General features: G+C 36.8%; 7 protein-coding genes across 11 annotated transcripts; 4 read left to right on the top strand and 3 right to left on the bottom strand.

Moving 5' to 3' along the window:
- The first annotated feature begins 9,602 nt into the window (after positions 1 to 9,602).
- Positions 9,603 to 12,827, top strand: LOC111913209 (glycerol-3-phosphate dehydrogenase SDP6, mitochondrial). The gene is made up of 6 exons (XM_023908929.3): positions 9,603 to 10,099; positions 10,659 to 11,132; positions 11,263 to 11,594; positions 11,674 to 11,834; positions 11,935 to 12,193; positions 12,311 to 12,827. The coding sequence occupies exons 1-6, from the start codon at positions 9,724 to 9,726 to the stop codon at positions 12,608 to 12,610; spliced, it is 1,902 nt and encodes a 633-aa protein (XP_023764697.1). The 5' UTR covers positions 9,603 to 9,723; the 3' UTR covers positions 12,611 to 12,827.
- Positions 12,828 to 14,059: 1,232 nt separating this feature from the next.
- On the top strand, positions 14,060 to 19,820 carry LOC111913208 (kinesin-like protein KIN-UC). 2 transcript variants are annotated; one of them, XM_023908928.2, is made up of 21 exons: positions 14,060 to 14,236; positions 14,314 to 14,495; positions 14,718 to 14,815; positions 14,915 to 15,037; positions 15,161 to 15,346; positions 15,529 to 15,913; positions 16,000 to 16,149; positions 16,355 to 16,443; positions 16,553 to 16,765; positions 16,858 to 16,992; positions 17,089 to 17,268; positions 17,372 to 17,551; positions 17,629 to 17,739; positions 17,814 to 17,942; positions 18,016 to 18,151; positions 18,259 to 18,351; positions 18,429 to 18,554; positions 18,633 to 18,758; positions 18,847 to 18,990; positions 19,276 to 19,404; positions 19,510 to 19,820. In XM_023908928.2, the coding sequence occupies exons 2-21, from the start codon at positions 14,315 to 14,317 to the stop codon at positions 19,656 to 19,658; spliced, it is 3,063 nt and encodes a 1,020-aa protein (XP_023764696.1). In that variant the 5' UTR covers positions 14,060 to 14,236; position 14,314; the 3' UTR covers positions 19,659 to 19,820. The 2 variants fall into 2 exon arrangements, with proteins under 2 accessions (XP_023764696.1, XP_023764695.1); XM_023908927.3 differs by lacking the exon at positions 14,060 to 14,236 and having other exon boundaries at positions 14,248 to 14,495.
- A 1,267-nt stretch (positions 19,821 to 21,087) lies between these two features.
- LOC111913207 (protein FLOWERING LOCUS D) lies at positions 21,088 to 24,306 on the top strand. The gene is made up of 3 exons (XM_023908926.3): positions 21,088 to 23,654; positions 23,753 to 23,795; positions 23,881 to 24,306. Exons 1-3 carry the CDS (start codon positions 21,179 to 21,181, stop codon positions 24,173 to 24,175), a joined length of 2,814 nt encoding a protein of 937 aa, XP_023764694.1. The 5' UTR covers positions 21,088 to 21,178; the 3' UTR covers positions 24,176 to 24,306.
- A 310-nt stretch (positions 24,307 to 24,616) lies between these two features.
- On the bottom strand, positions 24,617 to 25,849 carry LOC111913206 (uncharacterized). Its single transcript, XM_023908925.3, has 2 exons — positions 25,492 to 25,849; positions 24,617 to 25,353 (listed from the first exon to the last, which is right to left on the bottom strand). Exons 1-2 carry the CDS (start codon positions 25,497 to 25,499, stop codon positions 24,714 to 24,716), a joined length of 648 nt encoding a protein of 215 aa, XP_023764693.1. The 5' UTR covers positions 25,500 to 25,849; the 3' UTR covers positions 24,617 to 24,713.
- A 4,061-nt stretch (positions 25,850 to 29,910) lies between these two features.
- Positions 29,911 to 31,782, top strand: LOC111913205 (uncharacterized). Of its 3 annotated transcripts, none has more exons than XR_002857462.3 (8): positions 29,912 to 30,158; positions 30,302 to 30,375; positions 30,515 to 30,556; positions 30,646 to 30,687; positions 30,814 to 30,907; positions 31,028 to 31,115; positions 31,402 to 31,499; positions 31,591 to 31,782. XR_002857462.3 is itself a non-coding variant. In XM_023908924.2 (8 exons), exons 1-8 carry the CDS (start codon positions 29,981 to 29,983, stop codon positions 31,609 to 31,611), a joined length of 627 nt encoding a protein of 208 aa, XP_023764692.1. In that variant the 5' UTR covers positions 29,916 to 29,980; the 3' UTR covers positions 31,612 to 31,782. The 3 variants fall into 3 exon arrangements, 2 of the variants coding, with proteins under 2 accessions (XP_052622043.1, XP_023764692.1); XM_023908924.2 differs by having other exon boundaries at positions 29,916 to 30,158; positions 30,814 to 30,897; XM_052766083.1 differs by lacking the exon at positions 31,591 to 31,782 and having other exon boundaries at positions 29,911 to 30,158; positions 31,402 to 31,504.
- A 171-nt stretch (positions 31,783 to 31,953) lies between these two features.
- On the bottom strand, positions 31,954 to 33,311 carry LOC111913203 (U11/U12 small nuclear ribonucleoprotein 31 kDa protein). Its single transcript, XM_023908923.3, has one exon. The coding sequence runs from the start codon at positions 32,893 to 32,895 to the stop codon at positions 32,113 to 32,115; it is 783 nt and encodes a 260-aa protein (XP_023764691.1). The 5' UTR covers positions 32,896 to 33,311; the 3' UTR covers positions 31,954 to 32,112.
- Positions 33,312 to 42,561: 9,250 nt separating this feature from the next.
- LOC111913202 (uncharacterized) lies at positions 42,562 to 44,613 on the bottom strand. Of its 2 annotated transcripts, none has more exons than XM_023908922.3 (5): positions 44,464 to 44,613; positions 43,610 to 43,861; positions 43,429 to 43,522; positions 43,167 to 43,233; positions 42,562 to 42,811 (listed from the first exon to the last, which is right to left on the bottom strand). In XM_023908922.3, exons 2-5 carry the CDS (start codon positions 43,767 to 43,769, stop codon positions 42,758 to 42,760), a joined length of 375 nt encoding a protein of 124 aa, XP_023764690.1. In that variant the 5' UTR covers positions 43,770 to 43,861; positions 44,464 to 44,613; the 3' UTR covers positions 42,562 to 42,757. The 2 variants fall into 2 exon arrangements, with proteins under 2 accessions (XP_023764690.1, XP_052622867.1); XM_052766907.1 differs by lacking the exon at positions 44,464 to 44,613 and adding an exon at positions 44,001 to 44,352.
- Between the last annotated feature and the right edge of the window lie 26,136 nt (positions 44,614 to 70,749).

Here is a 70,749-nt window from a genome sequence, read left to right on the forward strand (position 1 = left end):
TTTCCAATACATTTAAAACTTAACTTTCTTTGTAACACCGCAAATTTCAAAACAATTTTTCATTTAAAAATAATCGTTTAATTCATAAAAACACTTTTCTTAAAATCTCATTCATAATCGAATTACAAAACATAACTCCATTTTCACTTGCATAATAAACCAGGATCCTCAAAACATGACTCTTTCTCTGGTGTGTACAATCGAGCCGGTGTCGTCCCGTGATCCTGAGAGAAACCTGAAACACATAACACAAAACACTGTAAGCACGAAGCTTGGTGAGTTCCCCAAAATACCACACATAACACATATTAGCCCCTCGAGGCTATAACTCTGTGGGTCCGTGGACCCTACTCTGTGAACCTTCCGGTTCTAACTCTGGGAACCTTCCGGTTCTAACTCTGTAAACATGCACAACATAAATCACATAGAAATAATGCAGTACAACACATAACATACATAACATACAAATACTCTATCACGTAACTCTGGTTACCTACTCAAGGTAAAGTATAGTGAGAAGACTCACCTGGCAATTAGAAAGCAATTATCTTCACATGCGAACCTCGGACTCGCCACCGCCTAACACATAAGGCAAATATCTATAATTAATACTCGAAGTCCCATATCTAATTAACTGGCGATTACTCTTTCCCTCTCTAGTCAGGTAATGGGTAAAAGACCATTTTACCCCTCCTTGACCTCTATTACCTCTGTTGACCAAAACTCCCAAAGTCAACATAAGACAACTCAAGTCAACGGTCAACACTGACCAGACTCGACGAGTACACAAGAGTGACTCAGCGAGTCCATGCGGGTTCTCTAAATCCTTTTTAAACCTCTTAGACACGACGAGTTCCCTCTCCACTCGTCGAGTTACTCGGCAACGAATCGCGGAGCAACCCCGACTTGACTCGTCGAGTCTGCCTATGGACTCGGCGAGTTGCTCCCATGACAACCCTCATCTGACCTTCTGAGGTCAGATCTGCTTCATCAAACCATAGATCTAACTCCCTCAAAGCCAATAACCACGAAAAGGTCAAACCTTGGGCACTCATGCAAGGTTCTACAAGCTCATTTGGGTAAAACCCTTCATTACATAACAACCCTAGCTCAAAACTCCAAATAGAATGCATAAAGCAGGATGGAAGGGACTCTCTGGACCTCTTTGGGTCCAGATCTATGGCTTCACACTCAATGGGACACTATACTCCACAAATCAAGCCATAAAAGAAGCTAGAAAACCCTAAAATCACCAATCTTACCCAAAACAGAAAAGGGAGAACGATTTGATACCTCTATGGTGAAGATGCAAGCTCAGAAGCTCTGAATCGACACCACCCTTGACCCCCCTTTGCTGGAAATGACTACTTCATTGCACAACCACCTCAAGAATGCTCCAAAATAGTTCTTCTTCACTCTCTCAGCTCTCTGGTTCGATAGGAGTCTCTCAAAGGTGTAGGTGGCCGCCACTGAAGGCCATAAGGGCCTTTAAATAGGTCCCAAACCCGGACAATTAGGGTTTTCCTTGACAACGCCGACTCGGCGAGTCCAAATACCCGACTCGTCGAGTCCCTTCATTAAAATGGTCCCCAAAACGCGATCCTACTCGACGAGTTGAGGCGTCAACTCGCCGAGTCTCCTCATTCCCCAATATAAAATGCTCATATTCCCATACCTGGATATCCGGATGTTACATTCTTTTTCGTTTTTCATGGTGGAAATTGGTAAATCGTCATTTACCTACCTTCAAATATTCTGCAAATTGGATTACGGCATCCCTCTTCCAATTTGTGGAATGTTGTGTTGGATCCTAGCCTTAATATCTCTTTTGGGTGTTTTATTAAGGATTCAATCAACTAACTTGATTTCTCCCGTTGTGTAGATGTCTAAATCTAACCATGGTATTCCCAAATCCAAAGGAAAAGATATTCCTGCTTAAAGTGAAAGTCTGTTCCACAATGAAGGTGAAAGATCAATCCCTACCATGTGGACTAGCTTGATTTCACTTCCTCCACCTCCTCCCGTTGTTCTCCTAAAACCACAAGACCAAAGGATTGAAAAGTTCAATATCACTCAAGCCCTTTTGGCAAGTAAACACGAAGATGGGAAACCTGTGTGTGCACACGTCTTAAAGATGAAGTCACACATTGATAGGTTAAGCATGTTTGGTGTCGAGATTTCAAGTGAGTTGGCTGTTGACTGGGTTCTTCAGTCACTTCCTGAATCATATAGTAAGTTCGTTAAAAAGTACTATATGATGGATCACGACGTGACCCTCATTGATCTCACCTATTTGCTTATAGCTGCTGAATCAACAATGATTTGGCATGCCGGTCAAGCAGATTTGTCTGGTGAATCAAACTCCCAAACTTTAATGGACATTAAAAATGATGACATTGGAGATCCAGAAAAGTTAAACTCTGAGATAGTTCCTTGTGCCATTCCAAAAGAGTCCATTTGCTTTTATTGCCAAGAGAAGGGGCATTGGAGACGAAGCTGCCCTATCTACCTGAGAGATCTAAGAGATGAGAGAGTCTAGTGTTATAACTCCTCTTCAGGTATGAAATCCACTATCTAGCTCTTTTAAGTTCCTATTCCAGATTCTTAATTCATGATGTGATAAGATTACATTTTGATGTTTTGTAGGATCGAAGAAAAGAGAGGAAGTTTAAGGGAATAAGTGAGTTGAATCTAATCTTGAAAAAATGGATTTCGATCGCATTGCTTGAAGATTGGATTCTTGAGCTACTACTTGGAGTTAGAATAGATTGCTAATAACATAGTTTTTCAATTGAATTGCATTGTAAGGACAAATTTTTCCGCAATAAAATAAATCTTTGATTTTGTCTTATTTATTTATCCTTGCAAAGGCGTGTATGAAAAAATTGATGTTTGAAAGTTTCTATTATTAGCAATAATGGATTTGATTCTTAATTATGTTATTTGTGGAAATGTCGAGAATTTACCAAATAGGGAGAGTTTCTCATCGCCCAAGTTTCAATTGGACAGAAACTTGGAATCATGCAACTTGGTTGCGTGATGAATGAAAAACTTTCATATTTGGAAATTAGACTAATTCTTTGGCAAAGTGTCAAGAGAAGGACTAGGAGATCAAGTACACTAGGTTGTGTGTTGATCAAGTCCACCACAAGGATCTATATATATATATATATATATATATATATATATATATATATATATATATATATATATATATAATATTCATCATGATTTACTAAAGTTTAGTAAATATGGTTATACTCATAAGATTAAGTATAGTTATGAGTTGATCGGAAGATTTTCAATCAATAGCAGAACGAATAAGAAGAATCAAGTAGGCAGAAAGATAAAAGTTTCTCTATTATAAGAAGAAGGGAGAGTAATTTTATTAAGTTTTATGATAAGTCTTAATGATTAGGAACCATATCTCAATTGATCCTCTAAGTAAGTCTTAGTGCATTTGCATGTCTAAGAAGAGGAATTGAGAATTGTGGAAATAGTTAAAATCAAGAAGTCAATCATAATTCGTTCCAACATCAAGTCTTAGAGTTATACTCCAAGATTGTGAATTGAGTGACAAGTCTCGAGAAGGTTTATAACACTCATCAAATGTGGAATTTTGAATAGTTTTCTTATTCTTGCACATTTGAAATTGGTAAGTTGTGATGTCTTGGATAAGACAAAGACCAACTAGGACAAATTTTGTGAAGTGTTTTGTCTTAATAAAAAACCTACACTAACTCTTTAACATTTGTTTTGTCTAGGAAAGTTTCCTGACAAGAGAATCATATATGTCAAGAGGTCAGTGGGAGTTTTAATGATCTTGAAAAAGGTTTCAAGAACAAATCAAGAATAAACCTTATCAATCATCACTAGCACACGACTTGAGCTTTACAACATATCGTGTTGATATTATTTTGTTTTTGTGCCATTCCAATTGAGTTGATTATGTATGTGAGTTCTATGAGTTCTCATGTGAATGCATAAAGACATAACACCTTGATCAATGGAAAGTACATTGATAAGTAAGGATGAGTTGCTAAACCACTTGGAAGACATGGTGGGCACTCGTGTTACCATGAGGCAAGAAATCAAGATTAAGAAAGTTCAGTCCATATGAGTTCGGATTTGTCGCAAACTTTGGTTTTGGCAAATTCACATGGATAGGAACTCATAAACCACAAAATCTAAGTGTCATAAGATTCCCTCCTTCATGAAAACGACTGTGAGGAAATGCTTTCACTAAGAGAGATTTTAAGAAGATAGCGATTGTGGAAATTGTATTCTCAAATTCAATTATGGTTACGACATCCCTTTCCATAGTTCGAATTGTGAGATTTGGTAATTAGTCTAACATTTGAGACTTATTGATATAAGTTATGAATCGTTTAGACACACATATGAGCTACCTAAAGCAAAGGTGTATAAATTTAAGAAGCTTTGATAAAGGCTTATCAAAGCATTAGGTATTAGAAATATGAACTTAAGGAATTCAATAAGCATTGTTTTCTGGAAGTTAAATTGTTTTCTGAGTACATGTCAAGCTAGTGGGAGCATAAGTGTTATGCTGGTAAGAAAATAATCATCATGTTAGTGGGAGCATGATTGTTATGACAAGTATTGCAATTGCAATGGTTGAAAAGTTGTTTTGCTATAACTAATGGAGAGAATATTATACTTCGTTTCAAAATTCTAAAGCTTAGATCGAGAAACGTTAATAAATTTAGTCAAGGATACACAGTGTATTCTCAAAATTCAATTATGATTACGACATCCCTCTTCATAGTTCGAATTGTGAGAACATGACACATAAAATATTATGGCAGAAGATTGATAAAGTATCATATCTTTATGTAAGACATTATGCATCGTGTCCCATACGCTTCGGGTATAGGATCGATTGCAAATGCTATAATATTTAACCACTCTAATTTTTTCCAAATGTCTAGCGCATTAAGAGGGAAAAAGAACTAGAACCGGTTTTGACTAAAATAATTAAACAACTATCAAAGGACAATCCAAAGTCCGTTGAGGATTGGTCGCTTGTGAGTAGTTGGAAGTATGGTATTGGATGGACCATATCGACATTAGTATGAATAGATAAGATTCTATTAAGAATAAGTTGTCATATGACAAATATGGAAATGTTTCCATATTGGGAGTTATATGTTGAGAGTCTGTGCCTAGATTAGAAACTTTTATGCAAGAAGGATGTTCAAAGGAATGTACTTTGAATTTGAGACTTCACGTTTATGGAATTATCTTGTAACAATTTCCGATAGAGTACTTTTTAATTTCATTGGCCAAGTCTTGGTGACTTTTGTGCTATGACTTTGCGAAATGATCGTTGCATAAAATGTTAGAATCTAGCATATTCTAGCAGTAGCAAGAACCTTGTGTTCTAACACTAATAAAAAGGATTGGAAATTGTGAAATGAGCATTATTGGAAAAAGTTTTTCAATTGATCTATTTCACAAAGTAAGGACCATGGGAAACAAAGTGTGCATGCTTGGAGCATGGGACAATTATTGTTATAATTCAAGTGATAGGTTGATTACTCGAAACATTATACAATGAATAATGTGTAATTAATATGGTAACTAAATAAAAGGAGTTTTATTTACACTTAAAAATTTGGGGCCATATTGAATTTGATTATTATTGTGTTTCATATTTTGCATGTTTTACTTCCCGAATAATATGATTGTTCAAACTCCACAGTCGCTCATACTTTTGGAAGTAAGTAGTGAATTAAGACCGTCATGAATTGGATTGCAGATTGTCTAAGGATAGACATAACAATAGAACTGCTGCAATGTTCATGAGTACTCAGAGAGTGAGATTTGAGTATTGGATAAACCCACGCTCAGAGTATTACTTCATGGAATTATCACGAGTAATACTGAGACGATAATATCTATGATCTTGAAACAAAGATATATGAATTGTAATTTGCAAGTTGGCTATACATTGGTGATACGAAAACGCATCAGTAACTTGGTGTTATAAAACGTATTGTCATGTATGGTTTGATGAGTAAAAGATACAAGCATATGAGTCAATGTTTATTCGTTCCTTTTTCCCTAACAGGAAAAGCGATATCTGTGGGCCCCTCGATGATTTGGTGTTGACTTATGTGCTGGGCCCAACCAAGACTAAATTGATGTGTTCGATTAGAAGTCCCATATCATCACAAATCAGAAATCGGGAAACATAGATTCTGTACAAAGAGATTGATTATATTCCATGTATTATGTCTAGAGATATCTAGTAGAACGAAAGGTCATATGATCACTTATCTTAGGACACGTAACTAACTGGGTCAGAGTTCGGCAGCAGCTTTTGGAAGCTACAACTTGCTAGTTAAATTTAAAAGTCATACTAGCAATTATAGTTACAGACTTATCCAAGTGGGAGACTATTGGATTAGGTGTCTAAGCCCATAACTATAATTGGTATGTACTTGAATTGATAGCAGCACAATCCTTTTGGGTTGCCCTCAAACCTAGCAACCGGACAAGGAAATTATGAAAGGAGAGATATTAATTTATTATGAGAATAATAAATTAATATAAATGATTTATTAATATGTTATGAAAATAATATATTAATTAGAAATCATAATATTTAATTAATAGTTAGCCAGAAATTAATCAGAGTTAATTTTGGGGTTAAAAGTATTAATTATAAAGTCCAGGGACTAGTTTGCAATTATCTAACAGTTGAGTGGAAGGCTCCAGAACCCCCTTGGAAGAGGGTGGACGAAATCTATAGGGGAAACCCTAAGGATTTCGTCCATGGGGGCTTGGATAAGGCCCTTGGGTTTGCTTAGGCCCTAAGCAAGGAGCATTAGGGTTTTTCCCTAAACCCTAGATCCCTCAGCTATATAAGGAGCCTCCTGGCTCACATTTTAGGCACTCCTTCTTTTGAAGAAACCCTAGGCCGAGAATTGCATACTCCCTCCCTCTCTCTCTATCTAGATTCCTTCTTGCTAGTTCTTGGGTGTGATTTCATTAGAGGCATTACATTTGTGGTGCTAAGCTTCCAAGAAGATCAAGATCAAGATCAAGAGGATTGTCAACTGTTTGCTATAACAATTGAAAGGTATGTAATTCCTAAACCCTAGTTTGTTTGAAAATAGCCTCTCTCCTCTAGGGTTCTTGTTTTGTAATTCAAAGTTATATGTTCAATAGTTAAAACATAGATCCAAAGTAGGTTGCATATGAACTTAGGAATTGTTTTTCTAGTTTATTTGTTTTACCCAAAAACCATCAGAAAACCCCTTCGCCACCACCATGAGGTGGTGGCTGTTATGGCAAGGTATTGATATCGCTGCCGTGGGCCACCGGAAGGGGTGGCTGAATGCTTGAAAAACGAAGCATGGGTGGGTGTGGTTGTAGTTCCGTTAGCAGCAGGTGTGTTTGGGTGTTTTGCTTAGTTGGAATTTACGAGAAAAGCCACCACAGCCACCACTCACCACCGCTGGCAACCAAGGTGGTTATGTGTGTGTATGTTTAGCCTAGTTAGTGGGTGTGTTACTTTGGTATTTTCATTGTAATTGTAACAAAAAAATGGAATAATGAAAGGAACTTGAAAACCACCACCTTAGGGTGGTGGCTGCCGCCTCCTGCCACCACCGGCCGCCGTGTCGGGTGGCGGTGTGCTTATCTTGTGATTGATTCGTTTCGGGTGCTAGAAACCCTAATGGGCTTAGTGAAAACCCTAATGGGTCTAATGGACTCAAATTGACCCAATGCAGACCCTAATGGACTTAATGATATTCTAGTGGGCCTAATAGGCCCAATAAAGCCCTAATTGACCTGCAAGCCCAACAAATTGATAAAAGGGCTAGTTTTTGGATTGGAAAACCCTAATGCCAATGAAACCCTAACTTTAAGAATTAATCGGGTCACACACGAGAAATATTTAATAACTTGGAATATTAAATAATAATCATTGGCGGAAATTAATCTAAGCAATATTGGACTTAATGGATTAAGTCCTTAATAGGTTAAGTAGGAAACTTAACCCTAATCATCATTTTATGAGAAACCCTAATTTCACTTGGGTTTATTGTTGGGCCTTTCTATTGGGCCTCGATGTTTGGGCTATTAAATGGACTATCCAAGATCAAGCAAATGGTCTAGAGTAATTTAATGGGCCTAGGATAAGGCCCATGTAAGGGACTTGGGCCCAATTTGGAAAATTGGGCCATAGTTTGGGCCTTAATGATTATATGATGTTGGGCCTTAGAATGAGACCATGTATAGGCCTCTAAATTGGGCCATGTGTTGGGCTTTGATTCCTAGTTGACTTTGGGCCTACGAATTGGGCCTTGGGCTTGAATAAGCCAAGCTAGGGGTAATATAGTAATTACCCAAAGAATGTACTTATGGTTATGTATTGGGACCCAATTATTAATTGGGTGTTATTTTGGTGTTGACAGTTCGGGAATCTGTCAGCCAGCAGTTGGGGTCGAGTCTGCGTGACTTCAGCAAGTGTGGGATTGTGTTTTCAGGACTTCAATAATGTGAGGTGAGTTACCTTCCAGTAGCGGTGGGTCTACGACCACAATGTCGGCCCACCAGTAGGAGTTGTATGTTAGATGATTGTCTGTGTGATATCATCTAGGTTTGCTACTCCCTGATATGTTATATGCTGGCATGATATGTTATATGTGATAGTAGTAGAGTTCGGTTGTTAGGACCGAAGGGTAGGTCAGACACCCCAGATATGTCTGACAGTATGTGATGATATGTTTATATGCTGACATGATATGTTATATGTGATAGTGGTAGTAGGAGGGGAATAGTCCCCAAGTTCGGTTGTTAGGACCGAAGGGTAGTTCAGACACCCCAGGTATGTCTGATAGTATGTTTATGTTATGATATATGTGATAGTAGCTGAGTGTGGGCGAGGCCCGTATCTCAGAGATAGTGGAGTGTGGGCGAGACCCGTATCTCCTACCTGTTCAGTATATGATTGTATATACTTGTATGTTATGGTTTAGTAGCTGAGTGTGGGCGAGGCCCGTATCTCAGAGATAGTGGAGTATGGGCGAGGCCCGTATCTCCCAGCTAGCGGAGTGTGGGCGAGGCCCGTATCTCCTAAATGTTCATTATATGATTGTATGGTATGTGGTATGATGGGGGAACTCACTAAGCTTTGTGCTTACAGTTTACAGTTTTGGTTTCAGGTACTCGTTTTCAAAGGAAGGAGCCGGCTTGATCGTAGCGCATCACACTATGTTTTCCGCACAAGAGATCTTTGAGATTACACTCTGATATGGTTTTACGATAAAATGCTTTGATTATTGACACTTTGTAAAATGTTAATATTGCAAACCATCAGGGAAATCAATTTTGGCCTTATTTTATTATTTACAAAAAGCACATGTTTACACACGTGGCCAACATAATAGACTTTTTACCGACTGACTCACAAAATGGCTTTAGTGATATAAAATTTCAATGTTTGCGGGTGTAGAATGGAACTTAAAAAAAACGACCAAAGGAAAATAAACCTATAATTTATTGGACAAGATCTTGGGCAAAAAGTAACATTATCCAAGATAATTTAAGAGGCACATACACCCATTTTTTGCGTTTATACAAATCACAAGGCAAGAGCCACACCAAAAAGTACAAATCACAAGGTAAGAGCCACACCAAAAAGTCAAAAACATCCTCCATTCCTTCTCATCACGCTCTCTGAGAGAGGACATGGCCAGTTTTTTTCGCGCTCGGCGCGTAGGGGTCACGGCTGCCTCGCTCGCCGTCGCTGTAGGCGGCTCCTATGTAGCACTACGTGATCCTTACGTATCCTCTAATGATCGGAATGGCAGTGGTACAGCGCTAGAGGCAGTTCGGAGGAAGATCACAGACCCTGTTGCGGTTATACCTTCTCGTACCTTACAGGAGTCATCTCTGATCGCTGCTAATTCTTCTAACCCGCTCGACATTCTTGTTGTCGGCGGAGGCGCTACAGGATGCGGCGTCGCTCTTGATGCGGTCACCAGAGGACTACGCGTTGGGCTTGTGGAACGAGATGACTTCTCTTCTGGAACGTCGTCCCGCTCCACCAAGTTAATTCACGGAGGTACGTATTGTGGTTTTTGAATTTTTTTATAGTTATGATCATCTATGTTTGCTTTGGTATCCACTGGGTTGTGACTTGTGAGTATGAATCGATTATGTGATCATGAATTTCCAATAAGTTCCCAAAATTATTGTAGTTGATTTAAAAGCTATCAAGGCAGTCCCCTATTTAGGGTTTGGATGCTATTAATGTTATCCACAAGTTGTAATGCGTTAATGCATACATCTGTTGGGCAATAATGACCTTGATGAAGACGGTTGAGTATGGGGGTTTATGACGTTACTTGATCTGGAATATGATGAATCATATTTCTGATTTTCTGTTTACATACAAGCATATATGGGGACTGTATAGCCATTTAATGGCTGCGAAATTGGGGATTTGGTGTTGAACATAATTATTTGAAAGCTGCAAGATCAGGGTTGTTTGTACTTTACCCAATCTGAAGGCAAATTAAATTGGTTTGTAGGTTTTAAGAAGAATTTCAGTTAACATGTGGCTTTAGGTTTTCTTCATATTGCTGTTATAAATAATTTTCATTTGTATATATATCCTGTAGGTGTTCGCTACTTGGAAAAAGCAGTATTCAATTTAGATTATGGGCAACTAAAGCTGGTATTTCACGCATTAGAGGAACGAAAACAGGTTATAGATAACGCCCCACACCTATGCCATGCATTACCCTGCATGACACCATGTTTCAGCTGGTTTGAGGCGTTATACTACTGGGTGGGGTTGAAAATGTATGATCTGGTAGCAGGAAGACGCCTCCTTCATCTTTCTAGATATTACTCTGCACAGGAGTCCGCTGAACTTTTCCCTACACTTGCAAGAAAGGGTAAAGACAGAAGCTTGAAGGGTACAGTTGTCTATTATGATGGACAAATGAATGATTCACGCGTTAATGTTGGATTAGCATGCACTGCTGCTTTAGCTGGTGCTTCTGTTCTTAATCATGCTGAAGTTGTAAATTTGATTAAAGAAGATGGTGGGGACCGGATTATAGGAGCAAGGATACGCGATAACTTATCTGGTGAAACATATATATATATATATATATATATATATATATATATATATATATATATATATATATATATATTTTTTTTTTTTTTTCTTATTTTAATTTTAAAAAATAGTAAATTCTGACTGAACACTTACAGGCACGGAGTTTGAGACGTATGCGAAAGTGATAGTGAATGCGGGTGGACCATTTTGTGACTCTGTTCGAAAACTAGCTGATAAAGATGCGAAACCGATGATCTGTCCTAGCAGTGGGGTCCACATAGTTCTCCCCGACTACTATTCTCCGGAAGGAATGGGTTTGATTGTCCCAAAAACAAAAGATGGCCGTGTTGTGTTCATGCTTCCATGGCTCGGAAGAACAGTCGCGGGGACCACCGATTCCAACACCTCCATCACCATGCTTCCGGAACCTCATGAAGACGAAATTGAATTCATACTCGATGCCATTTGTGATTATCTCAACGTTAAGGTTCATTTTTTTTTTTTTTTTTTTTCTTTTCATATATATTTTTTTCTTCTGATATTGATTTATTTATTGGTTTATATAGGTAAGGCGCGCGGATGTTTTGTCTGCTTGGAGTGGCATCCGGCCTTTGGCAACCGATCCAAATGCAAAGAACACAGAGAGCATTTCAAGGGATCATGTTGTGTGTGAAGATTTTCCTGGTTTGGTCACCATTACTGGTGGAAAGTGGACTACATATCGAAGGTTAGTAAGGGTAAAATGGTCATTTAGTAAAAAGACGAAACAACCCTTTTAAGATAAGGTTGTGTTGTGTGAAAATGGTGCTAATTTAACATAAATTCAGCATGGCTGAAGATGCAGTTGATGCAGCTATAAAGTCAGGGAATCTAAACCCGAAAAACACGAGTTTGACATCAAATATACGACTTGTGGGAGGAGAGGGGTGGGATCCTGCGTTTTTCACAGTTCTAGCTCAAGAATACGTACGGATGAAAGTTGCACATAATGGGAAAATTGTTCCTGGAGTTATGGACACTGCAGCTGCTAAACATTTGTCCCATTCCTATGGCACCATGGCTGAAAAAGTAGCTTCCATAGCTCAGGTTTTGAAAACTTTCATACTTATCATCTATAAGACTATTATAACATAACTAGTTAACTACTACATTATTGCTGATTTATTATTCAAAATTCATTTGGAAATATTATTTTCTTAATAGAAAGAGAATTTGGGGAAACGGTTGGCCCATGGGTACCCGTATCTTGAAGCTGAGGTGGCGTATTGTGCACGAAATGAATACTGTGAATCTGCGGTTGATTTTATCGCGAGGAGATCACGGCTTGCTTTTTTGGATACTGATGCAGCAGGAAGAGCACTGCCACGTGTCATTCAGATATTGGCGGATGAACATCGTTGGGATAAAAAGAGGCAGAAGGAAGAGTTTCAGACTGCAACGCGTTTTCTTCAATCTTTTAAGTCGTCAAAGAATGCTCAGTTTTATGATGGGAAACATATATAATCATATGTCTTTCATCACTCAGTTTGATTTCAAACCTTTAAAAGTTTACACAATGATTTTATCTGATTGATTGTAGTATTATATTATACATTAATCATTCAGATGAAGATTAAGAAGATAGGTCAGGTCTTTTATATACATGTATTCACATTAATTTAGAAATATACATGTATTCACCTATCAAAATGTTTAATGCCAGAATAAATCAAAGTTCTAACCCTCTTTCGTATATTAAACTTTCATTATTTATTCAACAATATCAAACACAAAAAAATGGATCTTGTAATATGTATTATTTTAAACTGTTTCCAATAATTTAAGAATGTTTTAAACTATATATTATTCAATGTTCAATGAAACAATGAGTTGTAGAGTCTGTTCACCGAATAACGTGTAGATTTTAAGGTTACTGTCGTCTATTATTAAATCAAACAAAATTTCAACATAATCAAAAGGACAATAATTCCAAAAAAAAATAGAACTTAAAACTTTTTGTTTAATAATAAAAGTATCTATGGTACTTGGTCTCAATAGTCAATAGTCATCTTGTGTACCTGTAAAAAGGTAATGAAAGCCAAGGTGGCAACACAGTCTAAGCATGTGGGTGGGGAGGTTGATACTCACCATCACATGCCCTCCATTATTGCCATGAATAATTCTACATACATACATGTCATCTATTACTACATTAGCATTTGTAATATTATATCTCATTTTATTTTATATTTTTAAAATATCATAGTCATAGAAGCATTGGATAAGTTATTCTATTTGAGAAACTTAAATATTTTGATTTGGTTTTTGTAAATTGAATTTATTATGAGCTTTTAAAGATCAAAAGCAAGGACAACGGTTTAGTTTTTCAAATATAATGCTGTAATAAAAGTTTTTTTTTTTTAACATACATAATATATTTTTGTTACAAGTGATCACTTTACCTTCAAGTAGATACATTCCACTAATTGGTTTTGATGATATGAGAAACTTTTTCTTATCAAAATTTATACATTCGATGTAATAAATACTCCATAAATAATTATAATTTATATTTGTTGCAAATTATTAAAAGGTTTTGAATGCGGATACGTTTGACAACTAGTTTTATTAGAGTTTTTAGAAACTTTTAACTTTTGAAGAAAAAATCAAAAAAAATACTCAAATTAAAGACAAAATTTCATTCGTAAGTATGAGTTTCAGCTTCTATTTTAAATAAAAACTCATATGTTATAATTTATATGCATATAAAAGTTACAATTACAAATATGTGATACAAGTATCCATACAAGTTATAATTACTAGTTACCAATTACCAAATTCTTAGTTACCATTTAATGGCCTTGGTTAGCTGATTTTGGATAAACATAGCTTTTAATGTGATGCTAAATTTGGTAAAGGGGAAAGGGGGGAAAGCGACACAACAATAATACAAACGACAAAGGCCCCCCCCCCCCATAGAAATGGAAGGCGGGAACGTACACACCACACACCACACACGCACGACCGCCGTCCAGCCGGCCGGCCGGAGTTTCAACGGGCAAATATTCTCTCTCTCCCTGTCACAATCACGAGTAATTGTTTATGCTTGGCACACTGTTACAATCGTGCCGGCCTCACTCCTTCTGCCAGGTATGCATGTATATATATGATTTCTCTCTCTAAAATTCAGAATCGAGGACTGAAGAATTAATGGCTTCCGGTGTCAGAATGCTGAACAATGGTAGTAGTAAGCATGAGAAACAGCATGTTACGCCACCGCCTTCTGCTAGAACTGTTGGCAGCGGAGGTGCTCCCTCCGTTCGCTCTAAAACACCGTCTTCTTCCGCTTCCAGACGTTCTGTTACCCCCAATTCTCGTTCTCACACTCGGCAGAGCGACGACGACGCAGGTACTTCCTATTTATCTATCTTCATGCGCATTCGCACTTAGTTATACTTCCATTCGTGTACTTTTGGGGATGATAATGGAAATGGAAAATGCGTGATGATTTGTGTTTAGAAATGTATCAGTTGCTGCTGAGTTTTGCATATAAGGGTTTCTATTTCGTCTGACATGTACTCCATTTGTTTCAATGAACGAATTATGAGTGTTGCTTGTATATAATACGCAGAACCTGGAAGAGTGAGAGTTGCTATTAGACTACGACCAAAAAACACAGAGGATCTTTCAGATGCTGATTTTTTCGACTGTGTAGAACTTCAACCTGAGGTGACCAGAATATTATTTTCCCCAATTTTCATTATAAACAACAGTGTCCTCTGAATTTCTTGAACTATGAATGAATAATGATTGCTTTCTTTCAAGCAGCTTATGAAACTGAAGTTGAAGAAAAACAATTGGAGTTCCGACTCTTACAGATTCGATGAAGTATTTACAGAATCTGCTTCTCAAAAGCGTGTCTATGAGGCAGTAGCAAAACCTGTAGTTGAGGTAAGTGAACATTGCTTGATTTTTGAAAACTTAATCATGTTTGTTTGACAGATGCCAATATTTTGAACACTGTATTCACATATTTATATGTCATCATCAAAGCTCTTGTATTTACTTGTGCAGGGTGTGTTGAATGGGTATAATGGAACAATTATGGCGTATGGTCAAACAGGAACTGGCAAAACTTATACACTTGGCAAATTGGGAAAGGATGATGCATCTGAGAGAGGAATTATGGTTAGGGCTTTGGAGGACATCATTGCTAGTGCATCTCCAGCATCTGATAGTGTGGAAATGTCCTATCTACAGGTATTACTAAGATCTAGTTATTGCTTTAACTTTTATTATGAACATACATACCATAAGTAGTAACTTCATAGAAAGATATTCTATCAAGAGGTGATTTATACTTCTTCTGTTACCTGTTACTTATCTACACATTGTTTATCTGTTAGATCAGCTTCAAAGAATTGACACATAATTTGTAACAGATCTATATGGAAAGTGTTCAAGATTTACTTGCTCCAGAAAAAGTCAACATTCCAATTGTTGATGATCCAAAAAACGGGGAAGTCTCAGTGCCTGGTGCAGCAGTTGTCAAGATTCAAAATCTTGACCATTTTTTGCATTTACTACAAATTGGAGAAGCAAATCGGCATGCAGCAAACACAAGAATGAACACTGAATCTTCTCGTAGCCATGCAATTCTTATGGTATCTGTTAGAAGATCTGTTATTGATAAAGAAGAAAACGACACATCTTTTCAAGGGAAAGATGATACAAGTGTGTTAGTTGGTGGCCATGTGATACCAACTGTTCGAAAAAGCAAGCTGCTTATAGTTGATCTTGCAGGTTCTGAACGCCTGGACAAATCTGGTATGTTGCATATGACCTCAAATACTCGACTTTTATTAAATCTGGTGTATAAATATTAACCACTTTCTGAAAATTATATGTTTCAGGGAGTGAAGGTCACTTGGTTGAAGAGACAAAATTTATAAATCTTTCTCTTAGTTCCCTTGGAAAATGTATAAATGCATTGGCTGAAAATAGCCCTCATATACCAACAAGAGATTCTAAGCTAACAAGATTGCTTCGTGACTCTTTTGGAGGTAATTCTGCTTTTCTTTATTAACTCATTAAGCTGTTTGTACAGATTAAGTAAAAAAGAAACAACCATATGTAGCTTTCCAGATTAAGTGCTTAACCCATTAAGCTCATTAAGTAAAAAAACAAACCCTTATATCAAATTATGAGTGCTTTTCTGTTCTTTTGTATCTACCTACTTCTTGCTAATGAAATTATGAAACCAAACAGGCTCTGCAAGAACATCTCTAATAGTAACAATTGGGCCATCTTCTAGATACCATACAGAAACTGCAAGCACCATAATGTTTGGGCAAAGGGTAAGTTGGCGTTCCAAATGCTATTATTACTAATTTACTATTACATTTTTATGATTATAAAATTGCATTGTGATGATTGTTAATTTGTGACACTTATATGGTTTATCAGGCCATGAAAGTAGTAAACTATGTAAAGTTAAAAGAAGAGTTTGATTATGAAAGTTTGTGTCATAAACTTGAGAATCAAATTGATATACTCACAAAGGAGGTGGACAGACAACAAAAATCCAAAGCAGACAACACATTAAGATTGGAGAATAATCTTAAAGAGTGCCAAAATAGCTTTGAGGAAGCTCAAAAGTCATTAATTGCAAGGTGTGAGGTACATTTCTCTCTTTCTGGCATATTTCCAGAAGTTGACTCACTATTTCTAAAACCTTTGACCTTTCTGAATTTTTTTACATTTGGATTCAGGTGTTAGAGAAGGATAAATCTCAACTGGAATTAGAAATGAAAGATGTTTTAAAGGAATTGAATTTTCAAAAAGATCAGAATGAGATAGTTTGTAAAGAAGTTGAGCGTCTAGAAAGAAGCTTGAAGCATTGCGAGGTAATAAAAAGTAGCTATAATTTTATTTATTTTTGAGTTTTTGAGTTCTTTAGTTTTTGCCACAAATATTTAAAATTATTTCTTGAATGCTAGTAGAAATATGAGGTTGAAACATCAACATACCAGAAAGTACTTGCAGACACAACACAAATGTATGAGAAGAAAATATCCGAATTAATGTCACAGTTAGATGATGAACGAGAAAGGTCAAACAACATTGACCAACAGTTAAATTCAATGAAAAATCTACTAAGTGGTCATGAAAAGTCAATGGAGGTTTGTGTTACATTTTTAAAAGTGTAAATAATGTTGGTATTATTACCTATATTTTTAAAGATGCAAAGCTTATTATAACTATTTGTTTTTGTTTTTCTAATAGCAATATGAGATTGAATGTTCTACATACCAAAAGGCACTTGCAGAAACCACTCAGATGTATGAGAAAAGAATTATGGAGCTGGTTATACAAGTGGAGGATGAACATGAAAGATATGTTGGTTTGGAAGATGACATGATTTCATTAAAGAAAGCTTCAAGTGATCATCATAGTTCACTACAAGTAAGTTTTCAAATTAAATCAACATTTCCAATTTTAACTAGGGTTCTAAGTTGTATTTATTTATTCTTTGGTTGCAGGAGATTGACACTCTCAGAAAGGAACTACAAGAAATGTCTCAGCTTCATGAAGCAGCTCTTGATGAACTTGAGTTAGTGAAAACAGAATATAAAAGTTTATCATCAGAGAAGGTAACAAAAATGTGAAGGAAAAAAAAATGATAAATTACTCATGATTCATGACACCGTTTTTATTTTTATTGTAGGATAAATTAAGCAATGAACTTTTCACTGTAAGAGAAGCCCTTTCACTTGAGGAGAAACGAAGGAAGGCAGTTGAAAAAGAGCTAAGTAGTATAAAAAATGCAGTACCCGAAAGCGAGGATGACTTTGAGGTATTTTTTTTTAAAAAAAAATATATATTTTCCATGTTGGATATATTGGGGATTATATTTAAATTTTTAATAGGACAAGAGACCTTCCATGAAAGAAAATATTGCACGAGGATCAACAAATGGGGCCCCCTTGGGTCTACACAATTCAAACAAATCAAGAGAATCAAATTCTTTTCAGCGTACCACTATAGCTAAGATATGTGAAGAAGGCAAGTTTTTGCATATACTTTTCAAGATTAAATCTTGAAAGCCTTTTTTTTTTTTTTTTAAAAAATTATTACGGAAAATTAACTACTTTTTTCTTTGTATATTATAGTTGGGCTTCAAAAGATATTGGCACTATTGCAATCTGCTGATTTAGATGTCCAAACACACGCAGTGAAAGTGGTGGCAAATCTTGCTGCTGAAGGTAGGTTTTGTTGAATGATCTTTATCTGTGTATTATGTAATCTAATCCTCTTAAAATATAAAATATTATTTTTACAGATATAAATCAGGAAAAAATTGTACAAGAAGGTGGTCTAGATGCACTGCTGATTCTATTAAGAACCTCCCAGAATACAACGCTACTTAGGGTTGCTTCTGGAGCCATTGCAAATCTTGCAATGAATGGTATTCCCTTAAACCTCTTTTTATATATATATTTTTGACCATTTTCTGAATGAGAAGATCATCTTTTGTTTTTGGTAGAACTGAATCAAGGATTAATTATGGGTAAAGGAGGTGCTGCTTTACTAGCACATACATCATCAAAAACAGATGATCCTCAAACTCTCAGAATGGTAGCTGGAGCAATTGCAAATTTATGTGGAAATGGTAATTAAGTAATCTCCAAATTTCAGAGAATATAAATTATTGCCTCATTTTATTCACATAAGTGACATGTTTTTTTTTACCATAACAGAAAAGTTACATTTACTGCTGATTGAACAAGGAGGTGTTAGAGCACTTTTGGGGATGGTTAGATCTGGAAATAATGATGTCATCGCTCAGGTGGCTCGGGGATTAGCAAATTTTGCTAAATGTGAAACTCGAGCAATAACTCAAGGTCAACAATATTACATAATTTTCGTTTTAAATTTCTTACATTTTTGGTCCCTGAGTATACCTGATTTTTTCAGTTTTGGTCCTTATGTGGGGTTTTTGCAACGTTTTTGGTTGCTATTCCAAGTAAAATGACTAAAATTTGCTACCAAGTTTGCAAATAAGGGCCAAAATAGGAAGAGAAAACTTTTTGGGACCAAAAATGAAAAACTCAGCTATACTCAGGGACCAAAAATGTAATTTTTCTGTTCAGTTTAAACTTAACTTTGGTTACTTTTTAAATCAAAAGGACACAAGGAAGGTCGTTCTCTTTTAATGGATGATGGTGTCCTTTCATGGTTGCTTGCAAACTCAAATACTTCCTCAATATCAACCCGCCGTCACATTGAACTTGCTCTTTGTCATTTAGCACAAAATGGTAACACACTTTTTTTTTCTTCTTCTTCTTATTTTTTTTATGAATGGACCCACAAAAAATAAAAACATTGGTATATGTGTGTTTTAATTTGGTATTTATTTTCAGAGGATAATACTAGGGATTTTGTGACAAGTGGAGGAGTTAAACAACTTGCCAGAATTTCGGTGGAATCGAGTAGAGATGATATTCGTAGCTTGGCAAAGAAGATATTGAGATTGAATCGCGCATTTCAAGCAGAGGTGCAACACGGATAGTGCAAGGTTAATTTAGTCATTCTGATGAAATAATGTACATTAACAATGAGTTGTGTAATGATATTGTAACTTGATTGTGTAAAATACTATACTTGTTGTCTATTGTATAGAACAAAAAACCATTGCAAAATTATGTTAATCTAATGATTTAGGTCATATGTATCATAATTGCAACCAATTTACAGTTTTACATAGTAAACTAATACCATATAGCAATGAACTTTACAAAAATAGACATGGTTTTTTATTTCTATCCACTATAGCAACCTAAGGGGGTGTTTGGGATTGAGTTTGAAAAGTGCTTATTGGCTTTTGGAAAAGTTAATAAGTCAAAAAAAAGTGTTTGGCAAACTCAAAAGCACTTTTCAGAATAGCTTTTCCATAAGCTTCAAAAAAACACTTTTTAATAAGCATGTAAAACGTGACTTTTTAAAACTGTTTATGGCTTTTCAACCAAAATAACTTCAAAAAGCATTTTTTAAGCCAAATATTTTTTAACTTATTGACTTATTGGTTTTTTCATTATAAAAGTTTATCCAAACATTTTTTAAAAAACTATTTTTACCATCACTATAAGCAAATAAACACTTCTATCTAAAAACACTTTTAGAGTTCCAAAAACACCTTCAAACACCCGCTAACTATATTATTCTAATGATTTAGGTCATATGTAACATAATAGCAAACAACTCACATAGTTGAGTAATAAAAGAAATATTTGGTTCCTATGTTAATTCTCTATGATGTTTTTGTTTTTTTGTTTTTTTTTTTCTGATTGCTTGCTCAACATAATATTTAAAATGTTGGACTGCTTACCATCAAATTGTAGGCTTTATTCAGTTTTCACTTTATTTTAGCATTAAAGATTTGTACTTAAGATTAGGGTTTATTTAAGATGAATTTAAAAAAAAAATGGATAATAAAAGATATTTTAAGATTTTCTCATTAAATTATGTATCTAGTCACACGTTGCAATTTTTAGATAAAAAAAGGTATATAATCAATTCATAAAACACCAAATTAAAACAAATGATCTAATTATAATTCGGTTTGTTTCAATTTTGCATGTAAAATCACATAATATTAAATTAGAGGAATGAGTTTATAATCATAATTGTAACTTTTTAAATTGGTTAGGACACGTATAATAATAATTTATTTAAGATAATATATATTTTTATAGTATACTAATATACTTTTATATTTATGCATTTCGACTTTTCGAGTCTTATTGTTATAATCTAAAACAACATAACTTAATAATATTTTTATTTTGATTGTTATATTGTATCATAAATGGATTGATAAATTGATCTTAAGAATTGGTACGTAGTTAACCCTCTTTATAACTTAAATATCGTTTTTATCAAAAATAAATAAATGTTAATTTACAATAAGATTCTATGAATATTTTAATATAATTTTTAACAGTAGCCCATTGCAATGTATCATCATCGTCCATGGCGCCTGGTATCAGTTCTTGCTGATCAAATATATTCTTTCGATTCAAATTTCCAACCATGAACCCCTCGAACGAAACCCATCAACAACAAATCCTCCCTAACGTTCACAACCCTCTGCAATTCACCATCGTTCTACCCCACTCTGACACCAATTCAAACCCTAATTCTTCACTCTCAAACCCTAGTAATGTCAACGACTTGCTCACACTCGGTATTCCTAGAAAACGAAGACGAGGCAGGCCACACGATACTCTCTCCTCCAATCAGGTATACAATTTACCTCCCGAATTTCCCAACAATCACCAAACAACACAAAATTCTTTCGGTTCTAATCATTTTGATAGAAACCCTAACATCGGATCAAATCAAGCAGCACAAGTAGGTGTATCCGATGAAATAATAGTAATCAACAAAGAAGCAACATCCGAAGCTTTGATTGCTTTAACCGCCGGGTTTCCGGCGGATGTACTTACAGAAGAAGAAATCGACGCAGGAGTTGTTTCGGTTGTTGGTGGAATCGAACAGGTCAATTACATACTGATTCGAAACCATATCATCACCAAATGGAGAGAGAACGTATTCAATTGGGTAACAAAAGAGATGTTTCTCGATGTTGTACCTTCGCATTGTAGTAAGCTTTTAGATTCTGCATATAACTATCTACTCTCACATGGATACATCAATTTTGGGGTTTCACCATTGATCAAAGATAAAATTCTGGCTGAAGCTAATACAAAAGGGAATGTAATAGTCATAGGTGCTGGTCTTTCTGGACTTGCAGCTGCAAGACAACTGATGACATTTGGGTATAAAGTTACAGTTTTGGAAGGAAGAAAACGTCCAGGTGGACGAGTTTACACCAGGAAAATGGAAGGAGGAAATAAAGTTGCAGCTGCTGATTTAGGAGGAAGTGTTTTAACAGGTACACATGGAAACCCTCTTGGGATTTTAGCCAGACAATTATCATATCCTCTTCATAAAATTCGCGATAAATGTCCACTCTATCGATTAGATGGAACACCAGTAGATTCCAAAACTGATACCAAAGTTGAAATAGCTTTCAATCAACTCCTAGACAAAGCAAGCAAGCTTAGACAGCTAATGGGTGAAGTCTCACAAGATGTTTCTCTAGGGGCAGCTTTGGAAACATTTTGGGAAGTTGACAACAACTCTTCAAATTCAGAAGAAACAAGTCTGTTCAATTGGCATCTTGCTAATCTAGAATATGCAAACGCGGGTTTACTCTCTAAACTCTCTTTAGCATTTTGGGATCAAGATGACCCATATGACATGGGAGGCGACCATTGTTTCTTGCCAGGTGGCAACTGGAGATTGGTCCATGCGTTAGCCGAAAACGTCCCGATTCTTTATGAAAAAACAGTAAATTCTATTCGTTACAGCAGTGATGGAGTACAAGTTGCTGTGAATGGAGGACAAGTTTTTGAAGGAGACATTGCTTTATGCACTGTTCCACTTGGGGTTTTAAAAAGTGGGTTCATTAAATTCACCCCTGCATTACCTCAAAGAAAATTAGATGGAATCAAACGATTAGGATTCGGTTTATTAAACAAAGTCGCAATGCTTTTTCCTAATCCCTTTTGGGGCACCGATTTGGACATGTTTGGGCATTTATCCGAGAACCCAAGTACACGTGGCGAATTCTTTCTATTCTACAGCTATGCAAATGTAGCAGGTGGGCCCGTGTTAATGGCTCTAGTGGCAGGTGAAGCTGCACGTTCATTCGAAAGCATGCCACCCACTGACGCGGTGAAACGTATCCTCCAAATCCTACGTGGCATATACTCGCCACAAGGGATCGAAGTCCCGGAACCGATACAAACTGTGTGCACACGATGGGGTTGCGACCCGTTTTCTCTTGGGTCGTATTCAAATGTTGCGGTGGGGTCCACCGGGGACGATTACGACATTTTAGCAGAAAGCGTAGGGGACGGGAAGCTTTTTTTCGCTGGGGAGGCGACCACGAGACGTTACCCTGCAACCATGCATGGCGCGTTTTTAAGCGGGTTAAGAGAAGCTGCTAATATTTACCATTTTGACACCAATCGAGCTATCAGGGGTAAAATCGAGAAAAACCCGTCAAAAAACGCGTATGTTTGCGGGTCGGTTCTTGCGGATCTGTTTCGGGAGCCGGATCTGGAATTCGGGAGTTTTTCGGTTATTTATAATAAGAAGGATTTGGGAGCGATGTGTGTTTTGCGTGTGGGGTTTGTGAAAAAAGGGCAAGAGAGTTGGAAAGAAGGTCAGTTGTATTCCAATAAGTTAATATTCCAACAGTTGCAATCGCATTTTAATCAGCAACAAGAGGTTCATGTGTATACTTTGTTATCAAGGGAACAAGTGTTGGAACTGAGGGAAGTGAAAGGAGGTGATGAAATGAGGTTGAATTATTTGATTGAGAAACTTGGAGTGAAATTGATTGGAAGGAAAGGGTTGGGACCTGGTGCTGATGATGTTATTTCTCAAATTAAGGCTGAAAGAAGTAAAAGCAAACCTGCAGTTACTGTTAAATCTGGTGAACTCTTTGATATTTTTTTTTTTAATGTATTTACAATACTGCCACTGGCGGTGATATTCAAGGACTAACATTTTTGTATTTTATTTATGAAAAAGGAACCTTGAAGCCGAAATCAGCTATGAAGCAGAAGTTGGTGAGGTTGGTTTTTTGTATTTACATCCAAATGTTATGTTACATTGTTTGATTTTTTTTTTTTTAATTTTTTAATTTTTTTGTGTTTCAGAAAGGCGAAGATATTGCGGAAAAACAATAATCAGTTGCTTCCTGTTAAAGGGGTTGGGGGTAATGATGTGGAAGTTAAAGTAGGTGGTAGTAGTGTAAGTGGAATGACCAAATTGGTGGTTAACGAGTCGATTCCAAGTGTAAATATGAATGTGGGTGAAGGGCTGATTGGTAATTTTAGCGCCTCTGCCTCTGCCTCTGCCTCTGATCCTCCGAATGTTGAGGGACTTGGTGTTGGGGTTGGGGCTGCTTCACATGATTGGGATTTAGTAGAATTAGATGGTGAAATGTTGTAAAAAAAAAAAAAACCGGGACTTGTGTAGATGTTTGAGTTTTAGATAAAGATGTATTTTTTTTTTGTTTACTTTGTAATGGGTATTTATTTAATTATTTAGATGTCTGTTTGAAATAATGATGTTTCACCTTATTTGTTGGCGTGACCTAATTTGTTGACATCATCATTTTCCGAGGGAAGCGCCAACATCAACGGTCAATTGCGTATAAAGAACAAGTAAGGACAAATTAATCATAAAAGTGATTTAGGTTATAAAACCCAATGAAACATGAAAAAGATAGACAAAATTTTTAGTTGACAACTCCCAACTAAAAGATAAGAAATGAAATTTAGATTCTTTGCGTTTATTTCAAAGAATGATAAAATCTGTTTTGTCACAGAATTTAATGATGAAAATTTTATATTCCAATTCCTACGGAATCCATGACATGAAAACCACAGGTTTAGGTTTTGGGCATTCTCTTTACATAATCTTTCTAAAAAACGATTCAGCCATTGTTTATTACAACAATTTTAAATTTACAAACTTTATTTATTCATCAATCGTCACTACCTCCTAACCATTCCTCCAGTTTGGCCTCTTTATCTGCTTTAAATTCATCAAATTTTTCAGACCTTGACAGGTTCAATATCAATTCATCTTTATCTTCATTCCCATTCTCACTTGATACAGGCAATTCTTCCTCCATTGATGATTCCGAGGTTTCAACTGAAGCCCATTTCAGATTCGTTGCTTTTAATTTTGCAGACTTGAAAGCAGATGATAAATAACTACCAGTCCCAGACATTGTTGTTGTTCCCGAAAAAGATTTGTTACTATTCAACAACCCTTTTTTCGGTTGTTTTGATGACATGATAGCTAAAGATTTTGTGATGTCTTTAACCATGTCATCAACAATAGGGAATCCAGATTCCTTCATTGATCTCAGCATTGTGATTGAATCCTCTGAATCTTCTGTGTGTAGACTCATTTCGCGGGATTTGGTCATGATGTTTTTATTGATGCTTACGAGGTTTGGAACAGCATTGTGAGTGTGTTGTTGAATGTAGAAAAGGCCCATTGAGGGTTCATTTGCTAAGGATTTGATCATGTCTCCCAACCCTTGTGAGATCTCTACAAACCCATCTACTGGTGAATACTCGTACATGTTGGTGAGGGCAGATCGTGCATCATCATCACTAACAAGAAACAGTTAAAACACAAACACAACAATATGTCAAAATTAACAAGATAAAGGTTTTAGAAGAAGGCTTTTATCAAGTAACCCTAGCGATAAGAACAGACAAAGTAGATTAAGGTTTGACGTAGCATCTTACTTGAACATAGATCGTTGCTTCGCAGACCTTAAAAAGTGAACTTGGAGAATCAATCTCTTCAAAGGCTAGAAACAGTTGCTCCAGCCTTCAACGAACCCTAAATCGCCGTTGCAGTGCGCAAAGTCAATTAAGAGCTCTAATATCGCAGGTAAATACTCTTCAAAACCGATGATCAATGTTCAAAATCAGGCAAATTCAGATTCTTCATCCATCTATGGCTTTCAAATCGCACTTCCGAAATTCAAACCATATATAGTTTCCGACTCTTCTTGGCGAAATCCAATTTGGGGCAGGCGAATGTTTGGTATAGATGTACCCATGTACCGATAGATAGAGATCGAAGGGTCTTCGCAAAACGATAATTATTATATAAATTAATTTACGTATAATATATTATCTTCTAATATTTTACATAACATTATTTTAATATGAAGTATAAAGGAATCAAGCCACTTAGTCGTATTATGAAATTATTGGAGAGACTATTGGAGAGAACAGTTAATAATAATCAATTCGGTCCCTTATCTAGGCATTCACCTTCTTAGACATCTTATGTAGGTATGCAACCGGAGCTAGCACCTCTTAGAAAATGTATTTCGGAATTAACAATAACACTTGAAAATTACTTGGATCGTGATTATATCACTTTTTTGAAATCTATAATTCGTATCTTATAACCTGAGGTTACACTAGGGGTGAGCATTTGGACCGAACCGGACCGGTTATGGAGAATATTGTGGACCGTGGACCAGACTGGATGAGTCATGTCCGTGTCCGGGACCGGGTCCAGGTCCGGGTTTTCTAGTTCTTGTACCCGTTTGGACCGGTACAATTTTAATTGCATAGAGTACAAGTCGTTAAAATAAGGTTTTGGGTTTGATAGAACTCGTTAAAACGAATATGTTGTTGGGTTTGATACGATACAACTTGTAAAAATGATTACATTTCTGTTTCATGCATAACTAATCTACCTTGATGTTATAATATTATAACTTGCAAAATTAAATTTTCAAATAAAAGCAAATAACATATAAATCAAGTTCACCAAGATCATTTTCATATGATTTATCTGTCAAAGATACATAAAATTCAGAACTATAGTCTAAAATAATAGTTAAAAAGTTGAAATATTTCAGTTTTAATAGCTCAACTTTGAAGGATTGTAACTTACTGAATATAATATCAAAATCAACAAAATTAGAGTATAAATTCATCTACAAACTGTAAACTAAATGTTGGAAAAAACCGCAGGTCAATCCGACTTAAAACGAATGAGTTATGGTTATTTAAAAAATTTCAAAGATTACAAAATTTTAAAAATCTTGTTGAAAAGCTGAAAATTTTCAGCTTTGATAACTCAACTTTGAAAGATTGTAACTCATTGAATATAATACCAAAATCAACAAAATTATAGTCTAAATTCATCTACAAACTGTAAATTAAACATTGGAAAAAACCGCGTGTCAATCCGATTTCAAACGAATGAGTTATGGTTGTTTAAAAATTTTCACATATTACAAAATTTTAAAAATGTTGCTGAAAAGCTGAAATTTTTTCAGCTTTGATAGCTCAACTTTGAAAGACTGTAACTCATTGAATATAATACCAAAATCTTCAAAATTATTGTCTAAATTCATCTACAAATTGTAAATTAGGTGTTGGAAAAAACCACGTGTCAATCCGACTTAAAACCAATGAGTTATGGTTGTTTGAAAATTTTCACAAATTACAATTTTTTTTTTAAATCGGGTCCAACCGGTTCTAAACCTGGTAAAAACCGGACCGGACTGGAAAAAAAACCAGACTGGTTTTGATGAATTCCTAAAATCGAGAACCAGCCCGGGGGTAAAAAAAAAAACGGTCCGGTCCGGTCCAATTCACCGGTCCAAATGCTCACCCCTAGGTTACACAAATTCATAAGTGAGATAATCCACAAAATCTAATTTAGATTACAAGCTTAATCCAAAACATAAAACACATAATACATTATGATGATTTGTGTTATTGAGACAGAGAGTTGATAAATATCAATTTCATATATATAAATTGTCAACCCTTTTTCCTATAACATTAATCTTGCATTTATACAAGGAATGAAAGTGGTTAATTGTTGATTACACCAAATTGGCACCAAAAGAAGGTAGTTAAGGGAAACAACTGATACGTACATCATCATGATGTCATTAATTGGTTACACCACCGCTAGGGGTGCTGCCCTTAGAAGAAGGTAGTTAAGGGACAAAACTGATGCCTACATCATTATAGTGCCATCAGTTGGTTACACTATCGCTAGGGGATCTGCTCCTTAGACTTCGCAAGGGGGGCTGACCCTAGATCCAAAAGAAGGTAGTTAAAGGACACAACTGATGCACACATCATCATAGTGTCATAAGTTGGTTACACCACCGCCACCGCTAGGGGATCTGCTCCTTAGCCTCCGCAAGGGATGTTGCCCCTAGATCCCTCCAGGGAGCTGCCCCTTGCAACCCTATACCTAGGGGTGCTGCCCCCATACCATCGTATGCCCAAGTTCACATTTAACACTCTAAGTGTGCACCCCGCACCTCCAGTCTTGGATAGTAAACTAAATCAGGTATGTCTCGACGATAATAATAATTACACTAAAATATATTGATAACACTAAAATTACTAACATAACAAAAACAACTCGGAAACCGAATCAAGCTATTAGTGGAATTCGGAACCCAACCGGTATAAGGGATCCATGTAAAATGGGTCTAGATCCGAAAATTTATTGAAATATGAGTATCATCTCATATTAATTGCGATCTGACAATAAATGTTTTATTTGTATAGATTTTGTTTAACTTAATTTTTTTGTGTAGGTTTTGTGAGTGTGCTGAATGTTAAGGGTATGTTGTGAAAAAAGCTAAAGGATTGAACTTGTTCATGTTGATATCTGTTGGATTAAATATTTAAATTGTGAAGTTCATGTTCTTAGTCTAATAGGGATCCTAAGTGACGTATGAGTTAACCCAGTTTCACTTTGTGTGTTATATAAGCTGGATTTAAGGTTGTTTCATTTTAAGAGAGCAACTTATCTTTAGATATCACATACTTTTCTCTACATCAAACTCTAGTAGCCATTGTCATATTTCTTGTATTTTTGAGTTTTAGATCAAGTAAACTAACTTAGTTTACATTGATTAGGTAGAGTAAGTTAGTTTAGGTTGAGAAACGAGTGATATTGTAGAGAGATTTAATTTGTATTTGTATCACAATCTAGTTCTAAGTAATAAAATAAATTATTTAGTCATCTTGTATGTGATGTTGCATATTTTGTTAAAATGTCAAAGTAGTTAGAATGAAACCGAATTTCAAGTTTTAGAATCGGAATACCAAAAAAACCCGGGAATTTGGTTGGTTTTAATTTGTATAGGGGTTGTTTGGTGGTGTTGCGTGATGGTGACATCGGTGGTGGAAATAAAAATAGGGAAAATGCCGGTAATAGTCAAAAAAAAATGTGTGTGTGTGTGTGTGTGGAGGGGGGGGGGGGGGTTATTTTTTAAATTTAAACATGAAAATGGATATTTCCGGGTATAGACATACATTCTGCGGAGGTAGTTCCGTGGAGCTTCGCGGAATGACAAAATCGTAAATAAATTAGTGTATTAAAAAAAACTCAAGATCCATTTCGCGGAGCTACCTCCGATGAATGAACTCATTGCGCGGAAATAGCTCCGAGGAATGGATCTTCAGATTTTTTTTTTTTCACATCGATTCTTCGAGGTTTATATTAATTCCCCAACTAATTATTTAAAAGAAAAGATTATGAAGTTGGGGAATAAATATAAATCCCGAAGAATCGATGTTAAAAAAAAAAAAAAAAAAAAAAAAAAAAAAAAAAAAACTGAAGTTCCATTCCTCGGAGCTACCTCCGCGAAATGGATCTTGAGTTTTTTTTATTTTTTATTATTATTTTTTTAATACAGTGATTTATTTACGATTTTGCCATTCCGTGGAGCTACAGTAGATTCCGCGGAGCTCCGCGGAATCCATGTCTATATCCGAAAATCCAACTTTTTGTATCTACATTTTGAAAATACCTCCTATTTTTTGACTGTTGCCGATATTTTCCCCTAAAAACATGACATAAAGTTAAAAATTAGAAAACATCTTCCAAAATAAAAAAAAACTTTTTTTATTGTTTATTTTTTTGAAAAAGAGATAAATAAAACTTTTTTATGTTTGTAGTCTTCTGAAAAACAAACAGTTTTAATAGGTTAAAAAAATTTCTTTTTTTGGCAAAAAAAACAAACACCACTTTAATAAACTTGGATCGGATATTTGAATCTTCAAAAAAGTCAAAGTAGTCAACTTATTCATATACTTTTGAACAATCTGGCAACTAAGACATAATTAGAGGATCAAATATGAAAATGCGATAAAACGAATTCCTCCATAAACCCAACAGCAACGGGATAAAGAAGATAGAGAGAGAATCGTCATCTTCATCATCGTGTCTCAAATGGCTTCTTTTTCAGCCTTCATAACTAGGGTTCAGAGCTACTCTGAACTTTCAAATCTCTCAAAACGATCTCTGCCTTCCAATGTTTTCAAATTTTCTTCATCATTTCAGACTCGAATCACGCACACTCACCACCATGGATTGAAGCTCAAGCACCTCCTCAAGGCAGCTCCTGAAGGTTTGCGCCACATAATACCACTGTTTACAGCATGTTTTACAACTTGTTATAGCAGTATCCTTCTCGATTTGCTAGTGAAATTGATCTCTACTTCAATATGTTATCGCTAATCAGAGTTTTATAAATTGAATATGTTGTTATAGGACCTCCTTCTGAGTTGATAGAAGATTCAAAGTTTGTTCCTCTAAATCCCGATGATCCTACTTTTGGTCCACCAGTAAGTTGTGGTTAGTGACTTAGTTCTTTACCATTTATTACCTAAAAATAAGTATTGTGTTTTATTTTTATTTTTTTATATATCTGATGCTTGATCGAATAAGATAAGAAATCCATAACTGTCTATCTGGCATTTGCAGGCTATGTTATTGACTGGTTTTCAAGTGGATGAGGTTGTGAAGGTAACTCCATTGATCTATTTTCTTTTGTAAAACACAATTTTTACATGATACAACTATTTCATACAGAATGGAAATGTTCATTGTTGCAGATACAAAAGTTTTTGAAAGAGTTGGATGGTGAATTTGTAGAGGTAACAGTTTTATTTTTTTTGAAGCTTTAGGCTAAAATGAAGCATTTAGTCCACAAATCAAAGGGTCTCTTGACATTTTCGGACAAATTTTGATCAGTTTTGTGTGTGTGTGTGTGTGTAATTTAGGTTATCTTTTGCACTGAAGACATGATGAAGGGGTCTCTTTGGGAAGCTGTAAATACCAAACAGCCAAACCTTGAAGCTTCAAAGGTTCACTATTGTAGGAAAAGATAATGTTGTCATTTGCATTATTTGATTTCTTTAATGTATTATGTTGTATCCTAAAGTTTTATTGTATCTTAATTTATGAGTTTAGATCAAATTCTTTGTCCTTTAACAGATTGCAAAATCTCTTCCAAGGATTTGTTTTTTATCTGGTCTTACAGGAGAGGAGATGATGATGTTCATCGATGCTTTTCCAGAATCCGGTAATTCTTGGCTAAAATTGTATTTCATTCCCCATCAACAATGCCATTGAGAGTGTCCATTTGACTTTTGAAGTCAAAACCAATTGCACTTTGACTTTTCTTGATAAATTGCAATAAAACACATCTACATTTCAGAACTTCATTGAATTTCTTTACATTTTCCACCTTTTTCTCTATTATAAATCAAGATTATCAACAAAACCAAAGAATGTGTCAATTTTGAGGTGGAAAATTAGTTGGAAGGTAAATATATTTATATTGTTGTATATGTATTGTGTGTACACAGAATTAGCAGGAGCAGTGTTTGCAGCTGTTGTACCCAATAGTGCTGATAAACCACTACAAGAGGTGATAGAAGAGATCATGGGAGATCATGAGATGATGGTATCTCAACTTTTATTCATACCTTTTTACCACTTTTATACATTTGTTGTGTGTTTATTAGTTGTTTTAATTCATTTGTTATATGATGCAGAAATCAAGAGAATCAAGCTAGAGATATCAAGATACATTGGAACTTGATTGTCAGTTGATATGTTGGAACTAAAAGAATCCAAGAGTACATTGATTTTCAATATGTTACATTGATATGCCAAATTCATAACTACTAAACACATGATGCTTCGGATATTGATTGAGATCATAATTATTAAGGGATGTTTCATCATGTATGATTGATGTATGTATGCCTAAAGTGGTTAAATATTGCCACATCAAAATTCAAAACCTGTTAACTTGTGTCATGTTCATGTAATTATAATTTAAATCACTAGACTATGATTAAGTCAATTTCTCAAACTACAAGACATAATTCTAATTTACACTGCAGTAATAAGTATAAATGAAACACAACACTGTATAAAGAAAAAATAAAAATAAAAAGTACATTGCTATTTCTTGCATTTAACCCTTTTAAGTTCAATGAAAGTACATCTTATGAACAGAATAGAACAAGAAAACTCATACCTTCATGTGTTTCATGATCTTTAAGTTTAAATCAATCCTCTTTGTCACTTTCATCACTAAAATAACTGGTTTTCTTTGTCTTCTCTTTTTTCCCTTTCTTCATGGTTTCATCTTGATTCCCATCCCTACCACCCAACAACCTCTCATCAGCCCCATTATCCACCACTGACGCCCAATTATCATCCTCAAACACCGCATCACCACCAGTTTCATCATCGTCCCCACCCCCTTCCTCCTCCTTGCTCCGCCTATATCCACCACCACCACCCTCTCTCCTTCCCCGTTTTGATGGCTGTGGACGCTCCCGTGGCCCAAACTGATTCTTTGGACACTCATACGACAAGTGTCCACCCTCTCCACATTCATAGCATCTGCTCTTGTCTTTATACACTCTTCTTTTAATAAACTCCGGAGCCCTACCATTATCAGCAGCTATGGAAGCAGTCAATGTTCGACCATTGAGAATTTTCCCATTGATTCCATTAACTGCTTTTACAGCATCATCACGAGCTACAAACAAGATGAAAGCAACACCACGGCTCTCCCGAGTAACCTTGTCTCTGAGGATTGTGACCTTGGCAACCTTCCCGAAAGTAGAGAAGATGGTGAACAGATCGGAGTTAGTGAGGCTATAATCAATGTTGCTAACGTACACCGTGGATTTGGATGGGGCTAAACCTCCACTCTTACCCCCACTAGATGATGAGGATTTTGTTAGGGTTTTATCGGAAGAGGAAGAAGGTGGTTGCGGTGCAACAGAGGAATATCTGTAGTAAAATGTTTCGTCTTCGTCATCGTCGCTGTATCTCCCCATTTTCGCAGCAACTAAAGCATCAAATCCTGGTCAGGCTTCAAAGTAGCAACTTACTTGAACACAGGTGGCTGCTTCGACGGAAAGTAGGTAAATATCTAGATTGAATTTCTCGAACACAAAAGTTGATTGAGCCTTCAACGAAACCCTAAATCGCCGTTCGAGTGCGCAAAATCGATTCCAAGAGCAAATCTCGCAGGTACACCGTCTGCTAAACAAGATTGTCGATGCTTAAATTCTTCATCAATCGTCAATGTTTGATTTTGGGGATATCCCGCGAGATTGATTTTGGGAAGAAGACGCGAATGTTTGGCATCCACTCTAGTCTAAAGATGCATGGATAGAAATTTCGCCACAAAAGTTTTTGAAATTACACTATATCAATCATATTTTCATAATCGGGAAAATGACTTAGGAGGTAACCTCTTAGACAAAACTGCACAAATGGTTCTTTGGGTAGCTCAAAATTGCTACTTTAGTTTAAAAAAATTTGGACTAGCACCACAGATTCAAAATTTTCATTTTGTTGCGAATTTGGTCCAATTTGGTATGAACTTTTTTATAATGACGATTTTGCCCTTACTATTTTTTTTCAGTTTTTTTATTAATTCTATTAATTTTTTGATGAAATAAAAAAAACAAAATAAAAAAACCAACTAACCCATCCATCTCTCTCTCTCTCTCTCTCTCTCTCTCCACCGTGTCACCGAAAACCACTGATAGCTGCCGAAAGCCACTGCCATCTGCCGGAAACCACCACAATCTGTCGGAAATCGCCGCCACAACCATCATTCTTGTCGGAAACCACCTCCAAAACTTCCATTCTATCCGCATTTCAACTTTCTGCTTCTTCACTCTCTTCTTGTCCGAAAACCTCATGAACTATCACCACCATTTGATGAATTCAAACATAATTTTTCCAAATATGAAGAACAAAACATTCTAATTTTTCTGATCTGAAGAACAAGAAGTACTTACAAACTTGTAAACCACAAGATTAACTAGATTTGTAAAGGCACAAGAACTATTTACAGATTTGTAGAAGCTTAACATTCTTAAATCAAAATCTACACTGATATGGATCAAGAAAGATGAACACGATGCTGATATGGATCTAGAAAGACCAAGACAAAAAAAAATTGGCAGCGAATACGTGGCCTGAGTCGTTCGAAGGTGTTGAAACCCCTTCATCAAAGCTTCCACCGTCTTTAGATCTTGAAAAAAGGACGATAGGTTTTTTTTCAAAATTGTAAAGGACGAAACTAGGATTTTTCTTAGTTTCTCTTCTTCTCCGTCGCCCTTCCCATATGGATTAGGTTTTTGTCCTGAAAATCGAGCTACCACTGTGGGATGGGTTTCCAGATATAAAGAGGAAGAGGGTTTTCAGATCGATAGATCTGAAGAAAGTTTTAAGACTTCACCGGTGTAGATCTGTTCTCGTCTAAGGACATTGGAGACATGAGCTCGCGACTGAAGACTCTCGAGGCAAAGAGGCGGATTTTGATTCAAGGTTTTATCCTCCACCGTTTCGTCTTCAGATCACCATGTGTGTCTTCAGATGAAGAACCCGAGAACTGATGAACTGATTTGATTCCGTCTTCTGATTTCATATTCTTCTTTCTCCATTATTCGATCTTCCCTCTATTTTCCCTTCCTTGATTGTTTAGGGAGAAAAGTCTAGAGAAGAAACATATCTCAGATCTGGTTTTGGTTGGACGAGAGAGAGAGAGAGAGAGAGAGAGAGAGAGAGAGAAAGAGAGAGAGAGAAAAAAGGAGGGGTTAGTTGGTTTTTCTAATTTATTTTTTATTTATTTCATCAAAAAATTAATATAATTAATAAAAAAAACTGAAAAAGAAAAAAAAAGTAGGGCAAAATCGTCATTATAAAAAAGTTCATATCAAATTGGACCAAACTTGCAACAAAATGAAAAGTTTGGACCTGTGGTGCTAGTTCAAACTTTTTTGGACCAAAGTGGCAATTTTGAGCTAACCACAGGGACCATTTGTGCAGTTTTGTCTATTGACAACTTCTTCTTCTTTTACATAATAAAGCAATTAACTTGTATAAGTATTTAAATTACACTAATATTACCAACTAATATATGTTTTAACCGGTAACTCAAAGGGAATATGACTTAGGAGGGTAACTACCTATTATCCGTGTTCACATATTGACAACTTCTTATTTTTTGTACATAAGAAAGCAACTAACTTGTTTTAACTATGTAACATCCCAAAAATCATGACCAAAAATTTCGTTTTTAATTTAATACTAAAACCATAATTGTCAAACAATTAATTTAATACTCCGGCAGCGGGCCCCGCCCGTTATCAGGACCTGTCTGGCATCGAGCCCCGCTCGGTATACAGATGTGTCTCTCTTAGGCCACACATAAAGAAACATACTCTATTGTATCCTTGTTCTAAGAAACATACTCTGCTAATAATGAGATACAGAACTTTGTCCGTACTCAACTAGTTCCAGCCAGAGCTTCAGCAGTGCAAGGAGAGTCTCCTCACTGTGTGAATGTGTCTAAGGCCACAATGTCAGCCCATGTAGTCTATGAGTAGGAAGACCCGGGGGTTAGCCCTAGGCATTGTATGCTAGTATGTTATTCTAGACCAAGGTCCGATGTCGGGCGGGTGCCCGAGGAATGTTTGCATGTTAGATTATACTTGTTGTCTGTGTGATACTTGTATGTGCCTGGTAGGGAGGTGAGTGTAGGCGAGGTCCCGTATCTCATCACTAGCTGAGTACGGACGGTGTTCCGTATCTTATTATTAGCAAAGTATGTTTCTTAGGACAGGGATATGGTATAATATGTTTTTTATGTGTTAGCATGTTATATGATTGTATGTGTTTAGCGGGTGGGGCCCGGAGACAGGCGGGGCCTAAGATAGATAGATCTGTATACCGAGCGGAGCTCGATGCCAGGCGGGGTCTGATGACGGGCAGGGCCCGATGCCGGAGTATTAAATTAATGGTTTGACAATTATGGTTTTAGTATTAAATTAAAAACAAAATTTTTAGTCATGATTTTTGGGATGTTACACAGTTAAAACAAGTTAGTTGCTTTCTTATGTACAAAAAATAAGAAGTTGTCAATATGTGAACACGGATAATAAGTAGTTACCCTCCTAAGTCATTTTCCCTTTGAGTTACCGGTTAAAAAATGTATTAATTGGTAATATTGGTGTAATTTAATTAGTTAAAACAAGTTAGTTGTTTTATTATGTGCAAAAAAAAAAGAAGTTGCCTATATGTGAACACGGATAAGAGGTAGTTAACCTCCTAAGTCATTTTCCCTTTCATAATTATATCTAGGGCTCACTACGCAAAGCAATCTTATTTTATGGAAGAAAAAAAAAAGACAAAAATAACATAATCCTAACTTGTTACCCTATATGTTTATCTTTTAACCCATTAGGATTTTTGTCTTAACTTGTATTTTTTTCTCCACTTTATTTATGTTAACATGTTAAAGAAGAAAGTTTTACATAAATGTAGCGAGTAAACAAGCAATAAGTTGTTCGGCAACCCCTTTTTGGATGACAAAACTAATTCTTTTAAAATCATTTTTAGATCTTGGGGTAATAACATTACTATGCATGACCCATTGGACTTTATTGAGTAGCTTCACAGCTTCTGACACAAGGAAACCGGAAGTATCAAATGCAAAATGTATAAACGTGTGTTGATTTTCCATGCACGTTTTCTCATGTTTTGTCATTTTGCATGATGCAGCTTTTAAAACAGTTTGCTCCACTGTGAAAACCTCACCCCCTAAGCCTACAAGAGGGGAAACCCTTGTTAGATCCATACATGCATGCTTCCTTCCAGCCCATCCAAATATTAAAACATCAGCTGGTCTTAGTGTTGATCTTCCTTCCAATGAGTCAATCAGAAAGTTCACAAGTGCCTCTTTCTTGGCAGAAACCCCAGCACGCCTAAATATGTCGAAAAGAACATCCCTAGGAATATGGCTCAATTATCATGGTATCAGAGCGGAGGTTTGATATGTTAGAATATTTTGTAACAGTCATCTGTGGCGTGGATGTTCGTTTGATTGTTAGCATTCACTTGTTGCTGTTAGTTTGTTGTTGTTCGATTTCTTGTTGCTCAATTGGTTGCTTCCGATGGTTTATTGTTCTTGTTCTCTGATTGCTTGTCTATCGTTGTGGTTATTTATTTGTTGTCAACATGACTGGAGACGATGATTCCTTTCAGTCAATCAGTACTCGATTAGATGGAAAGAATTACACTTATTAGAGTTATGTTATGAAGAACTTCCTTCGTGGGAAGAATATGTGGGGCAATGTCACTGGGACTAAAGCCAAACCTTCAGTGCTTTAAGCTGAAATTTTCAATTTGTTGGTTGATACTTGGGAGACTGATAACTTCAAAGTCATTATTTAGATTAACAATTCTATTACATAGTCTATTAGTATGCAGTTGGCTAAATATGACACATCAAAGGAGGTTTGGAATCATTTGGAGAAACTGTATACTCAGTCAAAATTTGCTAAACAATATTAGTTAGAATATGACATTCGTGCCCTTCAGCAAAATGATATGAGTATTCAAGATTTTGATGTTGCTATGTCTGATTTGTGGGATCAATTGACTCTTACTAAATCTAACGAGTTAAAAGACTTTGAGTCTTATATTGCTAGAAGGGAAGAACAACGTTTGGCTTAGTTTTTTATAACATTGCGTTTTGATTTTGAAGGCCTATGTGGAATGATTCTCCATCGTTCTCCCTGTCCCTCAATGGATTCTTTTTCATGAGCTGATTGCTGAAGAAACTCATATCAAGTCTCATGTTGATAAAGATGTTGGATAAGGTGTCTAAGTCCATAATATATTATAAGTTCTAATATATTAATATGAAAGCATATTATTTAATTAGTCTTGATCTAAAATTAATTTAGAATTAATTTAGTGATTAAAAGTGTGACTAATTAAATATGGACTCTTGTATTTATATAGTGTGGGCTTAATGCTTATTTAGAATGGGTTAGGCTGCATGGTAAGTCCATGGAGCTTTAACCCATGCATCTCATGGAAATGAAAGGTCATGGGTATTAGGGTTTACATGGAGGTAACCCTAATCCACCACACTATATAATGGAATCCTTGGAACTTGAAATGACACTAGTTTTGTGTGTGAGAACTAAGGAGTGGCCGATTTCTAAGAGTGTGCTACTATTTTCTCAAGTTTCCAAAATTTATGGTGATTTGTGACTTCCATTTGAGGCATCCACATTATTGGTGCTAGGCTCTCAAACTTCAAGCAATCAACTACTACCAAAAGGTATGTAATTCTACTAAGAATGCTTTTTAGACAGAAGAAGAGTCCAAGGGGGAATAAGTCTAATGCTTGTTCATACCGAAACTTCTTGATTTATCTAACTTTGCTCTTTTCACCGTCTACCGACCTTCTTGCAAAAACATCATATCCAAAAACTTAGCATTGTACTCCTTTACCACCATTTTTCCTTTCTTCAACTCTAGAAAATCTTTCTCCAACTGCCTTATCTCCTCAGGTGTGTACAAGGTCGGTCCTGAGGATTCAAATGTCAGGACGAGCTGGAAAAAAGGCCCTTAGGCCTTAACATGTAACAAATTAAATTACAAAAATATTTTTTTAATAGCTAACCGACGATCCATGCAGCTCTCCTAGCATTCTTGTTAACAAATTAGTTGATCAGCTCTTCGTAGTTATGCTCTCTAAGATTTCATTCTCAATAGAATAAAGGAGTACAAATTTTGGTTATTGGGTCGGTTTAGTAATATCATCTTATAGCAAATTATTTAATAATTTATACCAATAATCAAAATATATTAAAAAAAATACTCATATATTTTATAATTGTTCATGACGAGTTCTTTACTTGTATTTTTTAAAAATCTATAAATACATAAGTATCTTATTTACTTATAACTATCTAGTATAATATAATTATAATATGAATACTTCATCAAATCAAAAGTAATTATGTACAAAAATAAAATAGGAAAAGGAAGTTCTAACCATTAATTAAGTTTTTATTTTATTTTATTTTATTATTTTGTTTAAAGTATACTAGACAATATAAACTTGATGTATCTAAACATGACATACATCATCAATAAAGTTTTTAAAGGACACGCAAATGACTTTTAGTTTCAAGGTGCAATAACTTTTCTAGATTCAAGTTGGCAAAATGACTTATCAAGGTAATTATTTTTTCGGTATGTTCACATCTGGGTAACTATCTATTTTTTGTATACATACAGGTAACAAACTTGTTGGAAGTGTTCACATATGCCTATTATGACCTGCTGTAGCAGGTTACATCCTAGATGTGAACACTTTCAACAAGTTCGTTACCTAGATGTGTACAAAAAAATAGTTACCCAAATATGAACAAAACGAAAAGTAAGAGTAAATTATACGAATGGTCCCTGTGGTTTGGGGGAATTTGTGTTTTTGGTCTCTAACTTATTTGTTTTTAACTCGGATGGTCCCTACTAATTATTTTTGTTGCGCGTTTGGTCTCTGTCTTACCTAAAAACACTATTGTGCCCTTATTAATTTAACTTTTAATTAATTTTCTTATTTATGTATTTATTTTTTATATTTTTTTAAAAAATTAATAGACCCCACATATATGTATCTCCTCGGATGATCCCTACTGTTAATTTTTTAATTAATTTATATTTTTAATGTGGATGATCCCTACTATTTATTTTTGTTACGCATTTGGTCACCGTCTTACCTAAAAGACTATTGTGCACTTATTAAGTTATTTTTTAATTAATTTTTTTATTTATATATTTAAAAAAATAAATAAGACAAGGACCAAACACGCAACAAAAATAATCAGCAGGGACCATCCGAGTTAAAAAAAATAAGTAAGGGACCAAAAACAAAAATTCCCCCAAACCATAGGGACCATTCGTGTAATTTACTCTTATATTTCGTTTTGTTCATATTTGGGTAACTATTTTTTTTTTGTACACATCTAGGTAACAAACTTGTTGAAAGTGTTCACATCTAGGATGTAACCTGCTATAGTAGGTCATAATGAGCATAGAACACTTCCAACAAGTTTGTTACCTGGATGTGTACAAAAAAAAGATAGTTACCCAGATGTGAACATACGAAAAAGTTAAGTACCTTGATAAATCATTTTCCCATTCTAGTTTATAGGTCTAGACTTTGACTTTTCATATAGAGTACCCGTTAAATTAAATTGCATCTACGCTCATGACCAAAAAAGGGTGGTGTAGTAGACACTCCACTCTATTTTATTATGCCTATTTAAAGTAATAATTAACTCATCATTGAAAAAAATAATTTTCTCTCTCTTACTTAATTAATGGTTAAGACACTTCATTTTACCATATAGACACTTTAATTTAATTTTGAAATATTTTTATTGGTTGAAATTGTATTGTTTTTCGAAAAAGCTGATTATAAATAGTTAATTATAGGTTGACTTTTTTAAAAAATGGTCAATAGGGTGTCTTATTACCAACACCATATATATATATATATATATATATATATATATATATATATATATATATATATATATATATATATATATTCTAAAACTAAAAACTAAAAGTATAAACAAGTTGACATATCTAAAACTGAAAAAAAAAAATTATATAGAAAATAAGTTTTTGAATTTTTTTTGTTCAAATCATTAGTTTTTTTTTCAAACTTTATTATTGTTTTGTTATATTCAATTAAATTTTACGAACTTTATTATTTTTTAAATTTTCTTTTATTGCTTCGTACAGATCAATGATTATAATTACCAAAATAAAAAAAAACATTAAAAAGTAAAACTAAAAAAAAAACTATTTTTTTTGTAACGGTAAATGATACAGTATAAAACTTCACCATAACATTAAATAAAAAAACATAACATAAAAAAAAACATATTAAAACGCATTTGTCATTTAATGTGTTTTAAGAAAAATTGGTTGTATTTTTAGAAGCCCATAATTATAATGTTAATAAACACATATATTAATAAAAATATTATAAAAATAATTTTAAGAGACATATTTGCAAAATAAAATACTAATAACTACAAAATAAAAAAATCTGAATATATATCATTTCAAAAGAAAATATTAAAACTATTATTAAAAAGCATATAAACCTTTTCTATTCTTTTACATGTAACCTAATAATAAATATATTTCTATTATATAATTTAAGTCTATTATTCTTTTTTTTAATGTATGCATTTTATTATTTCCAAATTTTGTCAAAAGAGGTGCAGTAATAAAATTATTGAAAACTCAGTAAAAAGTTAAATATATGGAAACAAAATAAAATAGTAAACATAACTTTAATATTTATTGTTGAAAACTATCTTATTGTTATAAATAAAAAAGAAATAAAGAAATAAAATAAAAAAGACGTGCAGTAATAAAAACAAAACGATGAGTTTAAGTTTTTAATGTAGCAAAAGGTAGCCAATAAAACTCAGTCAAAAGATGATTAATCTTAGGTCAAAATAGAATGGAGTGTGATAGGGTGGAGTGCATAAATAAAAAGCCCCCAAAAAAATCTAACAAATCTCAAAAGGAGAGAGTTTTACCTACAAAATAATTTAGAAGGAGAAAGAGCTTTACCTACAAAATATTCAAATGTAGTAGAAGCAACGAAGGTTACAACAACGCCGGCGATCGTCAGTCTTCAGTTCGATTAAGAGACGATGGGTATGCTACGCGATCGAAGACAAGGATGTGGGAGACGACCATAACCATAAGTCCATATTTTTTACACAAAGAACGGTTCAAAACAGATTGCGATCGCCGGAGATCGGAGACTGCTAGAACAGTGAGTCGGCAACCGGCAACGGTTCAAAACTGGAAGACGAAGGGTTTGGAGACGGTCCACAAAAATCGTAAACCTTTTTAGGGTTTTAGTTTTTGATTTCACTAAGTTTCTATCAATACGAGTTTGAAAGATTGTTTGTTATTATATTTTTGAAAAACATTTTGTTTATCTAACTCCTACATTTCAGCTCTTAATTCTTTTTAAGTTTTAACATTTAAGAATAAATTATGAGACATATATAAAAGAGATCAGAGTTTTTTTTTCTTCTTTTGTGTTTCTACGTTCATCAAAGGCTATCCTGAACATAGTATTAAAAAAATTGGCCCCTTAAAAAAATAGGCCCTATGCCAATGCCCTCTTTGAAGGTTGCTCTAAACAGGCCTGGTTGTGTATAATTGTTCTTTCATCTTCTCTAGTAGTTCATCCCAAGTTAAATTCTCAACAACACGCCTTCCAATAGATATTTTCAAATTATTCCACCACCTTATTTCGTGGTTTGTAAACCTGTTTGCTACATAATCGGTTCTTTGATTGTCTTTGCGTTGACAATCCACAGAAGCCATCTCCATCACCTTAAACTCATGCTCCGATATCAATTGAAACACCCCTTGCTCAAGCTATCTGAAAAATCATTTAAAAACAAATTCATTGTTTAAGATCTTACATTTGCCATATCTATTTATCAAAATAAAGTTTTCTTGATCTACATATACATCACATGCTTTTATTTTTATTTTTTAACATTTCGGTGTAACAAAATGTCCATCTTTATCATTTTCTTATGCAAAATTGACTTACAATTTACCAAGGATCAAATAAATAGCAAAAACCTTAAGAAGTTTATATTATAAGTACATGAAATCTTGTTACAAAGCTACTTCTTGGTCCCTCCTAAGCTTTTGAAAGCCAATTTTTTATGCTATTAACTTACAATTGATCCTAAAAATCATCAAAAGATAAAAGAACAATGCTCATCCAAGTTTCTTTGAACATTATGGTAAATTCCAACTGATCATCTAATCATATAAACCCTCGTCAAGCCATATATCAACTAAGAAGTCTACCATTTCCTGCAAAAAAAAAAAAAAAAAAAAAAACATCCAAATAACAAAAATTAGAACACCTTTTGTTTGGTCAATACAAAGTTGACTTTTGAATGCATTGGCTGGAGGAGAAGATTTTACCAAGAGGGTGTTAGTTGTTACAATAAATAAAAGTAGTCAAGACGCAAAATTTCACTACAGCGAAATAGCTTGGCATTAAAATACTCGTTTTTGCATTAATATAGGCAAGATCTTTGCAATATTGAAATAACAGTTATAACACATCTCAAGAAAAAGTATTTGATTTGTGGTGAAAAATGAAATATTGCAATGTTCATGATATTTGATTTCATGAAAGAATGGTGAAAATGAAAATTATTACCGATAAAGGGATTGGCTCAGGAAAACGGTCATTATTTGAAAGCAAATCTTCATAAGTCGTTGACCAGCTGCAGTACAATCAAATCCCATGAGTGGATAAAGCAAACAAAATTGCATTTGAATTCTTGAGCTACGTTATCAATTTTGACTTTTGAGATTGAAATTAGTCTTTGAACTCAAAAAAATTCAAAATTAGACCTATAAACTCGACGTTGTACCACAAATTAGGGAAAAAAAAAAACAAATTGGAACGCAAATTAAACCTTATCACGGGATCTTCTGGCGTTCTTTCTCTTTGCGATCTTTGAGATTGATCCCCAATCCATTTTCGTCTGCTCTCGTTCCAAGAAATCAAACCTACAAAATCAAATAATTGATTCATAAAAGATATTTGAGAAAAGAAGCAATGGTCTTTCTGTATTAACTCATAAAAGAAACACCCACCATGGTTAATAAATACAGTGGTGTTACTTCCTTTGTTTTCCGGATGCTTCCTTCCTTCTTTTACAGGTGTAGAAACTTCTAAAGGCCGAGAATTTCCAGTATCCACTTCCATCATCATAATATTGTTCACCATCGAACTTGTAGTGTCGACTTCCATCATGTTTACAGGTATTAAAAAACAATGCTTTTTCACCTCATTTTTTGAATAAACGTATTCAAGATTTCGTTTGTTAGCTACTCATGGCTATAAATCTGCAAAAAAGAAGAGTATATAATTGATGTAAAACAAATAAGCGAAAAATACATCTTATTTGATCGGATATGTGAGCTGATAATTCATTTTAATTAAGGAATTCCCTATCTTTTCAATTGAGGAAGGATATGATATTACATTCACTGATAGAAAGAACACCGGTAATTCCAAATTTACCAAGATCCCACCGACATTCCTAATTAAAAATCAAAAGATCTCACAAATCATGTTTTATTAAGTGTTTATGTCCTCGAAAACCATCTTGAATCTAATATAGGATGTATCTTAGGGATTTGCTTTTGACTTTTAACAGAATTTGCTCTTCAATAGTTCAACAAAAAGTCAAAAAGAAAAGGCATTGCATCAAATACATGCATTCCACATTGTTAGAAAGTAACACAAGAATTAGATATGAAATCCCCAAATCTCACAGACTAATGAATCAAAGAGAAAACCCATTTGTTAATTACATAACAAGTAAAGCATGAACAAGAAAATGAAATTAAATAATAAATATAACTTGACAAATAATTAAATAAAAATGAAAAAAATAGAAATAGAAAGAGAGAGAGAGAGAGAGAGAGAGAGAAAGTAGGTGTACCTTGTGGAAATGACCAGATTGCGGAAAGAAAGAAAGGAAATTCAGGAGACGAGAGGGGTTTATATAGAGAAAAAAAATGATTATTTATTTATTTTTATTGTTTGCTTTTTGGCAACTTTCTTGCTGAATACATCTTTTTCGACCCTCGGTCAGTTTCGGGGCCCCTTGTTTCTCAATGGCGTGGATCTTGTCTGGATATCTATTTTTTTCGAATGTAAAGACGGGAATGCCCTTGGATATTACAGTTTAGACTTTGGTTAGGTGAGGTTATCTTGGACATTTTAACATGCCCACAGCCTTGCAGCTTCCCATGGAAAATGACCCATTCTTTGTTTTCTTTTTTACACCTTTTTCACTTTAAAAATAATATTCTTTTACTTATATATATTACTATTGGTTTAAAAAAAATGAAAACAATGATGTCTTATCATCTCTTAATAATAGTCTTCTTTTTTTTTTTTTTTTTTTTTTTTTTTTTAATTTATGAACTCTGATATTAAATTTGAATTCTGAAAGTTATATATAATTCAGATGCAACTTTTTTGGCACAATACTACATAGTTTGTTATAAAGTTATATATGTTATAATGTTAACAAGTGATTTTAAAATTTTGTAAGAGGACTAATGATACGATATATCGTATTATCAATTGATTTTGGTGCCCAATACAAAAAACTTGCGATTTCTGCAACCAAACCTCCCGGAAAGAAACAAACTATAAAAATATAAATGAAACATCATCAAGACATTGACCTAAAATATGTGAAAGTGAAGTTCTATTTTCTTTAATATTTTAATTTGTATATATGAAAAAATATTTATGTCAAAAAAAAAGAGAAAACTGTAGTTGTCTAGTTTGTAATTTGTTAGAGTTCCAAAATAATTTCAATTTGTAAAATTAGTTTTTTGGCATGGTTTTACTGTGGATATAGTAAGTCAAAATGTTAAAAAAAGTTGTCTATTTTGCCTTTCTATTTTTTTTTCTATTTGTTTTAACATTTTAATTAATAAACAATATAAATGACTCTTTCTTTCTTTTTTTCTCTCTCTCTCTCTCTCTCTCTCTCACACACACACACATACAAGAGAGACCATAAAAATATGGTGCTAGAAAATCATTATGAAGAAGCCATGACAGTAAGAACGGTATTATCATGAAACAACCACAAAAGGCACCTTATTTTCAATTCATACCACTACCTGCCAGGTTAGAGCAAAACTCAGTGCATAACGAAGACAATAGGCATGGGGTGAACATGTCAGCATATTGGTATCGATACAGAACATGAATGACCTTGAAATGACCGGTGGAAACTTTGTCTCGCACAAAGTGAATATCAAGCTTGAAATGCTTTCATTCTTTGGTGTTGAATCAAGTTGTCGACACATATATGGCGTTAACATTTTCATAATAGACAATCATGGAAATGCAGAGATAGGCATGAAACTCCTAGAGGAGGTTACGATGAAAAACAATTTTGACGACTATATTGGCTACAAATATGTACTAGGACATGAAATTGGAACTAGATACAATGTGATGATGTTTAGAGGATCATGAAAGACGATTGTCGTTGAGTAAGTTACAATATGTGTATGTTGATCGATGAGTGATTAGGCACCCCAACCTACGCCTCAATAGGTTGTGAGGGTGGTGGTGGAAGAGACATACAATTGAATTCAATGATATATTGATATATAATGTCGCTTATATATGACACACTTAAGAGCATAAGGTGTGGTTCATGAGGGTAACGGAAAAATCGAAACAACGATATACCTAAGTGTACATGCAACCTATGGATTTATGGTTTCATACTATTACATTTACCCTAAGAAAACCAAAAACACAAAGGAAGAATCACATACCTCTTTAGTAGCTAAAGATCTTCGCTCTTGACTCCTCGTGCGTGCCACCTTGTTTGGATAATGAGGACCCAAACCAGAATCCCTCTCTTGGTTCACACCCAATGAACTCAAAAGAGTAGAATCAAAAATAATTGGGAGGGGATGAACTATAAGGAGAGTTCTTCCACAAGGAGGGAGAAAGAAGTGGCGAAAAATCAAGCCATGAATGAATCCCTAAGGTCATATTTATAGTCTTGGATACATCCTAGGGTTTTATCATCAAGCCCATGTGGGATTGTATAACCCTATTACCGAAATTTCCTTTATCCAAATGGAATTTTCGTCCACCACCCTTCTTCCTAGGGTTCTAGAGTATTCCTGATTAATCAACTATTGATTAATTGATATTCAACCCTTCTATTAATTAAACTGTTAATTAATTCCCAAATTGTTTTTCCAATTAGTTTCTAATTAATTATAAACCATATTAATTAATAAACTAATTACTCCTTTACTTATTCTACTTAATTTGAGTCTTGAGGGAAAACCAAGAGGACCCTACTATTATTAGAAATATCACCTATAGTTAATGACCTTGGACACTCTTCCAACGGTCTCCCATTGGACAAGTCATCAACTATATATGGTCCAATACTTCTCTAAATAATCAAGAGAGAGAATGCCATCCACTGTATCTACCGAACTCTGATCTAATCAGTTTCAATCATTAGATAAGTGATCAGTTATTCCTTCATCCTCATGATATCTGTATGAATTCGAGACATGGATAATGGTCAATCTCATAATTCAATATTATGTTTCCCGATAGAGACTTGTGACGACTGCATCCGACCACTAAATTGAACACATTAATTTTAGTCAGGACCCGACCTGGTATTTAGGATGTCAGCACCAAATCATCGAGGGGCCCATAGATATCGCTTCTCTTGTTAAGGCAGAAGGGACAAATAAACTTTGACTACATGGTTTTTGTCTATTTCATCAATTCACACATGGATATACCCCTTATAGCTACCAGTTACGGATAGCGTTGGAGTACACCAATACATAACAAAATCATAGAGGAAAACCCCACATATATCTTAGTTTGAAGAACAAAAGATATTATCATCTTAGAATTACTTGTGACTATATCCATGAAGTAATCTCTAAGTACAGGTTGTTCCAATACTTAAATCTTTATAATTACTCATGAGTGTTGGCGCAATCACTATGTTATGCCCAATCAGTATGGTCAATCCACCAATACTCATGACAATCTTGAATCACTTCTTACTTCCAAGAGTATGACCAACTGTGGAGGTTTGAGTAAATTAATACTTTGGAAGTTGGTTCTAAACATACAAAAGTGAAACACATTAATAAATTAACATATATGATAGCATCACCGGCACTTTATTAAGTCTCCACAAAATAAACATCAATTTTGTTACATTTCATACTGTCAAATGTTTCAAAGGTTATCAAACTAAACAGCTAAACAATTACACAATATCATAAGCAAATCTAATGCCTATAAATCTAGTATGACTATCATGCTTGATCCTTGATAATGGCTTTATGAACGGATCGGTTGGATTCTCCTCTGACGATACTCTGCTCACGACAATGTCTCCATCCTCGACTCTATGTCTTACATAGTGTAATTTCCTAAGTATATGTCTTGAGTTACCATGGTCCTTGGGTTCTTTAGTCAGCACAACTGCACCCTCGTTGTCACAGAAGATTTCCAAAGAATCCTTGATGCTCGGAACGACACCAAGATCATCAATGAAGTTCTTCAACCATATACCTTCTTTTGCAACTTCACTAGCCGCTATATACTCTGACTTACACGTAGAGTTTGCCACTGTTGACTGCTTGGAACTCTTCCAAGTGACCACTCCTCCATTAAGCAAGAATACCCCTCCTGACTGTGAACATGATTTGTCCCTATCAGTTTGGAAACTCGCATCTGTATAACCTGCAACTCTCAACTCATCTTGTAACGCCCCGATTCTCAAGTATTGCTTAAATAAGATTTCTTGGGTTAAGCTCTACTCGACGAGTTGGTTGACCTACTCGTTGAGTAGCATCGGGATGGGATCGCGTGTTAAGTGACCTACTCGACGAGTCCATATTAGGACTCGACGAGTAGGAGCTGGCAAATGAAACCCTAAATCTCGGGGTTTGCACCCCTATTTAAAGGGATCTTAGCCTCCCTTGGGCCTCTTTACAGTTCTAGAGAGTCCTGAGAGTCCTTATATGTGTGTGTGTGTGCCTTTATGTGGTGTTTGAGTCTTGGGAAGAGAATCTTGGAGGAAGAAAGCTAGGAGTGCAAAAAAATTGAAGCAAGGAAGGCGTGGGAAGTAGGATTTACCTCAGCTAGCATCCTTTGGAGGTATAAAAGTGCCATCCTTACTTCCCTTTTTCCCTTTTGTTGAGTTTCTAGGGCTTTTATGGATTTTCAAGTTGGTATGATGAGCTATGGGCTAGATCTGAAGTTGTAACTTCAGATCTGGACCCTCCTTGGATTCTAGAAGCATAAAGTCACAGTTTTGGTTATGATTGAGGTCCCTCTTGGGCATGAAGCCCCATTAAGAACTTAGATTTGGCATTTGAAGCCTTTAAGGCCATGCATGCACGTAAAGTTTGCAACTTTACGTGATAAGCGTGCCCTAGAAGCTTGGATCTATGATTTGGAGCCGTTGCATGGCTCAAAACAAGTCTGTATGGAAAGAGGACTGAATGGAATCGGCGAGTCGCAAAGTTGACTTGGCGAGTCACATGAAGATGGTCGTGAACTCGACGAGGGGGATGAACAACTCGGCGAGTCGGATGAGTTTTCCCTGTATTATGTATGCGTGTGTATCCGTCGAGTTGCAAGGAGGGAACTCGATGGGTAGCCTTAAAGTTGGAACGATGATTGAAGGAACTTGACGAGTCACCCCAATGACTTGGCGAGTTGGATTGTACTTCAAGGAACTCTGCGAGTTGCCGAGGGTACTCGGCGAGTTGGGGTCAACATGGACTGTTGACCTTGACTGAGGACTTTGACTTTGACCAGGGGTCGACTGGTGGGTTATGGAGTACCTTATAAGGTTAAGGACTTATGAGTATATTGTACTATGATCATAGGTGGTGGAGCCTGTGTCGAGTGATCCGAGAGTTGGAGTGTATCTTCCGAGTCGACAATTGCAAGGTGAGTTATCCTCACTATATCGATAGGGTCTATGGTACCAAGGCCGAACCTTTAGTTGTTATTGTATGGTATGCTACATGTGGTTATGATCTGTTAGATCGGAATCAGGGTAAATAGTATGTTATGCTGTTATGATCCGTAAGGATTGGTATGTTAGTGACCTGCTAGGTCGGTACTCTAGTTACGAGAGAATTCTATGATTGATGATCAATGTGATAGACATGTTTGATGTTTGTATATGCCAGTATATGATAGATATGTGCACATGGTTATTTGCTTGATTGGTTGGGTTGAGGCGGTCCTGCTTTGTGCTGAAGGCCAACATACCCTATGAGCAGTTCGGGGAGACTGCAGGCCCACGAGGCGGACTAGTCATGCCGAAGGCTCGAGATTGATTTAGATAGACTGTAGGCCCAGTAGGGCGGTCGAGTCAGGCCGATGGCCAATATGCATGTTGATTGATTGATTGTTACTGATATGGCATTGTCAGTGTGGTATTGGTATTTTGGGGGTAGCTCACTAAGCCCTCGGGCTTACAGTTTTCAGTTTATTTTTTCAGGTACTTCAGGAGATCATGGAAAGGCGAAGGCGTGACCGTACCGCTCCTCATCCTTATGTTATGATTTTGGGACTCTCTGATGGATATTGATTTGAAAACATTTTTGTAAATAATGCTATTTGACTTTCACTTATGATTGAAAAAGTTTAAAATTGGTGTAAAATTTATGGATGTTACACATCTTTTTCCCCATGTACCAAGAACATGTCCTTTGTCCTTCTTAGGTGTTTCAAAATGTTCTTTACTGTTGTCTAACGACTGTTGCCTGGATTGTCCTGGAAATGACTCACCATGCTTAGAGAAAATGAGACGTCCACGGGTCGAGTACATGTCATATCATACATGATCGATCTTATAACAGAAGCATATGGGACTCGACTCATTATTTCTTGTTCATCACTAGAACTAGGACATTGAGTCTTACTCAATTTGGTGCGATGTTGCATACGTAGAAAACCTTTCTTGGTGTCTTTCATCTTGAACCTCTTTAAGATCTTATCCAGGTATGTACTCTGGCTCAGTCCTATTAGACGTTTCGATCTATCTCTATAGATCCTTATACCAAGTATATATGTAGCCTCTCATTGATCCTTCATAGTGAAACAACTCCCAAGCCACGTCTTAACACCTTGAGACGTCGGAATATCGTTTCCTATAAGGAGTATGTCATCCACATAGAACACTAGAAAGACTACAATACTCCCACTATCTTTGATATATACCCAGGACTCACCTTCACTTCTTGAAAATCCAAAATCTTTGACCTTTTTGTGAAAGCAAAGGTTCTAGCTGCTAGACGCTTGTTTTAGTCCAGATATGGACCTTTCAAGCATACACACTCTATTTGGATATTTTGGATCTATGAAACCCTCAGGTTGTGCCATATACACTTCATCTGCAAGTTTTTCATTAAGGAAAATAATTTTCAAATCCATTTTCCATAGTTCATAATCCTGAAAAGCAGCTATGGCAAGTAATATCCTAATAGACTTGATTTTGGCTACTGCTGAGAAAGTTTTCTCATAATGAATCCCTTGAGTTTGAGTATAAACCTTTGCAACCAACCTAGCCTTGAACGTGTGCACATTCCCATCCATGTTGGTCTTCTTCTTGAAGATCCATTTGCACCTAACAGTTTTGGTGCCAGGTGTAGGATCAACCAAATTCCAAACTTAGTTATTTTACATGGACCGAATCTCGCTCTCCATGCTTTCCTTCCACTTAGAAGCCTCAATTCCTGTCATCGCTTCCTTATAGTTGGATGGCTCATCCATATCAACCAGTGTACGATCATTAATCAATATGTCTCCTTCTATGCTTATATGGAAAGCATAGAACTTAGGAGGAAGACAAACTCTATTGGACTTGCAAAGGGGAGTTTGTAACATTCCAATGTGAGGTACTTATGATTTTAACCCGTTTAATTCATTTATATTGCATTTTAGTCCCAAAGTTCAAGAAATGTATTGAAAAGGACCTTAATGGCATTTTCGTAATATTGGCCTTGAGGGAGTACGCCGTGCATACGTGTGTATGTTGAGCATACTAGGGTGCGCCATAATATGCTCATCGTACATCAGTGTATGCGGGGCATACTTGGCAGATGAGGAAACCCTAATCTTTAGGGTGTGGCTCGTATAGCACCCTTATGGCCTCATTTCCTTCACCTCAACTGCCTCTAACCCTCTCATATGTGTTTGCAACCGTAGTATCATCTTGAGGAGCCATTTTTAAGCCTGTGTGTATGTGTGTGTGTTTTAGTGCTCTTGAAGAAGAAGGAAGGAAGAGGAGACCACGTTGAAGGAGTAGAGCTCTTTAGATCCAGGATCACCTTTTGGCACCATTTTGAGGTATCAAGTTTTGAACTTGGTGTAGTTTCTTGTAGATCATGTTTTGGGTTAGTTTTAGGTTCTTTTTGTCCCAAATGTGGTGTTTCATGAAAAAAACATGTTCTTGACCCATTAAGTTGTCCTTTCAGACCCTTGGGAGGGTCTTGAGTCATAAATATGGGTTTCAAATGGTTGCTTTTGCTCCATTCATCTTGTCGAATGTCTTAATGGATAAAGAAGTTGATTTAAGCACTTAATGGGCATGCAAAGTCATAAACTTGTAATCTTTATGGCTATTGAGTGTATTTTAGCCTTGGATATGAAATATGGACGTAAGTTCTTAATCCATTAATCACTTAATGGGTTTTGAGGTTCCTGGGAATACGCCTCGTGTACTTGAAGTATGCCATGTGTACAAGATCAACCACCCCGATGGTGGTCAACATGCGAAGACGGAATACGCCCAACATACCATCGGAGTATGCCCCGCGTACTCGCACTGGGTCAATTCGGTTGAGTTGACTCGGTTGGGTTGACTTAGTTGGTTTGACTAGTTGACTTTGACTTTGACCAAGTTTGACCTTAAGGGTATTTTGGGATTTTGATGGAGATTGGTCATTTGGTTGGAATAGGTGTTGGTTAGAGAGCTGAGATTCAGAGTCGAGACCTCATCAACTTTGTCTAATTTGCGAGGTAAGTTTCCTCACTATACTTGCGGGTCAAAGGCACCAAGGCCTGCCCTTTGGATTCGATATCATGTTATGTATGTTATTGTTCTGTAGTGATCTGTTAGATCAATATCGTGGTTTATAGGATGATGCTATGCTTAGTGATCTGTAGATCTGTCTGATTGTGTGTAAACTGTTATATGATTATCTGTTATATGTGCACATATTTGGTTGGTGGCTAAGGATTTACAGCTTTGTGTGTAAGCCAACATGCCGGGGGCATACCAACCCGATGGTTGAATGGGCCCGAGGGTATTCCATCCTGAGGATGACAAGAACCATTGTAGAATGTCATTCCAACCTGATGGTTGATGGGCCTAGGGTATTCCAGCCTGATGGTTGACTGGACCCATAATGTATTGACATTCCAACACAATGGTTGATGGGCATGGGGTATTCCAACCTGATGGTTGATTGGACCCGACTTGTTGTTATTGTATTTGTTATCTGTTTATGTGTTAGTATTTGGGGGGTCTCACTAAGCGTTGGCTTACAATTTTGGGTTATGTTTTAGGTACTTCAGATGACTGCTGGAAGGCGAAGGCATAACCGTACACATCCTTATGTTTTGACTTATGATTTTGGGAGACTTTGATGTAGAAATTGTTTTGAAAACTATGAGTGTAAAACATTTGTGAACTTGGGTTGGTTTTAAAAAGTTTAAATTTATCTTGATCTTTATGGATGTTACAGAGGTGGATATATAACATTTTGTTCAACAAGCTGCTATGCCTCAGGTTAAGGTTTGTGAACAAGTTGATGCACCTCAGTTTGAGTGCTAGTATCCACTAAAGGTTCTTTTTTCACTTTACTCATGAAGCTTTTCTAGGTCAATATGGCTCCCACTTTCCTCTTTGGAAATATGATCCCTCTCGAGGAAGAATCCCCTTCGAGCAACAAACACCTTGTTCTTAGAAGGCTTGTAAAACAAATATCCAAAGGACTTTTGTGGATAGCCAATACAGTAACACTTCTCTGATCTAGGATCAAGTTTATCATTCGCCTCGCGATGAACGAAAGCCTCACGACCCTAAACTTTTATATGTGCTAGCGAAGGACGTGTCACACTCCACATCTTAGAGGGTATTTTAGCAACCTTCTTAGTGGGTACGGGGTTTAGGATGAAGGCAGCTGTCTCTAAGGCATACCCCCAAAAAGATATCGAAAGTGTAGCTCGACTCATCATAGATCGAACCATATCTAATAGCATTCGATTTCTTCTCTCAACCACACCATTCAACTGAGTTGTTCTGGTAGGAGACAATTGTAAAACTATTCCATAATTCGTAAGATGATCGTAGAATTCAAGACTTAAATATTCTCCACTCCTATCGGATCGAAGCATCTTGATCTTTCTGCACAAATTGGTTCTCTACTTTGTTTTGAAACTCTTTGAACACCTCAAAGGTTTCTGACTTATGCTTGATTAGATAGATAGTGACATTCCAATCCATCTACCAATCACCCATTCTCAAACCGATATCCTCGATCCAATGAAGACAACCACTTCTTTCTTGAGTCCTGAGACTCCACTTGCACTACGTTGAGCAAGGCCCTTGGGACTTCAAAATCAACTAACTCACCTAGGTCCACACCATTCAAACCCAAACTGAACTGGCCACTAGAGCCCAAAAAATCACCAGGATCATCCTCTTCTTGAACAACCATAACCAAAAGATCAGCAGATACATCATCATTGTCATGAATCATGGTATCACCCACATGATCTACCATCAACAAACTCCTTAGAATCCTTGTGACTTCTCTCAATTCGAGTATGGATCTTGTGCTTCCAGTAGTACGGGCCCAATACTACCTTCCACACTTACCCATATTTTCCTCAAGATTCATCCCACGTCCTCTAAGGAACCCATGACATACTCATAATAGTACTTCCAACACCCGCTAAACAGAATAGCAACTACACTAATGCACTTCCTAGGCTCTCCTAGGATTCTCACCTCCCCTGCCATCAGTTGCTGAAGAACCCGTATTAGTTTCAGATAACCACTTCATGAATACAGTTGAATGTAACAAAACTTAAATAATCTTACGACTAAAAGACTCAACCCTACAAAGGTTAAACTCAGACAAGCGCTGTGAAATAGGACAAAATCCTTCACTCTAAGATTATTTAACCTTCGTAGCATGTGATTTAACGTATCCATTTGATAGTTAACTCACATCAATATGTGTAACACCCCGATTCTCAGGTATTTATTTAAATAAGAATTCTTTTGTTTCCAAGGTCTACTCGATGAGTTGGTTGCCCTACTCGTCGAGTAGCAGCAGGTTGGTCCTCGTATTTTAGTGGCCTACTTGCCGAGTCCAAGAAGGGACTCGACGAGTAGGAGCTGGCAGATGAAACCCTAAATCCCGGGGTTTTGCACCCTATTTAAATAAACACAAGCCTCCTTTGGCCTCCCTACAGTCCATTGAGAGTCCAGAAAGGCCCTAACTCGTGTGTGTGTGTATTCTTTGGAGGTTTTAGCTTGGAGGGAAGTTTTGGTGAAGAGATCACTTGGGAAGCAAGCTAATTGAAGCAAGAACTTGTGGGTTTCGAGTTCTGCATCAGAAAGGTCTCTCTTGAAGGTATTAGATCGTTTTTCCCTTGGCTCATTTTCTCCTAAACCCTTTGGTGCATAAGTTTAGGAAAAGGTTTTTGTGTTTAAGCCAAGATCTGAAGTTGTAACTTCATATCTGGAATCCCCTTGGCTTCTAGATTCATAAAGCCATTAGCCTTGCCTAGTAGCAGCCTTCTCTCAAGTATTAATTCTTTGCATGCCCGTAACGTTTGCAATTTTACGTGATAAGCATGCCTAAGGAAGTTAGATCTGCAATTTGGGGCCTTAGCATGGCCTAAAAAGTGTTTTCATGGTTAAAGGGCTAGAGGGACTCGGCGAGTCGTGTAGTCGACTCGGCGAGTCATATGAGGATCGGCATTGAACTCGACGAGTTGGATGAACAACTCAGCGAGTCGGCTAATGTTTCTCCAAATTGATGAATGCGTGTGAACCTGTCGAGTTGTAGAAGGAAAAATCGAGGAGTGGCCTTAGGGTTTCAATCGCAAAGCTTAGAAACTCGACGAGTCACTTCGGGGACTCGGTGAGTGGATGAGTATCTCAAGGAACTCGGTGAGTAGCCGAGGGTACTCGACGAGTAGGGGTCAACATGGACTGTTGACCTTGACTGCTGACTGTGACTTTGACCAGGGATTGACTAGTTGACTTATGGGGTACCTTGAAAGGTTGAGAACTTATGAGTAGGGTTTTATTATGATAATAGGCGGTGGAGGTTGCGGTCGTGATATGAGAGTTGGAGTTTAGTTATCGAGCCGACATTTGCAATGTGAGTTATCCTCACTATACTAAGAGATCTAAGGCACCAAGGCCGACCCATTTAATATGTTATCCTAGCAGTGTTAGTATGTTGTGTATGAAGTTAATGTTGCATGCTCGGTGGTAATGCCAGTTAGGTAGATCGGTAGGACTACCTGTGTTGATATATGATTATTTGCATGCTCAGTGGTTATGCCAGTTAGGTAGATATGTAGGACTACCTGTGTTATATGTTTATCTGCATGCTTAGTGGTTATGTTATATGTTGATATGTTATGTGGGATGGGTTGAGGTGAGACTGCTTCGTGTGGTAATCCAACAAACCCAGGAGCATTCTAGTTACGGGCTAAGAGAGACTCGTACTGTGGGCTCGACGACAAGCCAGATGTGAGCTGTGGGCCTACAAGGCAATCCAGACTCACACTATGGGTCCAAGGGGTAATCCAGTCTGTAAGTTGTGGACCCGACGCATCCTGTTCAGTTTGTTATGTTAAGTCCATAACTATATTTGGTATGTACTTGACTCGACCCGACATGGTCCATTTGGGTTGCACTTCACCCAAACAATTTATGGATAATCTTTTGATAATAGTATAAGTTATGATTTATTAATAAATTATAAGTTCTAATATATTAATATAAGATCATATTATTTAATTAGTATTGATCTATAATTAATCTAGGATTAATTTAGTGATCAAAAGTATTACTAATTAATTATGGGCTTCTATATTTATATAGTGTGGGCTAATGCTTATTTGGAATGGGCTAGGCTTGCATGGAAAGTCCATGGATACTCCATGGAGCTTTAACTCATGGATCTCATGGAAATGAAGAGACATGGGTATTAGGGTTTACATGGATGTAACCCTAATCCACCACACTATATAAAGGAGGCTTTGGTTCTTGAAATCACACTAGTTGAGGTGAGTAAAGTAAGAGGGCCGATTTCAAGATAGTAGTGACTATTCTCTCAAAGTTCCAAGTTTGTGGTGATTTGTGATTTCCATTTGAGGCATCCACACTATTGGTGCTAGACTTTAAAACTCCAAACAATCAACTACAACTACAAGGTAAGTATTTCTACTAGCTTTATTTTATTCATGTTCCGATGCCATGCTAGTTAGGATATGAACCTTGGAAAAATAATTATTTGCATGTATCTTAGAAAAACATAGATCCAAGGTTTATTAGGGTTGCATGTACACTTAGAAAGTGTTAGAATGCTCAAAACCCATCAGTGGTATCAGAGCCTAGGCTTGTTTGTTTGATACTTGATGCAAAATATTGGAAAAAGTCGAAAAACTTGTTGTCTGGCTGATGAACTCGCCGAGTCCATGGGGGGACTCGCCAAGTTCATGTGTATCTTCATCCTACGCGGCGAGTAGGTTCGTGCACTCGACGAGTAGGAGCCACAGAATGCAAATTTTCGACATTTGCTGCTGGAAATGGACTAGAAACATTAACCTAAACTGTTTTGGTGTTATAAAACTTGTTTTAGATGGTGTAATATTTATGCTAATCCATTTACAATGGCTATAATAAAAAATTACAAGATTTATGAGTAATTTATGATTCTTGAAATGTTCATATTCATGTTCTTGAACTTATGAAGATTAGATGATCATAGGAATTGTTTGTAACCTACTTGGTAGTTTAATTCTTGATCATAATGTGTTTTAATGGAGTCCATAACTTGTCCTCAAGTTATGGAAAACCAAGAGTCACACTTGAATTAAAACCATTAAAAGAACTCAAGAGTTAGAAAAATGAAGAGTCTTCATTTTTATTACTCTATTTAACTCATAAGTTACAAGAAATGAAAAGTTTTGAAAGTTTACAAAACTTTCCCTCAAATTTTGGAACAAGTAAAGTCATATTAAAAACTTTAGTTCCAACCCTTAAAATTTTAAAAGTTAAAATTCAACCCTTATACTTATAATATTATAAGTTAATAATATATATATATATATATATATATATATATATATATATATATATATATATAAGATTAAAGTCGTCTTACTGCTAGTATGCCTTATTCACGAAGCTAGTCTATAAGGTGGGTATAAGGTTGTTGCCTATAAAATGGCTACTTAATGGGTGTCCACTCTCACACACCGCTTGCTTGACTGGTGGAGGGTCGTTAGCCGAACGGGTAGGACAAGGACTTATAAATTCTCATTAAAAGTATAATGATAATTATAAAGTAACTAACTGTTTTATTAAATTCCCAATCTTAGTTACTTTAGGAAAAATGTGAATAAGGTGCTAATCCATGGAATTACACTTTACACTTTGTTTAAGTCGTTAGTGGAGCGTGTGTGGTTAACCGGCACACTAACTTGAACTTAACAAGGTAGGTGAAGGGTGACTTAATGTTTATCATAGTACCGATGGAGCGTGTGTGGTTAACCGGCACATCGATTGAGGGGTAGTACATTAAGGGTACCAAGTAATTTGCATGGTTACTTCACACCTTGTTTTGTGATCCTCGGCATCCCAGTTACAAAACCTGAAGGGCACACTCGAGATTGAAACATGCCATTGAAGAAAGTTCAATGTATCTCAAAGAATCTAGGAGTTTCTAAACTAATTAAAACCTAATTAAAATTTCGTTTTTCATGGTGGAAATTGGTGAATCGTCATTCACCTACCTTCAAATATCTTATAGCTTAGATTACGGCATCCCTCTTCTAAGTTATAAAATATTGTGTTGGGTCCTAGCCTTAATACTACATTTGGTTGTTTTATTAAGGACTATCTCTAAATCTAATCTAATCTATTCCCTCTTCTTTCTAGATGTCTTCCAATAACAATGCTTCTGGCTCTAACCCTACTAGCTCTTTCTCTCTCGTGAATCTTTGTGGGAGAGTCATATTTTATGGATCCAACTTTACTGATTGGATCAGGAACATCAGGATGGTCACTCGGTATGAGAACAAAGAATAGGTTCTCGACAAGGAGCTAAAGTTATCCGAGCTAACTACTACTCCTAAAGAGCTTGCTGATTATGAGGTACATGAAAGGGATGCTACAAAAGTAGCATGCATCATGATGGCCACCATGACAGCCGAGCTCCAAAAGTCCTATGAGGACTATTATCCTTTTGAGATGCACCGGGACTTGCTGGACCGTTACCATCAGAGTGCTTGTCAAGAGCTATATGAAATAATCTCCTCCATGATAACAACCCGAATGAAGGATGGTGAACCCATCACGGGCCACATGCAGAAAATGCAAAGGTATGTGGAGCGTTTACTGAAGCTGAATGTGAACTTCCCCGAGGAGTTAGCAACAAACATCATTTTGCACTCCTTACCATCGTGTTATGATCAATTCCGCATGACATATCACATGAACAAGGAAGAAGTCGCCCTCAGTAAACTTCAGGGACTCTTGAAGACCGCGGAAAGTGGTCTAAAGGGTAAGTCGGTTGTTACTACTCCTACTCCTACTCCTACTGCGGCCAATGTCTTGGCAATCGAGCATGGCAAAGGGAAGAAGAGAAAGAACCCTTCTAAGGGTACCAAGGGTAAGACCCTTGAAGGCTCCTCTTCAAGCAAAACCAAGAAAGGTTCTGTCACTCCTTCTGTGTGACATCCCTAATTTCACGGCCAGAAAAGACCAGTTTAATTTATGCTTTTAAAATGATTTCAGAGTAATCCTTTGATTTAAAGAGTTGTGGAATTTGTTCCCAAAAAAAATATGATAAAATTTATCAAAACGATTCTCAAAGAGAACGTATTTTCATTAAATAATAAAACCTCGGGATGTCATGTTTCGATACAGACCAAAAGCATAAACAGTATAAAATAGACCTTACAACAGTTATTTCTAACTACCGATCTATATTCCAAAATCTCTTGTCAAGTCCACCAACTTATACTCTTGTGTCATTACGTGTAATGCAAAGAAAACTGAGTGGGTCAGGCTTGGGAGCCTGGTGAGCATATAGGGTTTTCAACCCACAATAAATAATTAATTTAATTTCATCAACCGATAATAACCCAATTACACATTCCCGTTATTCTCACCTTACGTCCCTAAGACAACTAACACAAGGGACCTAGTCTAAGAATATTTCATCGGGGAGACAACACATGCTTCGGGGTTTCCTCAGCAATATAAGTCAAATAAGGCAACCATGAGGGGGATGGAATACAGCGAATGAACACCCAAGTTCATTAACACCTACAGGTTATGAGCCTGCTAGCGTTCCACTGGACTGTCTAGAAAAGTCCGTGGTCGTCATGTAAATTCCGCTAGATGACTGGATTACAATGACATCGATGCCTCTCATCCTTTTATCACAAGACAACTATCTACCCATGTTCTACCCAACATTTTATTAGATAAAATATATATTTTTGGACATAGTTTAAAACCTGTATAGTATGTTCATTCAAAACACATTCTAGATAAAAGATGAGGCACATAAACATAACACATATTTTATAGAGAATAAATCATATCTATGAGATTAGAAGATAACATTGATACGCTCACATAACACATATACTTAGTACGTTAAATCGATACTTGTATAAAATCGTGCATTTGAAAGAGATTAGGTACCCCCTTCAAATCAAGACCAATATATAAACACATAACACGTATTTCATAGTAAATACTTAATATTTATGTATTAGAAGAAAGTAACTACACACTCACACCAAACATATACTTTCAAACAATACTTGTATTAAAATCGTGTTTATGAAAGGGACTATACACCCACACATATAAACAACTTTATATTATACACATAGCACGTATTTCATAGCAAATAGTTAATATTTATGCATTAGAAGAAAGTAACTACACACTCACTTGATCAGAAGATGATCGGACAGCACTACGGCTTGTAAAAGTAGTATTCTTCGGTAGATCTGGACGATATTTACAAAAACCGGGCTCCTCGCGGAAAGAGCTTCGGCTCGGGAATTTCACTTCTCGGGATCTTCGGGGCCTCGGGACTTGCTTCGGTGCTCGGGAATGATACCGGGGCTTCGGGATAATTCTTGCACGAAAAACGATGCAAAAACGCGAGAGAAAGAAGAGAAATGAGCAAATGAATCGGCTGCACTCGACTCCCTTTTATAGTGTCTAGAACTTCGAATTACGCTGGGCGTAACCTGGATAAGCCCGGTGACTCCCCCACCTTGGATAATATCAAAATTTTATAATTAAATTTAATATCGAAAATATTTAATAAACTTCAAAAATACATATCTTCCTCATATGAACTCTGTTTTCGACGTTCTTTATATCCACGCGTAGGTGAGACTACGCTCTACAACTTTCGTTTAGACTCCGTCGTCTAATTTTGACTTTATTTTTATTATATTATTTTAGTAGGCCGGGACAGGAAAACTCCATTATAAATTCATGACTTCTTCATCCGACGTCCGTTTTCGCCTATCTTTTTATCGTTTCACTACAATTAACGAGATCTTCGATTCTCGTTTAGATTGTTTCGGCTAAAAACCGCTCGATCTCAAATCGAGTATTCGGGCTGCATACCGCTAAGTCGAAACTTAGAAAAATCATAACTTCCTCATACGAAGTCAGATTTGGACGTTCTTTTTATGCACTCTCATGGTTTAACATATTCTACGACTTTCTTTTAGATTGCTAAGGCTAAATATTGCTCTAACGTAAATTCGGTTTTTACGTCGCGCTGTGTCGTGCCGGTTCTGTCGCGAAACTTCGACAGGTCATAACTTCTTCGTTATAAGTCGGATTTCGGCGTTCTTTATATGTACGGAATCCTTATAAAATATACTACAACTTAGTTAAGATTATTCATTATAAATAATCTTCTATCAAAAAGTCATTTTTTGATGCTTATCGTCTCTAAATTGACTAGCCCTGATCTACGGGCGTGACATTCTGCTAACCCTAATGAGGCTGAATGCTTCTATTGTCATGAAAAGTCGCACTGGAAGCGAAACTGCCCAAAGTACCAGCAAGATGTGAAGGATGGGAAAGTAAAACTCAACCATGCAGGTATATACACTATATTGTCTAATAACTCATCTCATTCTAAGTCTTGGGTCCTTGATACCGGTTGTGGTATTCACACATGTTGTGATTTGCAAGGACTAAGAAGAAGTGAGAATGTGGAGTAGGGAAAGATAAACTTGATCATGGGAAACAGGAAAACATCACCTGTCACCAAGATAGGAGTTTATTCCTTAGTGCTAAATAGTGGGTTTACATTAGATTTGAATAAGTGTTATTATTCGCCAGAAATGGCAAGAAATGTTATTTCCTTTCATGCATTGTATAAACAAGGTTTTACCTTTTATTTTGATAATAATAATGGTAGTATTGATGCTTTCTTTAATAATGTTCATTATTTTAAAGCATTACCTTGTGATGGCGTGTATGAAACTGTATCCGTTGTAGATAATCTAGGAAATAATGTATTGTATATTGACTCTTCCACTAGCTTAGACAAAGCATCTTTATGAAATTGTCGTCTTGGACATGTAAGCAAGAAACGCATAGGCCAAATCCAAAAGGATGGAGTCTTGGAGTCATTTGACCTAAAGTCAGATGATAGTTGTGAATCTTGTTTGCTTGGTAAAATGACAAAGTCACCTTTTACTGGCACTTGTGCTAGGGGTGAAGGTTTGTCGGACCTCATACATACGGATGTGTGTGGACCCTTCAGAACCGCCACAAGAGATGCTAATCGGTATTATGTGACTTTTACTGATGATTTTAGTAGATATGGATATGTCTACTTAATCAAGCATAAGTCAGAAACCTTTGAGAAATTCAAAGAGTTTAAGCAAGAAGTGGAGAATCAGTTGGGCAGGAACATTAAGATGCTTCGATCTGATCGAGGTGGTGAGTATCTTAGTACTGAGTTCCTTGACTATCTTAAGGAATGTGGGATTATCTCACAATTGACACCTCCTAGGACACCACAGTTGAATGGTGTAGCTAAGAGGCGCAATCGGACCTTGTTGGACATGGTTCGTTCCATGATGAGTCGAGCTTCGCTACCACTCTCATTTTGGGGGTATGCCTTAGAGACTGCTGCCCATATCCTTAATCTAGTCCCTACAAAGAAGGTTGCCAAAACATCTCATGAGATGTGGACTGGAAAAGTTCCCAATCTAGACCACATCAAGATTTGGGGTTGTGAGGCTTTCGTGAGACGCGAGACTCACGATAAGCTAGAACCTCGAAGCGAAATGTGTAGTTTCATCGGCTATCCACATAAATCCTTTGGCTACATCTTCTACAGACCCAGTGATAATGTAGTCTTTGTAGCAAGAAGAGGATTCTTTCGAGAGAGAGAGAGAGAATTCATGAGTCAAGGAGACAGTGGGAGGCAAATTGACCTTGAGGAAATTCAAGAGTCAAGTGATGGAGGAACCTCAAACCCTAGCCCTTAACCTGAGGAGGAAACTCCTATTGAGCCAACTGAAGAATCTATACCTCTGAGGCGTTCCAACAGAGTTAGGAATGCACCTGAGCATTATTATGGTTTCCATATTACTGCAGAAGGTGAGACACTTGTCAGTGATGACACACTGGTAAATCTGGATGAGCCTAACAGCTACACGGAAGCCATGGCAGGCCCTGAGGCTGCTAAATGGAAAGAGGCTATGGATAGCGAGATACAGTCCATGTATGACAATCAAGTTTGGAACTTGGTTGACAATGTACCTGATCGTAAGATAGTAGGGTGCAAATGGATCTTCAAGAAGAAGACCGACATGGATGGTAATGTACACACTTATAAGGCACGAATGGTTGCAAAGGGTTATTCTCAAACTCCGGGAGTTGATTATGATGAGACCTTTTCACCAGTGGCCAAGATTAAGTCTATTAGGGTTCTGTTAGCCATTGCTGCATTTCATGACTATGAAATATGGCAAATGGATGTCAAATCCGCTTTCCTTAATGGAAAGTTGGCTGAAGATGTTTACATGGTTCAGCCAGAGGGTTTTGTCAGTATAGAGTACCCCAATAGAGTGTGTAAACTCGAGAAATCCATTTATGGATTGAAACAGGCACCTCGCAGATGGAATCTTTGCTTTGATGAGAAAGTCAAGGAATTTGGCTTTTCAAGGAGTGAAGATGAATCTTGTGTCTATATCAAGGCTAGTGGGAGCATAGTCAGCTTTTTGGTACTGTATGTGGATGACATACTACTCATAGGAAATGACATCCCAACCCTGCAGGAAGTAAAGTCCTGGCTTGGGAAGTGTTTCGCTATGAGGGACCTTGGTGAAGCTGCCTATATCCTAGGAATAAGGATTTAGAGAAACAGGAGTAAAAGACTAATTGGACTTAGTCAAAGCACCTATGTGGACAAAATGTTGAAAAGATTCAACATGCATAACTCCAAGAAAGGTGAGTTACCCATTCAAAGTAACGCCAGATTGAGTAAGACACAAAGCCCTAGTACCGAGGTTGAGATAGCAGAAATGAGTCGACTACCTTATGCTTCAGTTGTAGGATCGATCATGTATGCTATGACGTGTACTCGACTTGATGTAGCCTTTGCTTTGAGCATGGTTAGCAGGTATCAGGGGAACCCTGGCAAGGCAAACTGGACTGCGGTAAAGAATATCCTCAAGTACCTGTAAAGGACTAAGGACCGGGTCATTACCCTTGGTGGGAGTGATGACTTGAGAATTGTAGGGTACAGTGATGCTAGCTTTCAGACTGACATGGATAATTTCCGCTCTCATTCGGGCTGGGTCTTTACCCTAAACGGAGGGGCAATTACTCGGAAAAGTTCCAAGCAGGAGACAGTGGCTGATTCCACTTGTGAATCGAAGTATATAGCAGCAAGCGAGGCTATATGGCTAAAGAACTTCATCGGAGACCTTGGAGTTGTACCAGCTATAAAGGATCCAATGGAGATTTTGTGTGACAGCAATAGTGCGGTTGCCTTAGCCAAGGAACCAAGAGATCATGGAAGATCTAGACAAATTGACAGAAAATATCACTTCATTAGACATCGAATAGAAGAAGGAATCCTCGTGGAAAAGAGGGTATCATCGGATGAGAACCCAACAGATCCCCTCACGAAGGGACTGACTCGAGCTAAGCATCTCCAGCATGCTCGGAGCATAGGGCTGAAGGATGATATTAGTTTTAATAGTTAGATAATCTCGAAATTTGTAAAGTGTAATTGACATTAGATGATGAATAAAAGGTGTTTTATTTATGAGCAAAGTGTTGCTATCTCTTGTCGATCGTTTACTATATTTCTTTTGCATGTTTTGACTTCCAGAATAATTATGTTTGGTATATCATATTATTCAAACCTCCACAGTCGGTCATATGTCGGAAGTAGGTATGAATCAAGACTGTCATGATTGGTTGTAGAGGTCTAAGGTGTTGGACATAGCTACAACAATCATGAGTGCTCATAAGTTCTGAGCATTGGACTCAACCCACGCTCACTGGAATCACTTCATGGAATTTATCTCAAGTGATCGTGAGACGGTAATATCATATAAGTCTTCAAACCTAGAGATATGATTTGTTACTTACGAGTTGGTTATGCATTGATTGTACGAAAACGCATTGGTAACTCGATGTTATAAAACGTGCCTTTGTGTATAATTCAATGAGTAGTAGAACAAACATATGAGTCGAAGTATATCTGTTCCTTCTAGGATTAGAAGCGATATCTGGGCCCTTCGATGATTTTGTTTTGACCTATGTACCGGACCCGGTCAGAACTAAATTGATGTGTTCATTTAAGTTCTCTGTCAAACAAATCGGAAATCGGGAAACAAATGCTGGACAATAAGTAAGACCATGTTCCATGTATTTGTCCGGCTGATATCTAGAACAGAGGATTATATGATCACTTATCTAAAATGGCACATTCTAGTTCAACAGAGTTTAAAGAGCTACGATTGCTGATCGGTCCCTGAAGTCATACTTGCAATTATAGTTATTAGACTTATCCAAGTGGGAGACTGTTGGATATAGTGTCTAAGTCCATAACTATATTTGGTATGTACTTGACCCGACCACGCATGGTCCATTTGGGTTGCACTTCACCCGAACAATTTATGGATAATCTTTTGAGAATAGTATAAGTTATGATTTATTAATATATTATAAGTTCTAATATATTAATATAAGATCATATTATTTAATTAGTATTGATCTATAATTAATCTAGGATTATTTAATGATCTAAAGTATTACTAATTAAATATGGGCTTCTATATTTATATAGTGTGGGCTAATGCTTATTTGGAATGGGCTAGGCTTGCATGGAAAGTCCATGGATACTCCATGGAGCTTTAACCCATGGATCTCATGGAAATGAAGAGACATGGGTATTAGGGTTTACATGGATGTAACCCTAATCCACCACACTATATAAAGGAGGCTTTGGTTCTTGAAATCACACTAGTTGAGGTGAGTAAAGTAAGAGGACCGATTTCAAGATAGTAGTGACTATTCTCTCAAAGTTCCAAGTTTGTGGTGATTTGTGATTTCCATTTGAGGCATCCACACTATTGGTGCTAGGCTCTAAAACTCCAAGCAATCAACTACAACTACAAGGTAAGTATTTATACTAGCTTTATTTGATTCATGTTCCCCATGCCATGCTAGTTAGGATATGAACCTTGGAAAAATAATTATTTACATGTATCTTAGAAAAACATAGATCCAAGGTTTATTAGGGTTGCATGTACACTTAGGAAGTGTTAGAATGCTCAAAACCCATCAATAATATTGCTGACATGGTTATGTGGACTGTATGTGTATCAGTATTTTGGGGGAACTTACTAAGCTTTCGGGCTTACAGTTTCAGTTTATTGTTTCAGGTACATCAGTGGATCGGGGCAAGGCTAAGGCGTGATCGTACAACTCCTCACTTTTTATAAATTTGTTTATGGGATACTCTGATATGATACATTTTGAAAACAAGTTTGTAATGTTTAATGGTTTGAAATATTTTTAAAAGTTAAAATTGACTTGAATTTTTATGGGTGTTACAAGTTGGTATCAGAGCCTTGGTTTGAGTGAATTGGAGGAACATTCGTGTGAATCCAGTCTCAAATCAGGGAAAGGTTTTCAAATGATTTCTAAAACCGTTTTCAAAATAAGTGAAGGAGGATGCAAGGTGTACAATCACCCGGAGCCAGTAAGTAGATCCCAAAATACCATACAACTATTTGATTATGTGTGATGTTAGAACAACATGCTAGTACTAGGTTAGGGATTTTCAAGAGTTGCATGATTGAATTGTCTGATTACATGATGCCTGCTAGCCTAGGGTTTTCCTTATATGAGATTGACATCATCACTGTAGTTACTTGTGTACGCATCACGACTGTATACAATCAAGATCTTATAGCTTGAGAATGTTTAATTCAACCTTAGGGTAGGATCGGATATTTGAAAGTCTATAGGGTCCAGCGTTATGTATGGCTAGCATACACTAGCATTGCAGGGTTGATGGAAGTTTCATGGATGGGTGGGTAGTGAGAGGCCATGCAATAGTTTAGCATTCCTTCAGGAATGAGGGGTGGGCGCTAGCTATGATATGTATGTTGATAGGGTGTTGTGGTGATACTTGAGACAAATATGGGTAGGTGTGGAAGGTAGTATGGGCCCATACTATTGAAAGCACATGACCCATAAGCGTAGCAAGGAAGTCACAACCCCTAGAGTTTAGTCGGGGGTTGGTCCCCTATTGTTATGTGACCCTCTGATATCTGTTGGTGTGTTTTCAGCATGGTGATGACGAGACGTTTTGTGACTGCATCCGGGTCGGGATCAGGATCAGGGGACAGAGGCCAGGAGGTGCCAGTTGCACCTGAGCCTGTGGTATAGATGGGGACGGATGAGCTAGACACCAGGATTCGAGAGGTCATTCATGATGAGGTTGCCACTTTGTTCCGGGCACAACTACCGAAGATGTTTGGGTCTATTAAGACCGCTATGGTTGAGTACTTTGACGAGCGTTACGCAGCCCTTGCAGAGACGGCTGCCGCTGCAACTGCAATAGCTGTAACAACGGCAGGAGGAGGTGGAGTTGGACGGGGTTTCCAGTACCGAGAATTCGATAACATGAAGCCCTCGACGTTTGACGGTACACATGATGCGATCAGAGCTATGAGGCGGTTGTCTGACGTGGAGGGCTGTTTCTTCACGTGTTCATGCCCTACTAACCAGAAGGTCAGATGTGACTTGAACCTGCTGAGGCTAGGGGCCAAGGATTGGTGGAGACTGATGAACAGATTGTACACTGATGATCAGAGAGCTTCTGTTACTTGGGAGCAGTTCAGGGAGATGTTTCGTGCCTGCTATGTTCCGCGGTTGGAGCGGGAGCGGTTGGCTCAGGAGTTTTTGAGTTTGAGACAAGATGGAGAGTCGATGATGGAGATCACCCGTATGTTCACATAGAGGGCGATGTTCTACCCAGAGTTTGCTTCCAAGCAGGCTTAGATGACTCATTATCTGAGCATGCTCAAGACTGACATCCGTCAGTTTGTGTCTACCCAGCGATGTGATACTCTGTTGGAGCTACAGGAGACCACTAGGCGGCATGAGTTGGAGATCGAGTTGCAGTTAAGGGAGCAACGTCCAGCCCCGGTACAGTCTCCGCTGGAGCCAAAGCGATCTTAGACCGCTGATTCTAGGGCTGGGGTCAGCAGAGCTGCACATGTAGGAAGTGCGGTAGGAGTCATTCTTGTTGGATTAGTGTCTAAGGCTGTAACTATATTTGGGAAGTACTTGACCTGGTTGTGCATGGTCCTTTTGGGTTGCCTTCACCATAGCAACTTGACAGGATGATTTGTAAAGAGAAAAGAGATATTATTGTTAATATATTATGAGAGTAATATATTAAAGGAATAATAATGTTATTTGATTAATATAAGTCATATATTAATTAAGAATTAATTTGGTGACTTAAAGAGGTTAATTGAATAAAGGGGCATAAACTGTCAAATGTGTGATAGTTGTGTTTTGGGCTATGTATCCTTATGGATATGAGGGTGGACGGATTTTAGGGTTTGGAGACCATAAAATCGTCCAAGCCTAATATCTATGAGGATCTTGGATTACTTAGGGCCTAAGTTATTCAATTAGGGTTAAAGGTGAAACCCTAGTAGCTCATAGTATAAATAGGTCCCTTGGGTGAGGGAAATCGGCACTCATGCAAGGCAAGGAACCCTAGAGCCAATTTCTCACCCTCCTCTCTCTCTTTCAAGATCATCTTCTTGCTAGTTGGTTTTTGTAAGCCATTAGAGAAGTGACAATTGTGACTCTAAGCTCCAAGAAGAAGAAGTATCAAGCAAGTGATTCAAGGTATTGTTCTAGATCCAATTTCATATGATTAGATTCAATTGTTTACATTAGATCTAGTATTGTAAGCCTTGGATACAATGCATGTTCAAATAGAGAAACCTAGATCCAAGCAATTAGGGTTTGCATGTGCACATAGGAAAGTTCTTATGACTCAAACCTATCAATTCTGGGGTGTGTCGAGCGGGTTGCGGGTGCCATGGGTGTGGCAAGGAGGGGCATTATGCGAAGGATTGCTGCTAGGGCGCCCCGGTTTCGGGTATGAGGTTATGCTACCACTGCGACCAAGTTGGCCGTGCGAAGGCCAAATGCCAATTGCTAGCCGACAAGCCGGCGCAGGTTCCAGCGCCAGCAACCTTGAGGATTGCTGATGGGAATCCTATTAAGGTCGAGCCTCCAAAGGCTCAGTGGTGTGCTTTCCAGCTTACAGCGGAGGAGGCCAGAGCAGCACCGGATGTGGTTGCTGGTATGTTCCTATCCTTTACCTCTTTTATTATATCTGTGTTGTGCTTATATGTGGTGCCCGTGCTTAGGTACGTTTTTAGTGAACTACTTGTCTGCTTTGGTATTATTTGACTCAGGGGCGAGTCAGTCTTTCATTTCTCAGATGTTTAGTAGGGGGTTTGGTGTACCAGTTGACGAGCTAGAGTGTCTGTTGCGAGTTTCCATCGCCAACAAACACGAAGTTTCTGCTTCTTCGGTCTACCAAGGATGTCAGTTAGAGATCTTCGGAGTGGTCTTTCCGGTAGATCTGATTCCGATTCCCATGGGGGAAGTATGTGTGATTTTGGGTATGGATTGTCTTAGTCGTTTCAGTGCCATGATAGATTGTGAGTGCCAGAGAGTGGTAGTTCGAACCCCGAGTGGGGGAGAACTGATTGTATATGGTGAGGGCACCAGAGTGGGGTCAGGGTTCTACTCAGCCTCCAAAGCTCGACAGTATATTCAACATGGATGTGCAGGTTACTTAGCGTACATGGTGGATACGCGGGTTGGGGACCAGACTTCAGTTTCAGAGGTTCCAGTGGTGAGGGAGTATGCCGACGTGTTTCCGGAGGAGTTTCCAGGGATACCTCCGGAGAGGCAGGTCAAGTTCTGGATCGACCTAGTGCTGGGTGCGGCTCCTATTGTCAAGGCTCCGTACCGTTTGGCGCCACCTGAGATGCAGGAGCTATCTTCACAACTACAGGAACTGTTGGGCAAGCAGTTCATCCGACCTAGAAGTTCTCCAGGGGAGCATCGATCCTCTTCTTCAGGAAGAAGGATGGATCGCACCGGATGTGCATTGACTATAGGGAATTGAACAAGTTGACGGTGAAGAACCGTTATCCACTCCGGAGGATAGACGATCTATTCGACTAGTTATAGGGTGCATATTGGTTCTCCAAGATTGAGTTGAGATCAGGGTATCATCAGGTCCGGGTTAGAGAGGAGGACGTGGAAAAGACCGCGTTTCGGACGCGT

This window comes from Lactuca sativa, chromosome 8 (genome assembly GCF_002870075.4).
Source record: "Lactuca sativa cultivar Salinas chromosome 8, Lsat_Salinas_v11, whole genome shotgun sequence".
In the NCBI taxonomy this organism is placed as follows: domain Eukaryota; kingdom Viridiplantae; phylum Streptophyta; class Magnoliopsida; order Asterales; family Asteraceae; genus Lactuca; species Lactuca sativa.

Coding starts and splice junctions, on each gene's coding strand:
- LOC111913209 (XM_023908929.3), top strand. CDS start 9,724: ATGGCCAGTTTTTTTCGCGCTCGGCGCGTAGGGGTCACGGCTGCCTCG. Junction 10,100..10,658: donor CACCAAGTTAATTCACGGAG/GTACGTATTGTG, acceptor TATATCCTGTAG/GTGTTCGCTACTTGGAAAAA. Junction 11,133..11,262: donor GATACGCGATAACTTATCTG/GTGAAACATATA, acceptor GAACACTTACAG/GCACGGAGTTTGAGACGTAT.
- LOC111913208 (XM_023908927.3), top strand. CDS start 14,297: ATGGCTTCCGGTGTCAGAATGCTGAACAATGGTAGTAGTAAGCATGAG. Junction 15,914..15,999: donor TGAACGCCTGGACAAATCTG/GTATGTTGCATA, acceptor TATATGTTTCAG/GGAGTGAAGGTCACTTGGTT. Junction 19,405..19,509: donor TTGTCATTTAGCACAAAATG/GTAACACACTTT, acceptor ATTTATTTTCAG/AGGATAATACTAGGGATTTT.
- LOC111913207 (XM_023908926.3), top strand. CDS start 21,179: ATGAACCCCTCGAACGAAACCCATCAACAACAAATCCTCCCTAACGTT. Junction 23,655..23,752: donor TGCAGTTACTGTTAAATCTG/GTGAACTCTTTG, acceptor TTTATGAAAAAG/GAACCTTGAAGCCGAAATCA. Junction 23,796..23,880: donor ATGAAGCAGAAGTTGGTGAG/GTTGGTTTTTTG, acceptor TTTGTGTTTCAG/AAAGGCGAAGATATTGCGGA.
- LOC111913205 (XM_023908924.2), top strand. CDS start 29,981: ATGGCTTCTTTTTCAGCCTTCATAACTAGGGTTCAGAGCTACTCTGAA. Junction 30,688..30,813: donor TGGATGGTGAATTTGTAGAG/GTAACAGTTTTA, acceptor TGTGTAATTTAG/GTTATCTTTTGCACTGAAGA. Junction 31,500..31,590: donor TGGGAGATCATGAGATGATG/GTATCTCAACTT, acceptor TATATGATGCAG/AAATCAAGAGAATCAAGCTA.
- LOC111913203 (XM_023908923.3), bottom strand. CDS start 32,895: ATGGGGAGATACAGCGACGATGACGAAGACGAAACATTTTACTACAGA.
- LOC111913202 (XM_023908922.3), bottom strand. CDS start 43,769: ATGATGGAAGTCGACACTACAAGTTCGATGGTGAACAATATTATGATG. Junction 43,523..43,609: donor CACTGTATTTATTAACCATG/GTGGGTGTTTCT, acceptor TTGATTTTGTAG/GTTTGATTTCTTGGAACGAG. Junction 42,812..43,166: donor CTGAGCCAATCCCTTTATCG/GTAATAATTTTC, acceptor TTTTTTTTGCAG/GAAATGGTAGACTTCTTAGT.